This window comes from Gymnogyps californianus, chromosome 1 (assembly GCF_018139145.2).
Source record: "Gymnogyps californianus isolate 813 chromosome 1, ASM1813914v2, whole genome shotgun sequence".
Lineage (NCBI taxonomy): Eukaryota > Metazoa > Chordata > Aves > Accipitriformes > Cathartidae > Gymnogyps > Gymnogyps californianus.
This window is the reverse complement of record NC_059471.1, coordinates 142,882,583-142,951,015: the sequence shown is the minus strand read 5'-3', so window position 1 is coordinate 142,951,015 and position 68,433 is coordinate 142,882,583. Positions and strand designations below refer to the sequence as shown.

Sequence of the window (68,433 nt, the reverse complement as noted above, 5' to 3'; positions counted from 1 at the left end):
TCCAGAAAAATAGCAGTGTATCAGTAACATACAACAATGTTAACGGCAAAGAGATATCCCCAAAAATGAAAAGTAGGGTTGAAATTAAGGGGAACACCCAGCAAATAAAGGAGCCAGCTTATGTGTTTCTAATAAAGTTGAAGATTAATGGGAAAGACTATGAACAGAGAACATGAGGAATCATGTATGGTTTGCATTGCGTGTGGAATTAGCTGACTCTGTATTGCATAAAGCTCAGAGTAAATGAACTACACCAGGGAGCTCTTGGATGCTCTTGACTAGTAGCAAATCAGCTACATTTCATTATTTCCCACTGATACTCTTACTGGAAGTATATTCAACTCATTTTTAAACAAAGTATTTTCTGTACCCAAATGGCAAATAAATCACTGATTAAATGGAGAGATAGCATACCCAGATGATTTGCATCTAACTGCACCTCAAGTCATATAATTATGCATTGTAACACCACTGCGAAGGGCTTGAACTAAAATTCCCCAAAGACAGAGCTAGTAATTGCTGCAAAATGAGGTTACTAATTTATTTTTTAGTATCACACCCCAAGGGGTGTTGTGATGCCTGAAGGTCCCCAGTCTCCAAAACAGGAGTAAATTTAACTCTAGCCTTTTCCACATTATTTTGTGTTTACTGATGTGAAAGTGTGTTGTGGGGGTTTTTTCCCTCCCAAACCTGTGTGCATGAGACCACTTTCACTCCATAGCTATGGAAACCAAGCGGCAGACAAGGCCAGAACCAGAGTGATGTCCCCTAAGTCCTCATTGCTTGGCCTTCACAGTGAGATGCAACAAACCCACTGCTGACAATTGCACTCTTGGCACCAGTGTTTGCATCCCAGCCCACCAGCTCTGCAGCACAGGTCCTCGCCACTAGACCTGCAGAGCGATACCATTTCCACGTCCACAAAGGACTCGCCTGTGCACTTCCTCGCAAGAGCACCGGGGGTGAGATAACAACTCCAAACCTGCACGAAGGCGACGGCAGGCAGGATAGGCAAGCTGTGACTGCTCTTCAACAAGCTTAAAAATTATATTTATGTGACAGTTATTTGGGAGAGGGAGGCATTACTAGTCATGGCTTGGATTAGAGACAGGAAAAAAGTGAAGCAAATACGACTTGGAGTGGAAAATAATTTGGCTTGTGGCACTTTTTTTTGCAGCATTTATTGATGATCATTCAAAAGCATTTGTTTCTAACTGCTGCACACCCTCTAAAAGCACTCTGTAGTAAATAAGTCTCCACTGACCACCTTCAGCACTGCATTTGAGGAGCCAGCTTCCAGCCTCTGCCTCAGGTTTGCTGCCCAGTCCACCCAAAACCACCTGGCCTTAAACATGGGAAAAAGAGGGAGAGAAAGAAATCTCCCAGCTGGTGAATATTCCTAATGTTGACAAGGTCCAAATAATTGCATTCCCCATGCTCAATTATGTTTATTTGCTACCTGCTCAACAGATGAGAGTCCTACATACGCAGACATATATAAGAAACCGCTTGAAAAACAGTTCCAAGGACTGCCTCAAAATGAAGCCCCCTCCTTCTTCCCAGCTCCCACAAGCTGGTCTGTCTCTGAACAGTCCAAAATTACAGGCTGAGGTGTCTAGAAACAGGAACCCCCTCCAACTTGTACTTGCCCTGGGGTGATGAGACAGCTGAGGTTTCTTCCAGCCTTTCCTCAAATTGCTCCTGCGAGGGAGCTGCCCTGGACTGCAGCCAGCTAAACCCTTGGAAAAGGGAGAATGTCCTTTCCAGACCCTCTAACAGTATGGTCCCAATGCTCAGTAACAGTCAGAGTGGTGCAGGGGTCGTTAAGGGTTGACGCTTTTCTCCTGTTAGGAGAAAAATAAGGAGCAAACCAGACAGTGGCTGTATTCCACTGCATAAACCTAAGGTTGGTCCAGATCTCATGTAGGGGTGCAGTTCTGTCCCTCTGCTCAAAAATAATATATTAGAACATGAAAAAGTTCAGAGAAGAGCAACAGTGGTAAACCAGCTTCCATTAAAAACAAAAAACCAACCAACCAAAACCCCCCAAACCCACAACAACAAAAAACACAACACTAAGTGCGCAAACATTCTCCAATAGTCTACCACATCAGGACTGGCATGCGGAGAGTTTCCAGGGACTGATGTTTGCCCCTCTCTGCTAATGCAACTAAGAGGTGCAGAGTGAAGCCACAGAAGGGAGCCACACACAGAACAAAGCAAAGGCACGTAGTCCTTTGCACAACAGGCAGTGCATCTGTAGAGCTCCTTCCCCCAAGACGTGGTGCCTTGCCAAAAGTTTATATAGGTTCATGGGGAGAGTGGGACAGTTCACAGAAATCAACCAAAAATTGCTGTAAACAGAGATACCTTATTCAGCTCATGGATTTCCTGAACTGGCTGGAGGAAGCATCACTGCATATGTACCTTGTTCTTGCTTTTCCTCAAGCATCTATCTCTGGCCATTGCTGGGGGAGAGGATACTCAGCCAGGTGAATCACCAGCCTGAGCTGGTGTCACCATTCTTGCATTCCTGTCACTACTGAAGAAAATGGCTAAACTTTAACTGATTTTAACAATTCTGGTCTTAAATCCATTTAACTTGCTTAGAAAAGCTAAGTTTATAAAGCAAGCTACAAAAAGTTTGGCATGCAGCTTGCAAGGCAAAGCCAACTATCATCATCTTAACCTACCCAAAGAAATTCCAACCAAATTAAAACACACACACTATATATTCTATCTATAGAGAGAGAGAGTCTCATTGCTACTAGTGGACAGAATTCTCCTTGGGATTTGTCCTCAGCCCCAGCTGAAGCCTGGGAGGAAGCAATCAGGCTCTGCAGTATTGTTGAATGTTTTCACGCAGTGGGATTCAGACTGTTTTGTAACCTGCATGCCAAATTCTGCTCTCCGTAATATCACATAATCCTGTCGGTTTTCAGCTGGCTTGTCTCCTTGCTTAAAAAAAAAACAACACACAGATTTTCAACTGCATAAGAAATGCTTCCCACAGTAGAGCCTTCTTCGGGGCTTGTTGAAGGTGGTGTACTATTCCAAGGGCTGGACCTGAGCAAACACTGGAGTGTCTCATCCTTGCCTGTAACACCACAAATGAGAAATAAAGTGACGCCAAGGGCTGTGGCCTGCCAGCTCCCCAACCAAACCTGAAGCCTCAGGTGTGCCGTAGGAAGAACTACCTCATGAATTTAGGATGCGTATACAAAAAGGATCTCTGAAAGCACAGCAATCCCTACCACCACTCCCAGCAAACCTCAGTCAGACAAAACTTTCCTTCACGCTTGAGTTGGAATTTAGCTGGAGCAAAGACCGATGAATCGCATTTCTTGTTGTTTGAATAAGGAGAAGCACTGCTGATATCCTGGCAAGGCAAGTTTGCCTGCCCTGCCTGCTCCTGTGTCACAGGAACCAGCTGTAGAGACAAGATGTTTCGCTCAGATTGTTCTCTGTAATTACCTAGACTATCTCTTGTTTACCTTGGTGGAAACACCAGTACATGCAGAGCATGGAGTGTGCACCTCTGTTTTACCTGCACTGGCAAAAACACACAGAGTGAAGATCGAGAGATTAAAAAGAAAGCTTTTTCAGCATTCTGGCTGAGCTGCTCTGGAAACCCTAGGAATTTGGGAGCAAGGATGTGCATAGACAGGTCTGGAGTGCTTCAAGCAGCTGCTGGCTTTGCCAGCTCATCTCCTTCTTCCAGCTGCACTGAGCCAAGAGGGAGGATGCGACATCATCAGCCTCCTTTAAAAAAGGGGCGATGAAACAAAGCACAGCGTGGTTACGCTGCCGCAGAGCGGCTCCTCAACAAGCATACCTGTTGAAAGCCAGCGCTGCAAACGGGGGACCGAGGGATTTGGTTTCTGCCATGCTGCGGTTGAGGTTTCTGGCTTGGGTAAGGAGGGGTCCTTCCCTCACCCGCCAGCAGGTTCTCTTCAAAGCTGTGAGCTGCTGCATCATTTTCAGAGTCATTTCATCCTGTGAGCAGTGCCTGGATTAGCCGTGCTGCATACGGTCATTTGCAGACCTGTTCTACCTCCGGTTATCCCCAGGTGATCACGGAGCCCCTGGTTTTGGTTTGGGGTGGCACACATTTACAGTCCCCGATGCTCGCCCAGCAGCAGTTTGGCCCAGTGGAAGTGCTCAGGATTTACATCCTGATGGCCTGACAGAAGCAACTCCACCGTTTGTTTTAATAACAACCGTCTAAAGATGGCATGGGGGATCTCTGGGAGCTCTCCAGCTGTGCTGAAGGGTGAGGAGCAAGGGGAACAAGGAGTGCTTCTTGCTCAGCACGTGCCTGGCCCGCTCCAGCTCACTGGTCCCATCAGCTCGCCCACCTCTGAATTTAGCTGCTACAGTCCTGGCCAGTCCTTGTACAGGAGAGGCGGGGGCCTCTTCTTGGCCTCTCACATGCCCGTGCTCTACTGTATGTTGGCGAGGCAAAACTGCTGTGCTCATACTTTCTCACAGAAGGTGCTGCAATGGGGGCTGACACTCATGCGTATCAAGGAGACATAGTTAGACTTTAATCAGACTGTATCATTCAAAACCAAAAATGCAGTTAGCGAAACAGCAAGACTTCAACCCTTCTTTATCTGTCTGTACTCAAGTGGGGGAAGGGAAGGGGAGCACAGGAACTTCTGTAAGAGCACAAAGGGAATTTTTACAAGATAATTTCTGAGGTTCAAAAACTAGCTTAATTTTACAAGGCGTTTTGTTCCCCAGGTACAAGTAGCTGGTATTATTTAGATCGTTGTATACTTAGAAAGAAAACACTTTTTCCTAGCTGAAGCCCAAGTTGTCTCAGGATAAAAATTACAGAAGAACAGACTAGGACCATAGCCTCCTGCTGTACCACTGCAATGTTTGACTCTTCCAGTCTCTGTCCATTTTTCCTACACTTTCTTAGTGTAGTTTCCATGGTCTCATCACTTGCCCGTTTTCCATCCCAATTCTCTGCTCCTGGGCTTGCTCCTGCACAGGCAAAACCACCAGCCAGGCTACAGCAGATCAAAAGATCTGAGCTGTCAGTATTCAAACCGACTCCAAAGCAGATAAAAGCAGTTTGCCTGTACTCTAACTGCACAGACAATGAAAGGCCGTTTTCCCACGTAGCACTTCATTACAAGAGTCACTGACAACATGAACAATCCAGCAGAAAAACCTGATCCATTTTACAATGCTAACTTCACTATTTTTCACCCTTTTCTAGTAAATCCCAGTTTGGAGACTACAGTGCAATAACAATCGCTGGAGAAAAGAAGTCTTCAAGCATAAAACCAGCACAAACCCTACAGTAGCTCCTTAAGCTCTCCAAATAAAGTTTTTCGTTTACAGGTGTCAAATTCCCAAGGACAAATATCTATCTCACTTATAATTTCCTGAACGGTAATTTATCTGCTGAAAACAGAGCTGATTAATTCCCATGTGTATCAACTCTTCCAAAAAAATTGTTTTCCTCCTCCTTTTCTAAGAGAACCAATATCGAGGATTTCAGATTCTGTTTTTTCACCCACGGTGAGAAACAAAACCTTAGGTCTGAAGACCACCAAGCTCTAAGGAAAGATACTTGGTTTCCAACATAGCATCTAAGACAACTCTTAAACGTTTCGAGGGAGCACATCCAACACCAGTAATTTCCTTTCTTTGACACAGGTAGTCCTACGTGATGGCAAATGAATATTTACTTTTCTCTCTTTGCAAGAGAGATGACTTACACAGGAATGCATTACAGAAAGTGTTGGGTTTTTTTTAAACATATGCTGCAAAGTTGACACTACCTTGTGATCCCAGGACTTGAGCCCCTTGCTGTTCCTGGCAAAATGAGCAGTTTACAATGCAGTTGGAGCATTCCTGACATATAAACTGCTTCCCTGATCCTCCCTACCAGGAGACTTTTGGACAATCTTACTCTTTCCTTAGGTTACTTTGACAATAGCTCTCCGTTGCTTCAGGCCAAATTGGGCTGGTTTTTAGGGTATGACCATCTGGCAAGCAAAATAAATTTTTATGTTGCTCTAATCACCGAGTAGAATACTAAAGAGATGTAGATTAAAAAAATAAATTGTACTTTCAACAGAAATAAAAGCGACTCCATGACACATTCATCAAATATTTGTCGCCACCCACCTCCAATGCCACTCCACGACGACTTAGGGCTTGCTGTAAAAATATTCTGAGGGAGAGGACAAAAAAAAAGTTATCAGCAGGAATTCTGTTAATTGTCACCGAAAGCCTTTCGCTAAATCATTTCCTGTCCTCCGAATCCAGCTGGAAGCATTCGCTGGCGAGAAGGCGGACACACAATCGCACGGCCCTGCCGCTCGCTGCCAGACAAATGCAGGAAACTGCGTCCTATCATAAATCTGTCAGTCATGTACCAAATGGCTATCATGAGGGTTGGGTTTTTCTTCCCCCCCAATTATCACTTGGCAGACACACAGAAGCAGAGTTTGGAGATAAACTATTTATATCGTAGGCTTTTTTCAGTGGCCCAGTCCCACATATTGAACTTCTCGCAGACCTGATGCCAGAGCAGTGAAAGAGGCTGATCCATTGAGGAGGGGATCAGAGGGAGCTCAGGAGACCTGCCCGTAGTCCTGTTCTGCTGCTGGTCTGAAGGGTGAGCTTAAAAGATGTCTCCTTAAAAAAAAAAAAAAAAACAGCAAAAAACAAAAAACAAAAAAAAAACCAACCCACAAATCCAAACAAAACCAAACAGACAGACCAATAATACTGCCCTTCTTTTTAGGTGCTTTCAGTGGATGAGCTAAAGATCAATGATATCAAGAAGTATGAAGTTAATTTATTTAATGCAAGCTGATCATTGTTGTTTTGACATGTCCAGGCATATTTGAGAAATAGGTAAGTAGGTAGAAACAAAATAAACAAAGAAAACATCTGTGAATTTCAGTAACAGAAGAACCATACCCAGACTCCTTTCTCCATACAGTTGGTCCCAGAAAAAAATGTCAACATTTGCCCAGCGGCCTGGTGCTCAATTACAGATAAACAGAGGTACAGCCACAAAGTCAACCAGTCCTGGTGAAGTCCACAGGACAGACCAGGGGTCAGAAGGGAAATGGAGACACCAAGAGGTAAATGGCAGGAGCTACAAAGGAATTTGGGGAAGCAGGGAGGTCTGGAAGCCATCTGGCATGCGTGCAAGGGGAGTCCGGGCCAGGGCTGGACAGCAAGGTGCGAGGAAAGCCCACGGGTGTGGAAAGAGTCCTTCAGGCAAACGTTCTGGATGCCAGAGGTTGCTAGGCAGGGTCTGGGTGGCTGCCCAACAACAGGCACCCCAAAAAAATAATCACTGAAATGCTTTGCTGGTTCTTGCCAGGGGCAACTCAGGCAAAGGCAAACGCCGGCAGCCGAGGCAGGATCGAAACCTGGCTCCCGACCCAGCACCCAGCCAGCAGGTCGTGGTGGTACTCTTGCCCTGCTTTCAAAAGGAAACAACAGCGAAATCTGTTACCGTGGCAACTTTTAGAGTGGTGACTGTTGCAGGAACAAACATTATGTAGGCAAATAAAAGCATCCAGGCACAACAGCCTGGAAAAAAAAAAAAAATTAAAAAAATTAAAGCAAATAGCCAGACTAATATTTGCAAAAATAAGAGCCTGAAGTAAGGCTCCTAGATCTATAGCTAGGTCTTTAAATAAATAGTTTTGTTTCCAGAAGCTCTGAAGGACCGCAAGAAAAGAACTTGAACTTTTCCTAAAAACTTAGCTGGTTTATCTGATGCCTCATCAGAGCATCAAAACCTACTGTTGAGATCTGGTTTTGAAAATGCAGCCCCAAAAAGACTGCTGCTGTCTTTTTATAAGAGCAGTTCCTAAGCTCAGCTAAAGGCTTTTTGCATTATTTCATGCATAATTTCGTTTCAGGCAAGAGGCATTTATACAACCTAAATTGTTTTGGTTTTCTCCCATCGCCCCAAGTTCAACACAATTTATAGTCTGGGTCTGGTTCTTATTGTGCTGCACCTTACTCTTTTGCACAAGAGCATAGGGTAGACATGAGTCACAGTATGCTTCTTGGCCTCACCTTACATTCAAAGAATATTAAAAAAACTCCACCAACTAATGGGCACAAATTTGTGCTTCTGTTCAGAGGAGATCCCTTATCAGAGAGCTAAGAACGCGTCAGAGGCACTGTGCAAGACTGCGGTGCCTTGATAGACCTCTAAGGAATGTGCATGTGCAGCCCTTTCCCCCAGTATACTTGACGCCAGCTCCCTCACTTTCCTTAGTGTTAAATTCACTCAAAACCTCCAGAGCTGTCTTTTTTTCCCCATTGCACTGATAAGCCTCAATAAAGACCCTTGAACACCTCAACATGAGTCACGCACATACCAGGGTCTTGGAGCAAGTCTCAACCCACTCTAAAATCTGACAAATTGTTTTTCTTCAATTTCTGGCATATTAAATATTTAGGGATTATATTCAATCCCTCTATCAAAAGTCCTGGCTTCATCACTGATAAGTCATATGATTCCTCAAAGACATGAAAGCAGACTCATGGCTGTCTCTCTGTAGAGGCCTCAATAATTCTGCAATCATTGGTTTCACACACAAGACAACACTTTTCCTGAGCTGTGGTTTTCTGGGCAACACTTGATTTCACCTACAACAGGAAGACTGGCATAAACTGAAAAAAAAAGTGAGGCAGAAACTGAATCCCACAGGTAACTATGGGCCAACCCAATTGAAAGGAAGCTGTCAACATTATCATCAAATCAAGAATGAACATAAATACTACTTTTACTGTAACTATCATAGGATCTCCTTTATTTTAAAGAGAAAAGTATTTTTTAAGTGATATTGCACTTTTTTCCACTCCTTTTGTTGCTTCTTTGCAACAGGGGCAGCCTAAAGTGTTTTGTTGAGGATACGGATTTTTATTCTGCTCAAGTGTTCTTAGAAACAGAAGGAACAGCTCGCCCAGACAGCCCTGAGGGATGCAGAAAACAGGCAACCTTTTTTAAAAAGAAGGCTTCCAGGAACTAACCTTCCACCTTGGCATCATGAGGAAATGAAGTTTGTGCCATTGCAGCCTGCCTGTCCCCTCTGAGAACCCGATCCTCTCCCCAGCCAAAAACGCCTGACCCCATTATTAGCCAGTTTAGATCATTTGGAAGGGGAGGGATCTTAAGGACACCTTGAAAATTATGTTCTTTCAAGTGTTTTTGAAAACTAGAAGTTGGGTAAAGGACAGAAATCCAAAAGCATGCCCCCACTGAGGGAGGGGAAAGCCAAAACCAGCCCCGCTCGGCTCCTCGCTGCCCTTCCCCACAGACGAAGTGGCAGAGGACAAAGCTGAGATCATTAAGAGAGACGAAAGGGAACTGCAGAAAAACCTGAAGGAAACCAGACTCCATTAGCTTCACTGCTCAGACAGCAATTTGTTTAGTTAATTGCCATAGTAAAACAAACATAGAAAGAAAAACATCTGGGAGGAAAAATTGGTAAGAGGGATCTGGCTGTAAATTTGCTTCCTATCCCCCATCAGTCAGCAGCCTCTCAGTTTCTGCAATACAAGGAAAGCACAGGGGTTTCAGCTGTTTTTTGTTTGGTTTTTAAAGACAGAGCTTTAGGACTCGCTTTAAACAACAAACAGGGGCAAAGGAGGGCAAACAGACCAAGTGCCCCGTTTTCAACACCTTTGAAACCGCCTAAGGGTGAACGAGGTGCGCTGCACACCCTAAACCCAGCGAGCCTCTCGTGCACTGGGCAACGCTGCCGTCTCCTCTGCGTCTTTCTCGTTACTTTCAGGCAGGGCTGAATTAACTCTCCTTATGAGAAAGATCCACATCTGATCACAGGGAAATGTGATTTTTCCTTCTTTCCAGCAAAGCAGATAGGAACCATCTAATATAAAGACAGAGCGACAGCAACAGCATCTGTATTACTGGAGGGACAGCGCTGGATTTAACAGAGTGCTTTGAGCCAAATTCGGGGCTGGTGCCAGCGGAAGGGAGTTCTGTCCCAAACTGTCACATCAGCTAAGAGCAAGGCTAAACCAAGCCCATTGAGTGAGACAAAAAACATTATGAGGTTATTACAGCAACTTGTTTGAAAATCTGCTGTGGGAAGCCAGCAACGCCGGCTGAATGCAAAAGCTGAGCCCGGGAGCGGCAGCAGGCACCATAAATAAGGTTCTGTCAGCGTGTCCATTATAAACCTCGTGTTCTTTGTTCGGTACATAACCCACCCCCTTTTAAAAAAAAAAAAAAAAATCACACGAGGCTGGAACTTGGCACGCCGGCCTCCATCCTGCCCCAGTGTTTGTACAAACCTCTGCTCTGCTCAGGCTCCTCCATTTTACCAAAAAAAGGGGGGGGGGGGGGGGGGAAGAGTACATTGCCCAAAGATTTTAGTCAGTAGCTCCGTTTGCCACGAAGGACAGCTTAGAGTAATTATCAGCTGATAGGATTTCTAAAATCCTTTTTGAAGTGATGGCCCATGTTTTTATTAGCAGCTGGAAAGAGATGCAGGCAGTTTTAAAGATTTGCAGGTCTCACAATGGATTTAACAAAAGGTATAAAGCCAAAAGTCCTGCTTTATGGACAGTTCTAGCACCGTCTCCTATCTCCCTTCCTGCAGAGCACAGCATTAAAAACAAAACCTTCCTACAACAGAGCATCTTTATTCAAGCCAATCCAGTGACCTTTTCCTTATTAAATAGCTAATAACTTTGAAAAGGCCAAAATTTAATATAATTTCAAGTTTTATCAAAAGATGGTCTTTCATAAAAAAAATGGAAACTTTGAATTTAATGTTTTCCTCATTTTCAAAGAAGTTGAAATGGAAAATAAAAAGATGGCACTTTGATTGTGAAATCATTGAAGTAAATTCTTTCTTCTCAGTTTTTAACTCTCCCTAGGAAAAAAAAATCTAAGATGAAATAGTGAGGGCTTGTCTGAGCAGGAAAGTTTTATCTGCTAGATATATAGCTGTAACTATGTAAGTGCCTGAGTCCTTTTACTACAACCTCTTCCAGCTCAGTTTAAACAGTTTGCAATGTCATAAGCTAAGCTTTAAAGCGGAAAATAAAACCATAATTTAAAAAAAAAAATGCTTGTAGCAAAACAAGAGTGTTCACATGGGTAGTTAAAACAAAATTTAACCCTGGTATAAATTCATACCCTGGCTTTCATGTTTAAACTTTCCCACGTAGACAATTTCTCAGAGGAAACATGAGGGGTTTGGGAGGGAAGTGAGGTGGGAAGTGAAAATACTTTCCCAGTGCAAAGCAGAATGAGAACTAGAAGCAAGTAAAGACAAGGTTTAAGCTTTCCCTCAGATGTTGTTCCTTTGTCCTTTCCACTCTTTCCCCCATTCATTTTAAAAGAAGAGAAAAAGAGAGAAAACCTGAGGCAGCAACTCAAAGATAAACACCAGCATGTTTAAAATTCATTAAATTATGGATTTTTTAAAATTATTTTGAAGTAAGAAAAGGCATGAAAAGAAGCCCAACTCTTTCTGACACTTATCGCAGATACCAAAACCTTGACTTTCTCTATAATTTGCATTAAGCCACACTAGACATCTGCCATTTGACCTCACTGAATAGGCAAGGGGGGAAGCAACACCTCAGTGATGACACTAGACTTCCTCCTTATCGAAAACAAAGCGTGCATCCCCTTTTAACACAGCCCTACCGCTCGACAGAGGGGTGAGCTGTTAAAAACGACCCTATTTAATAAGAATGAGGTAAAATGAACACTTCTTGGAAACTGGCGTGTCTTGTGCCCTGAGACTTTTTATCCCTGTGTAGAAAGGGTGCGTTACCACCATAACGCTAGTTCTGGCTGGCCTGTCACACAGGAGTGACATCGGTTTAGACACACAGGAACATACAGGCTCCCTTCTTCCATCATATGCATTTATGTCTTTCCCAACACCCAGTTACCAGGTTTCTGTCTTCCAGAAACAGACAATATGTTTATTGCAACAGTCCAAACAAAAACATCTCCCATATTTTGCATAAGACTCAATGCACCAACAGCCGATTCGCAGGCATATCTCTATATGTTACTAGGCAACTCCAACACAAGAGTCTTTTCCTGGAATATAGTGAAAGTCAAAGGAAAAAGGTGGAAAACTCCTATACTGAACAATTCAGGAGAAAATGTGCTACCACCAGACTTCCTGTTATGTCAACGCAAACCGTTCTGAAACTGCCTGGCACGTTATCAAGGTGTGGACTCCAGGGCTGTCAGCACTGCCAGCTTCAGACATCCAAAAAAATAATGAATCAGACCTCCTAAGAGAACCCAAAAATATTATTTTTAAGTCACCCTCTGCTTGCTGAGTTTTCTGGGGATACTGGGAAAATATCTAGATTTCCTTTGCAGCAGAGAAGGCGGCTGGAATATCAACCTGTCTCTTAAAAGGAGGTTAAAATTGCCAGGCAATTACTTGATTCCAGGTGCTGGGGCTTTAATAGGTATAAAAAACCACATCATTAAAAAACATTAGCTTTGTGGTAGAGGCCATAAAACTCAACCATTCTAGGCTGTTTTGGATGTTGCAGGATGCCCTAAACCCCTCCAAGCAGGCTTGCTAAACATTGCACAGAGAAGTATTGGACATTTGCTCCCCTGTTCCTCTAAGTAGGAGTGACAAGAGAGCACCTTAGGCAGGGGCAGCACAGGGAAACAAGACAGTCATGATTACCATTTTACAAGTTTGTGTTTCCCCTCCTTTGTTTGATCACTGAGTCTGTCTTTAAAAAAAAAAAAACCAACCAAAACAAGAAGAAAAAAGAAGATAGAGAGTGTATCCTTCAGTTGTGTTCTTTGGTGTTGCAGATAAAGATTTAGGGGTGGTTTTTTTCCAGTTTCAGAATCATATCTCTGTAAATGTAGTACAGACTTGTAGGAAAAAGATCGTGTCTAAAGCTAGAAGTGAAGCAAAATAAGTAAGCCATTTTTGTCTTTACAAGTGCTTACAGGTGCCCCAAAAAGATGCTGTTTGATTCAGGTGAGCTTTGGATTACACTTACCCACCTTCATCTATGTACCTGGTTCAACTGAGTCTGGTCATGAAATCACATGAAAATGAAGTTATTCTGTAAAACTTCTTATATTTCTTGGTTCTGGTTGGGAAATAAAAACTTTAAGTCAGGAGTCCTTGTTTCTGGATGAGCTACATTTGTTCACAAGTTTTCCTACATTTAGCCATAGAGTGGCACTTTAAATGGTTTCTGTTTTTATCAAAAGGCATTTACTCAAAGACTGCTACATGCCTCCATTGCAATTTAGCTAGAAAAATTAATTATGAGCTCAGTAATTGTACTACAGTGAGAATTACAGAAAGTCTCCAGAGAAGTTTTAAAAATCTAATTATTTTAAGCTTCCCTAGCACATTCATGCAAAGTTTTTTTTTAAGTTTATATCCAGAGCACCAAGATAGCATGCAATGTGAAAATATTCTGCCTCACTTGACACTGCAGAGCAAATACACGATATTTGCTGCTGTCAAAGCCAGTAGGTCAAAAGTTACTAAGGAGGGATCCAAACAGGCGAAATGCTCACTGGCATTTCCCCACCTGAAATGCAGGTGGGTCCCTGGGCTTTGGATCCCTGAATTGGGGCAGACGTTGCACTTCTGGAGGTGGTTCTGACTCCTTTCAGCTCACAGCAACCAAGGGATCTCAGAGCGTTCCCATCATTTTAGAGCACACTGATGATTCATACATGGTTACATGGCAATATTTACTAAGCTCTCAGGAGGCAAATTCATTAGGAGAGATTAGTCAGCTGTCAAGCACCCATTCCCTTGCATAAGAATTATAGTCTCTAAATAAAAGTTCTCATCTCCAACTTGAACTTCCGCCCCACCACCTACTCGCTCTTTTCATAGTTTCATAATCAGTGAATGAGGACACGCCATTATGTTTTTAGAGATGGCAGAAGAAAGGAACATGGGAGACACAGACAATGAAAAACGTAGATTTGAGTGTAGCAACTTGTTACTCAGCATAACTGAGCATAATCGGAGAAACACAACTTTCGATTTATTCAGAGCCAATCACAGTTGCAATGGAAACAGACGGAGCTGGATACAGATTCATCTCCGTTCAAAAGCAGCCAACAACCTCAACGACATTCACTGAGCTCTGCACACCTATCAGTAGGGCAATTGGTTTTCTGTTTTTTCAGAGTATACTGCCAGTAGGACACACTGCAGGCTCTAGCAAACCACTGTGTCTCAGGAGATATCACACAATTTTTGTCTTTACATATGAATACTTAGGAGCATTGATTTACATTACCATTTCTCGCTCTATCCAAAGCATACTCTACTCATCGCTAAAATTGAAGGGATCTGGGCAATGGAGCATGACAGAAAGGTTGGCAACTGCTACAAAGCACACTGCAAACACATCCACAAACAGAAGGAAGAAAATTCTTCTTAAAAGTCAGCAGAGCAAGACCTCATTCCTAGATACATGGCGATTGAGTTTGTAGAGCCAATGCGAAGAGGGCCGTGATTTTCAAGACATCCTGCTGTAAGCTGTACCAAGGAGTACTCACTGCACTGCTGCTGCAGTTGTCTGGGTCCAAAAGATTGTTCATGCTTTTCCAGCTGTATCAGTTGGTTTAAGTAAGCGTTGCTGCTGCTGCCTACAATTATTTTCTTCTTGTGTGCTTTTAAATAAAGCTACCCTAAGCAGGACAGATCAAGCATATTGTATGCCCTTCTCATCTAAAAGTTGGAAGCCACTCACAGGTTTATGAGAGCCCCGCACCTGCAGGAACTGTTTACAACTTATTATTGCTTTTGTCTTCTCTTGAAAAAGAAACATCAAATGAGGCAAGTCAAAAGTCCAGCCCTTGATGCTACAAAGCAAAGGATATTGACTCTCAACTTGTCTTTGCCCTCACAATTTGTTTGCTGTATGCCATACTCACCTTTCCCTTTGCTACCACTATACCACAAAATCCTGGCGGGTCAGGTTACTGCGTTGTTTATCTGGCTCTCCTCTAAGCCATATGTTGAAGGCCCCCCTGATGAGGCCCTAGTGTAGCATTTCATCTCCTAGAGACCAAGTGGGCTTTTATCATGACAGAAGCAGAGATGGGAGCAACAGCAAGTCTGAAGGAAACTGGGTTAAAAAGCATTATGAACTGGCTTTGTGCTACATGGTGTTTTCTCATGAAAAACCTTCAGCTGAACGGAGCAGCGATGGTAAGTACTAAGGCTTTTTAAAAGCCTATAACCCTCCCCAGATGTCACTGTGGCCCAAACAGACCAGCAGCGCTGTAACGAATGCAATGTGAAGCCTTGCCACATTTGACAGCTTTCTGCTTCCCCGCGAGATGAAGTTGACTGATCTGAAGTGCATGTGCATATGGGTTTGGGGTTTTTTTCTTTCCCCTACAGCTCCGAAGCGCAATGAAGTAGCAGCAACCGGCTGCCAGCGGCACGCAGCCCTGTACGCCCACTGGGTGAGGATGGATGCCTGCAGGGACCCAGCGCGCACCCACAACAGGTTTCCTGGCTTGGGGTCCCCTTTGCTCCCGGGGACGCGAGTCTTACTCACACTCCCTCTTCTCTTTGCACTGGTATCTGTCTGTGTAAACACGCCTGCTGTGGTTGCCAAGGGATCAAATAACAGACGTGAAGAAACAAAGAGCCAGCAAGGAATCCCAGATGCAACCATCCTTATGGGAAAAATATTCTATTATCCAGTGCCAGTACTTGCCTTTCAGGGAACGATAACTCAGTACAAGGTAATGCTATTAAATACACTTCTTGGTACAATCCTGCAGCAAATGGGCATTCACTTTATGTTTAAAATGAACTCATTAAAAATCTCCTTCTAGAGAAGTGCCTCAGATGTATTAGAAATAAGTAGAACTGATGGCAAAAATCTCACCATCATTCACTGCCAACATAGCAGTTACGTACTAAGCAAATAAACAAAACCCCTGCACATTTATTTTATCTAACTGCAGTCTGAAGAATGCAGGGTCTTAAAAATGGACAGTAAGTGTTGCCACTACATTAAAAAACACACAAAACAAGTACTACATGAAAATCAAGGTACTGTGGCTTCTAGATTTTTAAATGGATCATTTTGTGGCTGTTCCTGGACTTCTGTCCAGTTAGAACTTGCAATATGTCAAACTAGAGTAGTAACACCATTTCCTATCTCTAATTCTGCTTATCTGCCATCCTCCATGGAGCAGGTCACTTTAGCCAGTGGTACAGATTTGCCAAAATGGTTGGACTTCAACCCCAATACAAACATGCTGCAAGGACTGCCAATGGCAGGGGAGGGCGGAGTATACCTGCTGAACATAGCTGCCTCTGGAAGGATGCACGCCCAGAAAACACCAAGAGCTGCTGGAAATGTCACCATCCACGTTCAGGAAGGCATCTTATTCCTGGACACAGAGGGGAGCTTGAACCACATGCCAAACAGCTACCAGTGAGTACTGCTAGCTTCCAACAGCTTTTGCCCTAATGGGGGGGAGGGGGGGAGGGATTAAAAAAAGAGATGGGTGTTCCTTAACTGACACAGGGTGGTCTTCTCCTACCATGGAAAGATGACATTGGGGAAACAAAAACAAAACAAAAAAAACCCAAAATATTGAATGAGCACATGTTGAATCTAAAAGCAGGAGGCTTCATTACCCCAGAGTGGCAATGCAACAGCAAGCATGGGCATGAAGACTGCAAGCCCAGCGGCACTGGGGCACTGATTCTCCAGGTGGCCACTGTACAGGTGGCATCCAGCCTCCCTGCCCCAGTTAGGAACTGGAGCTCTTCTGTCAGCAGGGAGAGAGGCAGGCTGCTTGCAAGGCTCTGAATTGCCTCCACAAGACACTGTCTGTTTCCACTGATGGTACTTTCTTAATGTAAGTACCTATATTTGATGTCTAATGGACTGGGAATATCTCAAGTAAATTACTTAAGTACATAATGAGAATAGTGTTTGGTAAATTCAGACCATGCTGCTGTGTTCTACACAAGCAATGGGATCAAACTTGGTGCTCACTGAAGTTAATGGAATGGGAAACATTCATATATCCAGTAGGAGGAAGTTTTGGACTAAGAGGTAAAATTTTGAGTGATGCACATGCATAAGATGATAAACTAAATCCAAACAGGTATCTTCACAAAAACAGGGGGGCAGGTAAATTACTCTTAACCAATGCAATTTTGGACTTTCAATATCAGGTGTGGGAAGGAAGTTCCCATCGCTTCTGCTGAAATCATTCTCTCTACTGGAGCAGAAACCCTGGAAGTACAGGAACGCCTCTACATTGTGTGCACAATGGCCGAATATCTCCACCTGGATTCCTCCCTACTAACCCTGTTGCAATACACAGATTCAGCACACACAGGCTCGCAGAGCCTGACTGTACTGGCTGAAGACACTGGGCACATTGACTTTATGGTGAACCATTATGTAGGACTCTCCTGGCCTGTGAAGTGTGGAGGGTTTGCCATGCTCCACGAATTCATCCAAGTCCTGCAACACAACATTGACTCACGTCATCTCTCACAGCTGCTAGGGTATGAAATTGCAGGCTGGAGAATACTTCGGAGAGGTGATTATGAAAGAAAGTCTCCAAGACGACAACGTAGGCGATTAATGATCACGCCAACACCTACATTAAAACTGATTAGAATTACCCAGAGACCAGCTGCAGGAGATGCTTCCAGACCTTTGTCCTCTACTGTGCCAAGCCGCTTACTCACACAACTTGTGGTATCACCTACTCAGAGTTTATCATCTTTCTGTGAAGAAAGTATAACGATGGCAAGTTACAAGATGCAGAATAATATCCATCTTGTAAGTCAAGACAGTTTGGTCACCTTAGAAATGGAGTCAGCATGGGACACACCAACTAATCCACCAGTATCTATTATGTTTGCAGACTCTAATTTCCCAGATCTTTCGCCTTCATTGATTACTAAAACAACACTTCTCTTCACGGAACTGGAAGTGCCGCCTACTAGAGCTTCTGGCATGTCCTTGCTGCTAGAGCAGCCGGAGCCTCACATGCCTGAGACAGACTTGTATTTCCTTTCTAGTAAATCAGAAGTATCCACACACCATTTCCTACAGGACATCACTTCAGACACAGACCAGCTTTCCAGGCCCATGTACACTTGGGTGATAAACACTGTTCATGAATGGCCTCACAGCTCAGCAGATGCATTTCCTTCTAAGACAAAATTCCACGTATTTTTGCCAGAAGCAATGTCAGTATCAGAAATGCCAGATTACAGCGACGAGGCAAAAAGCCACTTTCCAGAACTTGAAATGCTTTCTAGTGCATCCCTCTTTCCAGAAACACTCCCTTCACTATTCTCAAAAGCTTCAGTAAGAGCCACAACTTTGTCTGACTTCACATTTCCCATTGATGACACGTTTCCACCTGTGCTAGCAAGTAGCAGTCTGAGCCAAGTGTTCGCCAATGACTATGAACAGTTATCTAAACCTTTTACGACTACCCCACAGCCCAATGGGTTTCCATTTGCTGGAGGGAAAAGCACAGCTTCTTCTGTAACCCGGGGAGAAGCACAGACCCTCTATCCCAAATTGAATTTCAGTCCTGAAGCCTCAGCTTGCTTTTCTAGCATGTTATACAGCACTTTCCCTAGTAAAGCTGAAGCATCTTATGAACCAAGTCTGATCATTCTCTCTGATCCCGATACCACTCCAGTTCTTACTCTGCCAGTAGACTTCTCTAGCTTTGACATGTCTGAGCTATCCAGACCAACAAATATACTTCGTTCTTCTTATGGCGGCAGCATGCTCAGAACAGAGATGCAGTCTGCAGGTATTTTATCCAGCAGCACAAAGGAATTGCATTCAGATAGAGATCTGGGAACAAGAAGGATTTTGCCAAACATCACCGAGCCTACCCTGAAGTCACACAAAATCTTAGACATCAAGTCAGATGCTGTAGAAGTACCTCTGATGACTTTATTTAATGCCACTTCTCATCTGTCCAGAAGTATACCAGGTATGTTTAAAATTTTACTTTCCATTCACCTTCTTTCCTGCCCTGAGAGTCCTGACAGAATAGTTCAGTACAGTTTTTTCTGCAAAAGCACGACTTCACTGCACTAGGGATGTGTCAGCAGCAGCGTTCCTCGTGAGCGAAAGTCATTTTTTCGCTCAACTTGGTACAGATAAAAGCTCCGCTGAACGATCAGACCCAGCTTTGGCCGTCCTATCTAAGGAAAGATGTGGACCCATTGAAAAAGCTCCAAAGGAACACAAGGATGGTCAGAGGTCTAGAAAACACAACAAACTGAAATAACTAGTCTAGAAGACTGAGGAAAGGTGCAGGTTTATGCAACAGTTTGCTGAAAAGATGAAAGAAGTGTTCTCAGTGTCCCCTGGGAACTGAAGCAGTACTAATGACCTTCAATTGCAGTTAAGATGATTTAAGTCAGACATTAGATAAACTTTCTCACAGTAAGGATAATAAACATTAGAAGAGATGCTTGGGGAACATTGTGGAGGGTTTTTAAGAACAGAACAATAAATATTTATCACAAATGACACGGAAGTAGTTGAGTATCCTACAGAGTAAAGAATTAGACCAGACACCCTTTATAGTATGCCTTCTCCAACTGCATGAATCTGTGACTCAGGCTTAAGTATATGCTAGACTACAGAGATGGTATGTTTGTAGGACCAGCAGGGTAAATTTGCAGGATTATGTCTCAATCAGCTTATATTACATTTGTAAAAAGGTACACATGGTAGATCTTAAATACTTACTAAGTGCAGCATTCAGAGCCAAACTGTTCTTCATTCTAGAGTGACCTGACTGTCCCTATTTTTAATGCATTGACCTTGTTAATGCCCTTCAGAACCATCTTCCTTGTAAAACTTTACTGGACCTACGTTAAGTCTTTATCCATAGCGCAAGACTGTAGTCTGAAATATTTAGGTTTGCAATCAGGTGTCCAAGCAAGCATCTGTCAAAGCCCACAGACGGACAACACAGCCCTAACATGATACTGTTACTAACACTGGCAAACACAGGCCATCTAGAGATGTTAAAAAATATCTTTCTGCTCCAGTGAGAGAAGCCACTCGGGTAAAGAGTTCCCCCATTTTCTAAAGGGGAGGTTGAACTCTAGCTTCCTTCCCATGGTCCTTCCCATGCTGGCAGATACAGGCAAAGAGTTTTCAATCACATGCCATAAAAGCTTTTAAACTACATTCCCAACCCTATAGCAAATTATTAACATAAGATCCCTTTTACATAAATCTAAATGACCTTTCACCTTAAACAGTAATGATCTTTCATTTTCACAGAGGTGGTTCAGACACTACTGCCATTGCCCCAGGATCCAAGCACCTTGCTATTTCCAACATCTGAAAGACTACAGTCCGTGGAAAGTGCATGGATTCTCCTCCATTTTTTGTTTCACAAGAGCTTCAGAATATAACCGCAGGTAAAAGTTTACTTCTACGTTCTTACTTTTGAACATAGCTGTCATCAACATTTTTATCCATCTTGCAAGGTATCTCTGGTTTCCTATACTAGAACCCATGCAGTCCTCAAACTATTATCATAGAATCATAGAATGGTTTGGGTTGGAAGGGACCTTAAAGATCATTTAGTTCCAACTCCCCTGCCATGGGCAGGGACACCTTCCACTAGACCAGGTTGCTCAAAGCCCCATCCAGCCTGGCCTTGAACACTTCCAGGGAGGGGGCATCCACAACCTCTCTCGGCAACCTGTTCCAGTGCCTCACCACCCTCACAGTGAAGAGCTTCTTCTTTACATCTAATCTAAATCTACCTTCTTTCAGTTTAAAGCCATTACCCCTTGTCCTATCACTACATGCCCTTGTGAAAAGTCCTCTCTGGCTTTCTTGCAGGCCCCCGTTAGGTACTGGAAGGCTGCTATAAGGTCTCCCCAGAGCCTTCTCTTCTCCAGGCTGAACAACCCCAACTCTCTCAGCCTGTCTTCATAGGAGTGTGCTCCAGCCCTCTGATCATCTTTGTGGCCCTCCTCTGGACTCGCTCCAACAGGTCCATGTCCTTCTTATGTTGGGGGTCCCAGAGCTGAACACAGTACTCCAAGGTGGGGTCTCATGAGAGCAGAGTAGAGGGGGAGACCTGCTGGTCATGCTTCTTTTGATGCAGCCCAGGATACAGTTGGCTTTCTGGGCTGCAAGCGCACATTGCCGGGTCACGTTGAGCTTCTCGTCAACCAACACCCCCAAGTCCTTCTCTGCAGGGCTGCTCTCAATCCACTCATCGCCCAGCCTGTATTGGTGCTTGGGATTGCCCCGACCCATGCGCAGGACCTTGCACCTGGCCTTGTTGAACTTTGTGAGGTTCGCACGGGCCTACCTCTCAAGCCTGTCAAGGTCCCTCTGGATGGCATCCCTTCCCTCCAGCGTGTTGACTGTACCACAGAGCTTGGTGTCATCGGCAAACTTGCTGAGGGTGCACTCAATCCCACTGTCTATCTTGCCAAAGTTGCTAAACAGCGCCGGTCCCGATACCGACCCCTTTATGACCCAAAGATTCGTGTCCTTCTGAATTAATCCCTCCCTATTATTTACATTAGGTAATGTATAAGGAGAGGGATAAGAATAGGGCATGATTTTACTCAATCTTGCAAATTGGTCCCTATCCTGAAGTGTAGAAAACACAAATGAGATCCAGAAATGGCAGGAAGAAAGGAATATTTTTGTCACAGACTGTAGGAACTCCCTGCGTCCTGATCTTCTCCCTTACTCCTTCAGCCTGCCAGCAAACTCCACCTAACAGTCACAGAGAGATTTCCTTTCAAATTTGTCACCACATTTTATCATCCTGCAGCTTACTTGGTGTCCACTCACATATTCACAGGAGCTCTTCAAACTGGGCAGATGGGCAGCACTCAAAAGTAATCCTGTCCCAGGCAGGGTGCCTGCCACCTCCAGAAGTGGGGTGATGCTGAGACACCCAGTGCTTGCCTGATTAATCTGAAATTATTCTTGATGCTAAACACAGCTCAATGGTATAAAGAAAAAACAAACAAATTCTCATAAAATCCCCAAACAAAAAATCCATGATTAGTGTTGGAAATAGAAGATGAAGCAATAACATGTTTTAATAATTACCTCGTATGTGAGCTCTGTTTCAGAATCTGATGACAGAGCACTCAGACATCAGGGCTGGGACCGATTCTTTGCAGAGTTAATAGTTGTTTCTTCAGGAATTGTGTCTGTTTCCCAAGAGGACACTACATGTGGAAACATAATCATGAGCTTCTGCACTTTCTGAGGATCTCAGCTTGTGCAAGCACACTCCCAGGGGTTCCTGCAAATGTTGGGAATGAAGGCAAATCAAGGTAACACCCGATGACAGCCCTGTTAATGAGATATCTGTGCTAGAGTCTTTGATAGGTGAAGTATCACAGTACCAGGCAGTCTCCTGCTGGGCAGCTTCGAACTGTAATCCAAATTCAGATTTTAGTAGACCATCCAATCATACAAGGAAGGGCTTTGAAGTTTACATAAGCCTTCCATAACACAAAATGCAAAAAAAAAAATTCAAGCAAGAACTTTGCAATAATAGGAACACTGACCTTATTCTTCGGTATTTAAAGCATTAGAAATGAGACATACTTAACTGCCACCATGAAGTAAATGCATCATCTGAGAGGCATACTGTGATATTTCTGTGTAAAAGTTACTAGAATAAGATGTTATTGTTTGGGAAGGCACTATACAAGACCTGACTAATATGTTAGACTAGAAAGAACAGTGTTGTGTATATTTACAACTCTTTAAATAAACATATATCTAAATATTCTTAAGCAAATGAAGTTGTTGTTAAGATGTGATCAAGGACACCACTTTACAGTACTGTTATAAGCTTAAGTTTCAGAAGCGAGGCAAGTCCAGAATTTCCCTTACCACTTTCTCAGCATCTGCCATTGCCATTTCCAGGTCAGAGGCTGTGTGAGGTGAGGGGCACACTGTCCATTGAAAAAAACAAATGTCATCCACCCAGTTTAATGCAGGCTAAGAAAGGACAGCAGCTGAAGTGGCTTGCTTCTGATTTACAAGACATTAGCAATTAGTTATCACCCGATGTAAAGCAGATTTTTTTAAGATAATTTATCTCCTAATTTGTTTTCTATATTTTAGCTTTGAATTAATCTGTTGAAGACTAAAATCCAAACTTGAACATTTTTAATTGCTTTTGAGATTATCCTCTGATTATACGTTGAATTGGTCTTGTTAGCGTTGGGTTTGGAAAAAATACAGATTAAACAAAACAGAGTGCTTTATTGAATTTTAGAGAGTTATCACCCATGTATTTTCAGTCTAAGTCTCCCAAGGACTGGTATGTGATCCCCATTTAAGGATGCTACAGAAACTCTAGATTACCAACACATTTCCATCTTAATGCAGTCAGAGAAAGTATTTTTAAAAAAATCTTCAAATAGTCTTCCAAAATGATGCTGTAGTTAAGTGGTTGTGCTCAGTTACTCACTTCATAGGAAAGAATAATTTGCAATGTCTATCACAAAGGGAAATAATGTAAGAAAAGCAGTGGGGAGTTCTGTTGACCCTAAATAAAATCCATAAGAAGTACTGTTTCTCAAAAAGGAGCCTAGAGGGCAATGTAACACTTCTCTTCTGAAAAGTGGTAGATGATATAACAAGGGGCAATAGCCACAAAACTGCATCTCAGGAGGTTCAGACATCAGGAAAACTTTTTCACTTGGGAGTAATACAGCAATGAAACAAGTCACCCAGAGGGACCTGGGACCTTTCGTCCTCAGAAGTTTTTAAGACTCAGCTAGGCAAAGCCATGCTTGATCTCATTTCATCTTGGCTACAGCTCTGCCTTGAGCAGGAGGTTGGCTAGATGACCTCCAGATGTCCCTTCTAGCCAACATGCTCCATAATCCTGTGAGGGTGATGAGATGTCTTTGCTATCATTCAGTATCAGATAGCTATTTTTTCCTCATAATTCTTTCCTTTCCTTTTCTCCCTCCTCTCTAAAGGGCAAGCAAACACTTCCCCAAAGGTTGTTCATTCCATTAAATTCCTAACAGCAACTATCGGATGCCTCTTCTTTTTTCCTATACCCACCAACACATTTTATGATGAGGAAGATGGCAATTCAACTCAGTTATCTCTACAAATCATTCCAGCTGATGGCTCTCCATTGGGATCGGAAAGCTGGCTGCAATTTAACACCTCTCAGCAAACCATGCATGGCTATCCCCTTGATATTGATTTCCAGTATTCGCCTCAGGAGTTTGTGCTGTCTGCCACAGATTCAGGAGGATTGACTGCCTGGGAATCCTTCACCATTGAGCTTCTGAAGCCCACAAATGTACCGTGCCACCTTTACACCGTCAGAACAAAAAACAGCTACTACTCTTTCCTGAGAGAGAGGAAAAGGATTAGTTTGTTTCTAGAGAAGCTCTCCCTCTATTTGAACTCCAGCAGTCCCAAAGACATCATGGTGACTGCTCTCAAACCTGGGTCCACAGTAATCTCATGGTATAACAGTTCGCTGTGTACAAGTGCCAACAGATCTTCCAGCTGGTGTGCAAAAGATGAAATCCAGGAAGCACTAGAGAAATTAAGAGTGCCAGATGGGTATGTTAGCCCACACTTTGTCCAAGCAATGCTGCCAGAATACAAAATTGATGTCATTTTCAACATTTCATATAGTGAAGTCTGCTTTCCCACTACAACGCCTTTCAACAGTACTGTGCCTACACTTCAAGACAAGAATGACTCTACAATTAGGAAGACCCCATCTGCCTTACTAAGCAGTCTTTGTGTCACTGCTGGGGTGGTTCTGATAATATTGGTTTACTGGTTTTGCAAGTATCACAGGAAGATTCCTGCATCACAGTCTGTAACATTTCAGAGAAACTCCCAGTTAAGCCATGCTGATGTGGAACTGGATGTCCTGAAACCTCGCAAAGCACCTGTACACGAGTGCAGGGCTTCACCTTCACCTCAGTTATGGATACCACCTTCGGTATCACTTACCTCCCAAGAGCAGTATTCTAGGTCGATAAGACTGCCTCACATCATACCATCTTTCCAGCTGCCAAAATACCAACTCCCTCCCCGTTACCAAGAGGGTATGACTACCCAGAATGACCAGGGCAATATCCACAGACTTAAGATCTTTTAAATGATATTAAGAGCAAATCTACAAGACGACAATTTGTACTAGAACGTACTATCCTTATTACTCAGAAAAAAGTCATAAGCAGTTAGTGATTTTATCATTTTTTCAATTTAAAATAGAACATACTTAACCTATGCCTGACAAACAGGCAGTAGCAAAATCAGAACCCTGAAACTAAGTACTAGAACAAAATATCAAGTAAAGCAAGTAAAGGAATCTATAGATGAGACTGGTAGAGTGATATGCCTCTACAAGTCAGAACAAGAAAATGTACACCAAGCTGATGCTGGTGGGAATGAGAGGCCACAGCCAATAAAACCAACTCCATGATGACTCCCTGATTCATAAATACACATTTTACATAGAAGAGGCAGAACTGTCAGAAAGACCACCACAAAACATGATGTTTCCATTGAAATTCAAAGGCACTACAACCCCTGAATCTCTACATCATCTTGGAATTTTAGATTAGTATTTTCAAAAAATGCATCCAGTAATTGTCCCTCTCTCATGGGTGACATTGTCTCTGTCCTCAATCTTTAAAAACTTTTTTTAGTGTTTCTATTAAATACATTATATGTTGCATTTATAAAGGCAACGGTAGCTACTTAACATGAAACTCTTCCTGTTAGGTAATTGTGTAATGTACTTCTTAAAATACATTTCAAAGTTACAGGCTTGCCTTCTTACAGTAAAACTAACTGTCTTGTCTGCTTCCACCCATGACAGTTCAAGGACCATAGGGAAGAAAATGTGTAAAAACTTCTAAAAACTTTTCAGATATTTTGAAATCCTTTCAGTTTAATAGATTAACATATACAAAATTTAATCCATAACTTAATTATGGATTAAACTACTTAATCCGTAAATTCCAATTTTAATCTGTAAACTGTTTTAAGAACTGAGAAAATCTTGAACCTGAAAGCACAGTGTGAAATAGGACGAAAGTACCACCAGTACCACCACATAGAAAGGAGATACGCACAGAATGCCCTTTCCAGAACTGCAACAGGACTTTACTGGAGAAGGTAGATCGCCAAAGAGCCTCAGACCACTGACATTACAACTCTGGAGATATAGTTTCACTAAGCTGTCTAGGAACAAGCACTCACAGGGTAACCATCCTGTCATGATGTGCTCTTGCTGACATGGTATGTAGTGGCCACCTATTGTTCTGATGAACTCCAACTGAGCAGAAGGTATAGAAGCCACCCTGTATACAGGGCAGCCCAACCACCACAAACACTGCTCTAGCACAGCGAGCAGACACCAGAGAGCAGCGAGTTAGCCAAAGAACAGCTTTTGCAGGCTAAAGAACACAGGCACAAATGCACACTCTTGCTGTAAGGAAACCAGGCAGAACTGGATCCAGCTTGGGAGCAGGCTGCTGACCAGTCCAAAGGGAATCCAGCCCAGGGATAGATCTGGGAATGGTCCACAACCAGGAAATGAGAACAGCTCTCCAGTGGTCCACTTTCATGTTGTAGTGCAGATTAATGTTTGCAAACAACCAAATGCCAGCATGACATACCAATGCAGGTCCCTGCAGCCTCTGCTGGCTTGCCTTCTCTCCAACCTTAAGATTCAGACCACCTAGCAATCCCAATAACAGTACAGCTCAACCAGTAGTCATGACATAGAAAGAGAATTTGAACAACTCACTAGCCACAAGCGTACCAAGAGCTACATGACCAAAGTATTTGAACAGGTTAAATTATATTTGTGTGTACATTGTACATGTACAATCCACCTCTAGTTACAACATATTTGTGGGAGCAGATGAACAACGTGCACTAGTTAGCTGTGCATATGGTAACATTGCTAACATGTTATGTTGTTTTTTTGGGACAGCAGTTGCTCTGTGAATATGACAGTAGTGACAAGATTTACATCTTCTTGCATGAACGAGTAGCACTTGTCTAGGTTTACAGTGTTGAATAATTTTTTGGATAAATACAAATTCCTCTAGATGACTACTTCAACGCTTTCCAGAAGCCATCCAGCTATAAACCAGCTCTAAAGTTTGATGTAAAAGTCAACAAGCAGAAGTAATTTGCTGTAGTCAATAGTCTAGACATAAGATTGGTAAAATACAAATCTAAATGATTACTGCAGGAAACATCAGCCCTTGTAGTATCTCACGTCTCAGTAAGACTCTTCAAGTACTTAGAATACAGGCCCACAGTCAACCACCTTGGACAATCGGGACCCGTTCATTTAATCACTTAACAGTCTTAACTGTCAGATGTTCCAAAAGTGGAAAATGTAGTTAGTAAACAAGCTAAACAAACAGACATTTTAATAGCAGGTGCAGAATTTTTCTTTTCCTCTAATAAAGTATTTAATTCCTGTGCATATTTAAGGACTGCAGCTGAATATTAATGGCACATCAGGAGATGCAACACACAATTCCCAAGGCACAGGATAAGCTTTTCACTTATACTTCTCTAGACTAGCAACAAATTGCAGAAAGTCAACATTTACATGCTCCCTAGGTTCCAGACCTTAAAACTCCTTTAGTAAACAAGAAAAATATCCAGACTGATATGCAGTACAATCTCACTAAAAAAACCAGAAACTTAGGAGAAACAGTAACTCCATGGTAGTTTTCTCCATCAGAACATTTCAGATATTATATCAAGAGATGTGGTGAGGCAGGACATCCTCTTTTCAATTAAGCAGTGAAAATAAAAGTTCAGACTTTAGGATCTCCAAAAATTACACATTGCTTCTGTAAAAGCTACATGAGTTTTAGAATATGATAAAAAAATATTATCATGCAAGTACTCTTTAATCACTCTGTAAAAATGGTTCTAAAATCATTTAACAGAAAACACATCTGCATCGAGTGGCTAAATAATCACCTTGAAACTATACATGGTACTTTAACACAGCTGAAGAAAGGACTCAGCTACCAACGTAAGCAAAGAATACTTGCATGATATTTGTGTTCAGATCTAGTCATCATGAACTATGGTATTTAAAGTTTCAGGTGAAGAAATATGAATATACTTAGTTTTAGAAAAGCTCACAAGGATGTGTCTTAAATCCACTTAAACTATAACATATCAAATCTGTGAGACCTTCAGTTGCTTACACAAGCTAGAATAAGGCAACGGATGCAGATCAGAGGAAGGCTGATATCCTTGGAGAGCTTAGCTATTCATCTTTCCTTAGCCCACGCAAGCTGACCCATTTGGAAGCCAACCCAAAATCTTACAAGGAATTAGATCACAGACATTGGGTGAGAGAGTTTTCCCATTTGAGAATTCTACTCTCCATTAAAAGAGGCCCTACTCAAAGAAACTGAAGACAGATCATCTACTTTGTCATTTCACAGCCATTAATATTCAGAGTAAGTCTCCCCACGACATTGAAAAAGCTTAGACCTAAAACCACAGGTGTCTTAGAGGGCATATTTCATCAAAAAAAATAATTTAATGATTAGCAAAAATTTTATTTTACTTTTGCTTACAAACAACGACTTAACTGCAGCACAACAACCTGAAAGGCTTTGCTCTCTAAAGATCATTTCTAGTCAATTTTTAAGAGTCCTTAAACCAACAATTTTTATCTGTAAAACCACTCTCCCACCCCTTAGTTGAAAACCAAGACTGGCATTTTTTCAGCTCAGTGACTAGGTACTCAGTGTGCGGTCTTCTCCATAATTCTGGACTCCTGAGGAAGTTTCATATAAATAAAAGTATTCATGAGCCAAAATTAACAATATTATCAGTTAATTATCAATTACTTTTTTTTTTTTTTAAAAAAAACAGTCATCACTGATTTTGAAATATTAAACAATACTTATGGGAAAGGACTTTAAACTCTGACTAATATTTTTGATTACTAGATTTAGTCCATGGCAGCACAGGTGGTCTTCATCCTAAAAACATGACTGTAAAATACTTCAGGACAGCTCCTATTTGCACACTATTCATTTAATGTGATATGCAGATTTCATATTTCATAGCAAAAATAAGAATAGAAAAATGTAAAAACCAATCAAAACAGAGCTATACAATTGTACTGAAATGGTACCAATATAAATTCCAGCATTAAATATTTTTGCAATTCGGCCAAGTTTTGTCCAAAGAAACAAAATTAAACATCACTGCCGGCCTGCTTTTCCATTTTCCGTCGTTTCCATTCTGAAATGCAAGACAACAATTGGTAAGGCTTGATATTGGAAATACAATCAACAGATTAAGAAAAAAAATCAGACAGATATTTTTTTAATAAATATTTTTTACTTCACTAACCATCCTGTCTCTCCCTGCCCCCAACATACACAATCTTATCTCCTCTTAATACTTCTTTAAGCAGCAATCAGTACATAAAGGAAAGGTTTCTGCAAAGAAACTTTCCAGCATCAACCGCAAAGCGCTATCCATTATCAACCTCACCAAAAGATAAAAGCCCATATACATGTGACTACAGAGAATCTATTTCTAAAATTTGAGCTTTAGCAGTTTGTTTCAAGGTCTTCATTTTCACCCTTCTTACACTGATCATTGACTACCACCATCTTATTTACTTAAGAGGAGGTTGGTTTGGTTTTTCAGTATTTTTTGTTAGAACATGGACTACTATCAACTTCATTACAGCACAGCATAAGATTCAACCACTCTATTCTCGACAATATTTTTATATTAGCCATTCCTTTGAAAGCTAAAATAAGCAACAGACTGGCACAAGAAATCTCAACTTAGCTACCGTTTAACCCCCTGAAGTTTAAGAGTTTTGCTGCAAGGGCAATCACTAAGGCACAGGGAAGACCATTTATCAGCATTCAGCCTTGCTCAGCACAGATGCAAACAACTGAAAAGCAAACACTACTGTAGTTCTCCACCAATACTGAGAGACAAAGGAATGTATTTATACATTTTAATCCTCAAAAGAGTAAGGAGTCTTTTTAATGCTGTAACTGAAGTATTCCTCCATACTGCACATTGACTACTGCTAAGATACTTGTAGTGATGCATTTACTGATACAAACCCATTTTCTTCTTTCAGATGTTGATATAGCTCAGCTTTATTGTTGACAGAGTTCAAACGACCAATAAATTCCTGGTGTTTCCTAGAGTTGGCAGTATTAATCCTATTGCTCCATAAAGACAGCAAGGACATTGGCCCTAAAATTGCAAGTAAAAATAGTCTAAGTGATTTAATTTCTGAATTCTTAAACATTACATCATTATAAAGGCTTAAAAGAAATTACAGACTATGGTAGCACAACATATTAAAACCACTAATATTAAACAACCTCATAATAGAGGCTAAATAAATACAAAATATGCAAAGTGATAACAGCTGAGTAGTTGCTTCATATGAGATTGACTTTGCTTCAAATGCAGAATCTGAACATCAGCTCAGCCATTGCAACAGATGATAATAGCTCACACCAAGGAAGAGAAGTCAGTGACAACTGCCCATTCCGACAGCTATACTGCTTAGGCATGTTTATATTTATCAGTCAGCAGGAGACAGTGATTTCTGATACCTGTCCACAATTAAATAGCATTTCTGACATACAGTAGCTCAAATAGCACCAGCAGAAATTTGTCCAACCCCCTGTCAACCCAAGTGCCTATCAGTAGACTCACACAGTATCTTGCTATCTCTTTTTACACAGACCTGTTGAGGTTAACATATTTAACAAGAATTTCTCAACATTGAGTGTTTAATTAAAAATTATCCTCACTGACTTAGCTTTAACTCCAAGAAGATTCATCTCATTACTTTAGAAAATACAGACTGATACAACAACTTCTATCTTTAAAAGAAATAATCTGTTGTAATTCTTGTGGTTTACCTTTTGCCTTTTCAACTGTGGGCATTTCATCCATTGTAATAAGAGGCTTTTTGTTGGGTGGCTCAGGAGAATCAGGGGAATCTTTGATAACTTCAGCTTCTGCCAGTTCTTCTTTTTCACGATCCAAAAGACCTTTCAACCTTTTTGAGAGGGAAGGAAAACAGTGAAGCAAAATACGCTAGAGCAGCACATATGATTCTTGATACCATTCTGTACTCCTCAAAGTTAGACGCAACCCATATCATAAGAAAATTTCTTTTGACCCCTTGGAATGGCTGAAAAGTAATAGGGAAGACAAGCCAAATAATCCTCTGGATAAAGCCTTAAGTAAAGGGAAGGATCTTAAAATATAATTTCACTTTAGTTAGCAGTATTTGTATTGTAGTTGTTGAGACAGTTGATCATTCTGAATTTTCAAGGAAAGACTAAGTAACAATCAATATACAAAAATACCACACAATTTCCTATTATCTTTTCTACATGAATTCAGACCTATTCTATACCAAATCTCTTTTATCTCAGTCCCCATTTTTGTTCCACATGTGAAAGTAAAAGCAATTGTAGGAGTGGATTTGATCATACACAGAAAGGCATGAAAGGTCATCAGCATGGTGACAATAATGTAGGTGAAAAGGTCCTCCTATCCTAAACGATCATACCATGCACAAAACATATGCAAATTAAGCTTACTACCACAAGGGTTTTTTGATCTCTTTAGAACAGTAGTTTGAAAGATGGAAAACAGAAGAGACTGACAGATGCTTACCACTTAGACAAGTTACAATAACAACATGAATTTACAGACAGTAGGTATAGGGACAATCAATCCTGACGTTCAACTAAAGAGAAGAGCCAAATCAATCTGGATTGTTTATCTACCTGAACACTAAACTATCTACAGCTCAAGAGAAAATAACTGCCTGTCCCGAGTTTTTAGTCATGTTTTATATTTCTATAAAGCAGTTTAATGTCTAACAGGTGGTGTCGTTACAATAAAATCCAACAGCAGCGACTCCTCAAGCAGCAAAGCCCTGCTAAGTGGTCAACAACTTGTCCAAGAACCATACTGCTTGTAAAAGATGTTAATTTGAAATGTCTGATAAGCAGGCAATGTAAGAAGATGCCCATTTCCCAAGCTTTGTAATGGTGACTGATCCAAAAAACCTTGGGATCCACACTCACTGGTCGTAAGCCAAGGCTGTAAGCATGAACACATCAAATTGAAACCTGCAACTGTTTCACCGCCATTCTTCTCCCCTTAGAAGTAGGGCAGGACAAAAATTATTATGCTACAGTTTTATTTCACTTTAGAAAATTTACCTTTCTGATTCTTGCCATGGCTTATCTGATTCATAGTCTTTGCCCAGCTTCTCTGACTTGTCTTCTTTGTCTTCTCTCTTTCTACCTCGTTTCTTGCGCTCCTCTTCTTCTGGGGGTTTGCTTCTGCAAGCCATCAAACATTCTAAGACTCGCTGGTGTTTATCAGAGTTGTTTATGTGTGCTCGTACAAGGGTCTCCAATTCATTCCACATAATCCGGTACTGTTCATCTCTAAGTGAGGCCAGAAAAAAGATATTACATAAAGGATTACCTAGATCATTAAACCATTGAATAAATTAAGGTTAAAAAACAGACCTTAAGAAACCAAAAAAAACCCCAAAACCAAAAATAACTCTGAACAGATTCTCTGTCCTCTTGTACTGGAGGTCTATCCACCTGGGATTACTCCATCCTTGAAACCTGAAACCACATTGCATGTAACATTTCCCAATTAACATCAGGAGTTAAGTTTAAACTGAAATAGACTATGTCCACTGAAATCAAATTCTTAACTTCCACAAGATCTCACTGCCAAAAGGGACTTCTGAATCCTCTCAGGTGTTTGCTAACTATGCAATGTCAGGATATGCAGAGGGCCATTCATGTACTGACATGCAAATTAATTACTGTTTAATTCTTTGGATAAAAAAAAATTTAGAAAGAATTGTACTATGCTACTGTAAATCCCTTCCAGTCATGTGGGCATATCTTCTGTAGCTGAATTTCTTTTCAGCCAATTCTTGGAAATACAATGCACACATCACAATGACTAAGGTATCAGGATACTCTATGCTTGTTTTAAAGCAGTAGCCCATATTTTAAATAACTGTTTCAAAAGGATTTGACTATTCTAACATAACCCAGTTTTAAAGCATCATTCATTTATAATATGCTCAAGTTTTCGTTTTATTAATTTGAAATTATTCCACTTTCTCTGTCCTAGCTTGTATCAATCTTACCTTTCTTGATGACTATCTTTGCTTTCATATTTTTTAAACATACTCACAATTCTTGGGTAATAAAATGATGTATTTTTTTTCCTAACATACAGCAATATCAGTACTGTGATAGCCCTTAAACGATGCAGGCAAAGTATTCACAGCATTTGTTTTGCGGACGTACAGCGCTTAGTTTACTAGGTACTACCTTTGGCCAAATTCTAAAAATTTGGTATGAAAACAATGTCAATTTAATATTTCTGAAAAAAGTCCAGCATCAACAAAAAGAGATATGCATGCAACCTTTTTGGACCCTTTCCTCTGGTACCAACTGTTGAAATTGGCAGCGGATCATTTTTCCTCTCCATGTCTACCAAATTGTATATTGTTTTTTGACAATTCAGAACATCCTCATCAGTCATTGCTTCTTTTACAATCACACTGGCTAATGGCACTACCTGCAAGACAAAACAAAAGTCAACAACAAGAAAATCTGTGTATGTCACAGGAGAGAAACAGGAAGAAGAAAGAAATCAAAGCAATGGAACCATGGAACAATGAACAACAAAAACACCCCTTCTTGTCCTCAATTTAGTAATAACTCTGAGCAGGTATAAGCAGATGCACATTTTCTTCACCCAGCAGTACTGTAGCTGTCAGGTTCAAATATTCCACCCTATTTAGATGGCATTCCAATAATCTATTGACATAAAATACAGAGTACTTAAGTGAAAATAAAGCTGAAAATAAACTGATTTTGTGGCAAGTAATTTATCATAAAATAGAGTTAATATTTCATCAAGTGGCAAGGTGAAACTTAATCTAGAACAGAATAAAAGGTTACAAACCCCAGGTTACTTACAGCTTGCATGTTGAAGATGGTAGTCTGAGAAATAATCATAGGCCAGTAACGAGTATGTTTCTCTAACTGATCTTTTGCACGTTCCAATGGAATTTCAAGACTTCCATCGATCTTATATCTGGGCTCTAGAAAAGGAGTTAATCGGTTTTCCCTCATAAATTCACCAAAATCCTAATGGTAACCAAACAAGATACAATTAGGCATTTCTCTAACAAAGTAACGTTTACTGAACGGGCGAAACAGCATAGTCTTGCTTATCACTAACTGTGTACCATCCCCACCACTAACTTTGACCTTAACAACCAGAGCCTTGTTTCTAGCTTTCAGATGTACATTATTCGGGGTGAACACAAAAATAGTTGTATAAAAATATGGGTTAAAAACTGATGCAAGTTTTTTGATGAGGAGGCCTTCTGGATCTGCAAGGTATTTCATGTATGATAAGAGTTTTATTATGTTTTTCTGGAAGCCACTTCTGCTTGTTTACAACAGATGCAAAGGATATGTTGAAAAAAATAAAGGAAAAAAACCGAAATGAATGTCAGCTGATTGTCTGCTCCATATCCAGGGTTCAAAGCTGACAACTTCATCTTTTCTATTTATTGTACAAAACATTCACGTGCTACCTGTCCTTCTGACAATAAGCAGGATATAGTCCTATGTGTATCCAGCCCACAGAAAAAACTTGCCAAGAAAAATGTTATTCTAGAATCAGAACAAACTTTAAATACTCATAGCGCGTAAGAAGGCAAGTACTTCCTTGACACAGAAAGGATTCTATGAAGCAGGCATAACAATAAGCAGATGTACTACTTTGTACCAAATATGTATCAGTAGTACAAAGAAAAACAGTTTGACCATGCAATCCATTCCAGTTCTCCAGAAAACGTACCAACATTTCCTTTACACATCTATTACAATACATCTCTTGTCATCTGAGATAAGCAACAACTTAAGAAAAAAGAAAAAAAAAAACAAAAAGAAAAGAATCTTACTGTAATCCGGTAGTCAGTGACTCTTCCACCACACCCTTCGCTAATTGATGGGGGATCTTCTAGAATTGATCGTGAGCTGCTTAATACATGCAGAAAAATTTCTCCTCCATGGCTGCTGAGCATGTGACTAATTACTTTAGAGCCAGACTTGCGTGGCTGTTCCAACAAAACAGAACGACCTGTTGGAAATGAGATCAGTTTCATTAGTTACTGCATGCTGCAATTTTAAATTAAAAACTACATATACACAATACAGGTTTTACCTAGCCAGTAAGACTCTGAATCCATTAAAGTTGTATTTTTCACCTAGCTGAACGAGAAACAGCTATCTCCTTTGAGTATTTACTCCATGTCTTTACACAGAACATAGCGTCATATGCTCTTAAATTTTATACAGAAAGATCAAAAAGCCTCTCTCCTGGAGCAACCAACCACTTTCTCTGGAGGGCATTATTCTTAGGAAAAATACATATTTGTAAGACATTAAAATGGTATATTGTATAAGGGCAGTTTGCTATTTTTAATTATTACAGATTATGTCGCATACTAAACTTATTTGGCCCTACTGCAGAAACTCTCTCATTAAAAGCAACTTCTAAAAAGTAACAAAATAACCTACTTGAGTATAAAGGTATCAATTGATACCATTTGTTAATGCTTAAAATGGATACTGTTTATCAGACATATAAAACTGCCTTTGTCTTATTTCCGGTAAAATACACTAAGCATAAAAGGGCGCATTCTCCAAGTTGTTTGTTATGAGGAAGCAAAAATAGAAGATCAGAAGACAGTGGTTATCTGAAATATGCTATTAATTTTGGTTCTAACCATTTTTATTAATCAAAGTACTTTTTCAGTACAGAATCTTTAGAGAAAAATTACATAAAAATATAGTGTTTAAGAAAACCACTGCACATTTATTTAGACACTCAAATGAATTGGCTGAAGAAAACATCCCATTAGAAGGATGTTTGTAATGCAATTTTGTTTGCAAACTGGAAAAAAACCCCACAGGTAATTAATATTGACTATGTATTGCTTGTTTGGAACAAACAGCTTTGCCTTACCTTTTTAACATGTATTTAAATGGCAACCTGTTATAGCAAGATTATTCATGGCAATGGGCAATATCTTGCAGATAAACAAAAGATAACTAAATCTAACCTACTTTTTGACCGATCTCAGCACACATAGGTATGTGTGCTTCAATTGACCAACATACTTAGTTGGTCATAACCCAGTTAAAAGAGCTTTCTGAGGCTGCCCAGCATCTGCTAGAAATCAGGCATAGACATGAGTTGTAATATTTTGCAATAGTCAGAGTAAGCTTTGTGATCGAGTGCACTATCACCTACTGAAAGCAGTGTTTACTACTAAATAGCATAAAGTGAGAAGTATTCTACATTTGTATTCAGAAAAGAACTACCAGAATTCAATACTTGCTCCTTCCTTACATCTTTCCTCCCATCTTCAAGTTTCAAAACACATTCCATTTGCCTTTGAGTACATTTAACAACTTTATTCTTATTTATATGACGTTAAAATAAACTTGACATTTTTAGAGTATATAGACATTTAATGCTATACAAACCAAAATGTGTTAAGTGCTCTATTCACAGCATTAACAATTAAAACGTTAAATAATTAGCCAAGGACACAAATTTACCATTAAGGAGAAAGTTAGTAAGGCATGAAGAAGGTCTGCTATTTACATCTACTGGTGAAATTCTGTACGCTCCAGTGCAATAGTGTAATTCTGAAAAATAAATGAGTAGAAAAGTTGAGAGTGTAGTTCCACAAAGAAAAAACATTTCACAAAATAAAGAAAGGAAGAGGAGGCGGCTATTCCACAATCAGCAGAACTAAAAAGTCTAGCTGTCTCTCGATCTAAAAGTCTGCTCCTTCCACCATCTCCTCGCAATCATTCCAGTACCCTCAACTCCGAGAACCTAATACATTCCCAAGCCCTATTTCCAGCAGGACCTCCCGTACTTTATCTCCTAAATTATTTCACTGTAGAGTCAGCCTCCTCTTATTTCTCTTATCTATATTTTTGACCTGCTGGCTCAAAGAGTCAACAGATCTTGCTGATAGTCTACAGGGTGCATGAGCTGAATGGCCAGGTGGTTCCCATGTTACCCCAAATCTTCCCTGTCTTTCTCTCCTTTACTCAGATTTGGGTAGAGATCTCTCCCTTACTCAGATTTGAAGGTTAATATAGAGGGACTAGTGTACTGATAGTATCACTGCATACATTTAATTTCCTTACAAAGCTTTTTACTTAGCACTCTAAAGATTACACTAAAGATAGTACTTTGATCCCTCCCCCCACCCCGAAACAAGAATTAGAACTGAAAAAGATTCAATGTCTCAAAGCTGCTATGTTAAAAGAACACCACTGTGGAACTGACAAGGTATACTTGGCCCTGTGGGAGCAGCAAATAATTACTGAACATTGTAGTCAAGGAACTTCATGATACTTAAGAGGAGACTGAAAAAAGCCACCAAGAAAAACATTACTACCCCTCTCACCTCTTACACAAACCACTGATTAGCCAAGATCAGGAGAGCATTGTATGACCATTAGTAAAGCAGGGTGCAGTCAGCAGCAAGGTTTACAGAGCAAAAGGTAAAACCAGCATTAATAAGCAAATTACCTCCTTGTTCAGATTCTCAGTGTATGGACAGAACAGTGTTCAACACAAGTTAGAACATCAGTTTTGTAAGATACCATGTTACCTACCCACACTATTTGTTCGAGGAGTACACCATTTTAATGTTACAGTTTCTTTAAATGTGCCTTCTCTGCTATTGCCACCTACATGATTATCACCTGCAATATAAAGTCAGAAAAAGTGTGTGATCAACCATATTTTCTTTATTACAGCAAAAAACTAAACTTTTAAGATACAAAATATTTATAACACGAGCATATACAAAATGTAATCTAATTTTAAAAAGTTAGATATCTAACTTAAGCAAAAAAATTATTAGCAGTGGCAGCTGAAAAAATAACCTTTGAAAATCAGCAGCCGTTGCATATATTTTAAAAACCAATTCAGTAAACAACATACTGCAGCTCCAGAGTATGTTCCATAGGTTTGATTCAACATTTAGAAAATTATAGATATGTCTTATCTATAACAGGCAATTTTTTTTCTTCTAAAATGCCTAGGACTTTAAGACAGTATCTTTTTTAATTTTCCACAGAGAAATCGGAACCGTTAACAAATGATAGAGCTGATAATTTCTTGTACATATTATATCCCAAAGTCAAAACTGAAACTGATCTAAAGGCACATTTGACAAGTTGGGCTTTTTGGGGAAAGAGGTATTTGGTCTCATCATCCAGTATCTTTGCTATGTCAGATTGAATCTGAACATCTCTCAACATGCTTTACTGGCCATGTTTTCTCATTAAAATACTTTCATAAAACATCTCACTGATACCTGGTCTGGCAAAAACCACTTGAAGGCCTTAAAACAGACATAATCAATACTCCTTAATACATTAAACTACATTTCTACTAGTGAGTTTTGCGATTATTCATGATCTTTGACTCACATTATCTCAGGAAAGAATTAACTGAATTTTGCATGAAGTTTCAGAATTACAGTAGCATAGTCACTTAATATGCTTGAATCCACAATAATTGGGAGGAATGAGACACATACATCAACATGCAACTTTGTATGTAATATGTTAGGGTTTAGTCTAATCTTTAATGTAAGAAGTTTTATTTCATATCAAAGACATTTACTCACAAAAGATGTTTGATTTGGTTATTAATTATCCAGGTAACTTGCAAAAGTTGATTTTTTTCAGTTAAATTAAAATAACTGGAATCATTTTAGAAAGTCTCTCAGAATATCTAAAGGCCAAACTTATTTAATCTAAAAATTCTCTAGCAACATTTCACAGAAATAAGATCAATGTAACTGAATTCCTACTTTCCTAGCACCAGAGCTATTACAGCTTAAAGATTTATTTAAAAACAAATAAAAGAAACCAAAATTTACAGGATCTAAGAACAGATGTTCTGATGGAAAAAATTTGAAGAGGAATTGCAATTGGAGTTTGCTTTCGGCTTTTACTAGCAGATTTATTCCTTGAGCCAACAGGTATTATGAAACTATTTGTGAGCCCTTACAATAAAGTTTTCTACTTTCAACATGGTAACACAAGTTCAGGTGAGTCTGAATTCATTACTGTAACATCCTATTCTTTTTCCTCAATCTTTAATCATACACTCCACTAAAATATGGAGCACACTACTTGCAGATGATAATGAGGAGTTATCTCCTTTTCCTCAAAGTAATGGTAATCCCCTTAAGAGAAAAAAAAGCACAGACTCCCTAAAATGGCTACTTACAGACCATACGATTTCAAACTTCAGAAAAGAAATATCCACTCTTTGTTAAATAACTCTGACATAAGTAACTCATTTGTTAAATTCTTCACTTCTTAGAAGTTCAACCACAATCAACTTTCTAATATGCTTTAAAACGATATAATATAGTTTCGGATAGCAAAACAAATACCTACACCCTATATCTAAATACATGTAATCTACACCCATAGTAAATCAGACTAAGCCTTTAATGGTACTGAATCATATAACAGAAGTTACAATCAATGCAGTAAGAGAAAATAAAGCTCATACAAGCCTTTAAAAGCTTCAAATGAGACTTCAGCACTGAAAAGGCATACAGTCTAAGTATTCCATAACACACTGGCACAGGCTGAGGTTTTTTTCACTGCTTGGCTTTGCTTTTAATTCTACTAATGTAGAATTTTTAGCCTGACTTCTTAACAAAATTTTACATCAAGCAGTGTTTCCTGAACAAAACAGCCTTGTATAAGGCTTACTGTTGTGTTTTTCTAACCTCAGTTGAGTTATTAAAAATTCACCTCAGAGGAATACTAGGTAATAATTCCAAATTTACAAAAAGGATACTGGGTATTTCAAATACAACAAGAAAGCTCAAAAGCCAAATAACTATTGTCTTTTCCAAAGCAATTACTGTCATACACAGGCCTATGGGATGTAAGTGATGTCAACTATTATTACTTAACAGACAGATTAAAAGTTCAATCATGCAAGGAATAATTTTCCACAAATACCCACAAGAGGTACTTTCTTTTGTAAAATCACTGCACATCTGGTCTCTCATCTACTTTTAATATTTCAATAAGACGGTGACATACCCCTCAAATCTCACACAAATATCCTGAACATATGTGAAACCTTGCCTGATGAATTTGACCTTTTTTTCATTGTCATATCTTTATTACTATATTAAAATATGCCAGTAATGAGTAAAACTCCAATGCCAACATTACAAATCAAGTTCTTGGGTTGCAAGGAACAACTGAAAAATATGCTAATCATGTCTGAAATTTACATAAATTTGAAGGTCGCAGTCTGTCTTTCTGAATATTTCCAGCAGGCTGATCAAAAGTCACTTTTAGAGGACTATTTCTACTTACCACTCTTTAAAAAGTCAACGTGTGCCTCTTTGTGATGAAGAAGCTCCACATCATAGTTGGCTGATGTGTTAGCATGTTGTTCTTCCTTTAAAAGAGAAAGGTAGAAAGAATAAATATAATTATTTTAGCTAGAGGTCACTGTTTTCATAAATGAATGATTCTACATTTACCTTTCACTCCAGAAGAAAACAAAAAGTCTCCAAAGTGCATCAGACAACAACGGGATTGGAACGTTGAGGAAACTGCTCTCTGACCTGTTTAAAGATGCAGCCATCTGCTTTTCCTCTTTTTTCCTTTTTTGAAACTCTATGGTTTCCTCTCTATACAAATGTCACAACAGGGTGCATAGTGTAAAATATAGGTAAAAGACAGGCTTAACTACTTTTGTTTAAATTAGTGAAGTTAAGGAAGCCTACAACATATTGAATACCACCAGCAGTTACAACTTACTGAGCAGCAACAAATGGTCACTGCAGAATAGATTGGCAATTACTTTTCACAACTAAAAATCTCAAGAATCCAAACCAAAAAACACACTTGGAACTTACTACATTTCCTTGCACTTAAGATATATGAGAAGTGTACTTGCAGCTGCAAGTTTATAATTACAAAAATGGATGTTTGTTAAGAGGACACTGCATCTTTAAACAGCTGCAGAGGACTAGCAAAAACAGAACAGTAACCTTGGTAATTTATTCCAAGTTAAAAAAAAAAAAAAAAAAGAAAAAACCACAGAGAACCCAACGTAGTCTATTACTATAAGGACAAAGGCAGAAGGGAGAGGCATACCAGCAGCACACAGGTCAGAAAGTTACAGACAAGGTATTTGCAAACTTAAGTCACATTTATGCCATGACCCATGTCAAAGTTTCATTAAAGCTGTGAAAATATTTTTTAATTTAATGTTTTAACTTATAAAATCCATACAATATTGCTAGTTTTCAAAGATGCAAGTAATGATTGACAGTATTAGAACTTGATGATTTTTTTAAATCAGGAAAGTTTATCTGCCCCTGCCCTTTTTGTTTGTTTGAATACTGACACTTCTGTTTCAATTCTCTTGCTGCCTGATCAGAAAATTACTGTAAACTTAGTAATACTTGAAATTCTTAGTTGCACTGATTTCCCTCCCAGTAGCAATAAAAAAAATATTAAAAATAGGGACATAAACAACTTTGAAAAGAAGATGTTTAATTTAATATCTTTCTTAACTAGATATATCCCTCTGTCCCCCTGTTTCTCGTTTATTGATCTTCAAACTGGAAAACCTACTGGAAAACCTTTAGTCAAAAAATAAGCTATTAGTTACAAACACCTTTATGTTGGGTGGGCATGATAATGAAACAGAGAAAAAAGAGACTCACTATGCCACTATAATGCACAAGGGTCAAGAATATCTAAACACAACTAGAAAAAGACAAAAGAATCACAGACAAAGTAATCTGAGGTAAGTAAGATTGTATTTATATAAAATAATACAAACAGAACTGAAATAACACTTGTATTGCTACATCAAAAATTGAGATTCAGCAATACAACATTCTGTTCTGTGATCCTTCTTTTTTTTTCCCCTTCTTTATTTTTACTAACCTGGTCACAGACATTGAATGTGGGCTAATAAAAAAACAAAACAGAAAATATGATATGGAGAGAAAAACAATGTAAAAATTCAATTAAAATAACATTAAAAGTTTTCAAACAAATTTAGAAGTGATGCAGCTAAACACAAAGCTATAGACACAATATTACCTTCATAGGAATGTTAGTTATTGTGGTTGAAGCCAGATCAAAGTGCTGTTGTACTAAAACATTCAGTTTTGTAGCCAGATGCCGTCCTGCACGGACACTGTGCACTTCACTGGTTAAAACAGGTGAAAGCTAAAATAAATTGACATAGAGTATATAGCATTAATGGATTAGGCTCTAGTATCATGTAACAGTATTATTCATTTGAAACTCTAAAATAAGCACATTTATACTGCTAAATTTGACTAGGGGAGAAAACTACCACTCAAAAAACCCACACCATGGGAAACTAAGAAGGAAGAAGCAAAAATTATTTCTCATTCAGGATCTTGCAGGTTATGCCAGTTGCTATAGTTGCAGTTGCTACAAATTGTCAAAAAATTAGAAATGTGCTAAAAAATTTGAGTCATTAATATTTAATAGGAAGAATTAGTATCACAACATGGGGAAGAAATCCTCTTAATAGCAGCTCTGGGCCTAGTTTTTCACTTTTTTACCTGCTGAGTAACAGGAACAAAGTAATTTTTATATACCTACCTGTAAGTGCGTCATATATACACAAGGAAAACAAACACAAGCCATAAGATGCATTTGATTTTTCCCTAGCCAACAAGGACATTGGTTTTAGGCTTTTGGGGGAAAAAAAACACAAACAAAAACACAAACAAAAAAACAGTGATAAAGATGACTGTCTTACAGAGGAAAGTAGTAGTCAATTTATTCTCTTTGTTCACATTTTATTTTTTTTAGCACAACTACAAAAGAGTTTTGTAGAAAAGAATCTCAGAAAGGTAGTTATAGTCCTTTTTATTTATGAAATAATATGCAGGACTAGATGCCTTTCACATTAAGAATAAGACTTTTTTTCTTGTGTTTCTCTTACAGACAGCACATTAAAATACTGAGCAGAGCAGACTGATGAAGAGCAGATTACAAAATATTTTGTACGTACTTGGTTTCAAACAACCACCACTAAGCATACAAGTTCACAGAGCACATGTGCTTTTGTTACGGAACAACTGAGATGTTAATATATAGAATAATTTCTTATATGCATCCTTCCACCTTTTCGTAAAATAATCTTTAGAAGTACCTGTAGGATGCTTCAAGTATTTGATGAACTTCAAGCATATTCTACATTCCTACAATATATTACCCTTTCACTTGGAAGCAGATATGCTTTCCAATGCTTTTCATTAAAAAGGCATTCTGTATGCTAACACCGGAACAACAGAATTTATACACAAAAGCTCATTTTGGTTTCATGAGAAACCATTCAACCAAAAGGCAAAAAATGCTAACACGTTAGTCTGGATAACATGGAACATGCAGTGCTGAACAATATCCACATCATTCAGTAACAGATATTTGGGAAAACAGGGCTTGTGCTAGCTAGCAGCTTATGCTTGAATAGCAGGAAAGTTACTCAACTAACCTATTCAACGCACCAAGTAGTTGATGGTTGTCCACTAAGTTCCTAAATGTGCATTTCCTTCTCAAAAAAAACATCAAACCCAAGACTTTCATTCTATGGCATTAACGGGCTTACTTCACCAAAAAATGAATAATGAATTATTAATGCAAAAAATTTAAGTAATGAAATGAAAAAAGGGGATACCATATATGCACAAAGACTACAAAACAAGAAAACAAAGCATACACTTTAGATGGCAATATGCAGGCTGTCAACTTTTCAAAGAATTATCACTTGTACTTTTTCCTACACCTTACCAGAGACTCAAAACATTCTTGCTGAATACTTAATTTGCACTGTCTATTTTGAGTCTGACATGGTTCCCAATCCTGGGATAAATTTTCTCATTTTAGGCTCCTTACCTCTTTTTTAGGACGATCTGAAACAAGGCTGTCTTCACCAACTGGGTAAGTGTGGATTAAGACCAATTCACATTTCTGAATCTGCATTAGACTTAAAAATAAAAACATTCTATTTAGCCTACAGCATGGCAGACTATCTCCTAGAAATTACATCAATTCTGCCAAGATTCATCTGATTTCCAGAACAGAATCATAAAGATGTATTACAACATACTGTTTCTGAAAGCATTCTGTAGAAACTAGGTTACGTTAATGATTTTCAAAAGCACATACTTCAAAATAAGTTTTTATCAGAAGAAAAAAACCCATAACATTTCTAGCTCTTCAGGTGCTATAGCACTGTGTTTCTTTTTGGACATATCAGTGGAATAGATCCTTAACTGGTGTAATCTGTTCAGCTTCATTCAACTGAAAATTGACACTACAGAGGATTTGTGTCTCCAAGTGTGTGCACAGGTATTAATAACGGGATTCCAGTGAACACAAAAACAACTACACAAACAGTATCCTTATCTCCTAATGCGGCTGGAAATTTGGAGAGATCAAGACATTGTTCCACATCTCTGCCTACAGGAATGAGACTACTTTTCCGTCTTTACAGTAGACTTAGAACCTGATTCCCTGGGGCAGTACCCTTTATACACACATGAAACCGCAATTGCAACAGGTAAATATAGGAGACTCCTGCTTCTGCTATTTAAGTGCCCAAGGAGCAAGCAAGAATAGGATCTCAACCTACTATACACTTTACAAGGCAATACACAGTCCCTGGGCCAAACAGTTCACTGTTTAATTAGACAAAACATAGGGTGGAAAAATGACTTCTTAGAGGAGATGCAGCCTGTATTTCAAGAGATTCTTTTATCTCAAGGGAAGTGTCAGGCAACACAATAATTTAGAAATTAAAAACTAGTTTCAAAGTTAGCTATTTTAGTCGAATAAAGATGAATGTAAAATTAATGCAGTGTTATCAAGAAAATATGCATCAGATGCATTACTGATTACAAATATACAGTATATAACAAGGCACAGCTATGTGTCTCATTCTGGAGCAAGATGTAGAAGGTAACAACCTAAAGAAATACTGTCCTATCAGGATAAAGGATGATACTGAAAAGCTAATGATTACACACCAGCTCTAAGTCAACAATATCGTGATTTAGCACCTTCTATTTCACACAGGCATTCATTCAAACAGTTCATTAGAATAAGTTTTAAGTGACAAAAATACATCTATATTTCATAGAGGATATAACAGGCACACACAGAACACGAGAACCTATGTTTGTAAAAAGTATACTCACTGATCTGAATTAGCTGCAAGCTTGTTATGCTCATGAATGGTTTCCTGAACACAGTCCTCAAGCATCCGAACATGACTGTCACTAGAAAGAAATTTTATATATATATATATATTTTTTTTTATGCAGGATAATCAATCCTCCTGTTCAAAGCAACATGCCACTAAATGCTCTCCTATTTCAAGTGGGAAAAGTTTTTGGGTTGCTACTGCAACAGACCTCCATAAATGAAACCTTTAATAAGGCAAGAAATGATCTAACAAAGAACGCAAAAAAGCTAGCTACTTAGGACACTAATTCATTACAATCAATGAAAGACTTCTAAAAACATATCAAATAACTTTTTTTTTAAATGGTAGAAGCACATTATCATACATACCTTTTTGCATTAGTAATACAGATTATTCTTCCTCTGTTTCCAACACGTTCTGCATTCTCCATGAGCATGGTTCGAGCCTCATGCTGGTATTCTGTTATTTTGCAGAGTGCTTCAACTGCTGCAACCAGACCATGAAGTATGCTGCAGCACTCTGGATCTGCCCGAGGATTAGGTGGCCCAACAGCTGCTAATGCTGCCATCAACTAGTTAGAAAGAAAGAAATTATTATTGAAAGTTACTTTGCAGCCATTTGTTAAAATGATCAGTTAAGAGAAAAGTCATCATTGTAACTTATTTCACACGCAAATTAATGTTGTTAGGAGAAAACCAAACAGAGCAGTTAAAGACCATTATATGTTGCCAGCGTTGTGGAAAACATTTGGCCCTAAATTATCCTTTGCAATTCATTTATTAATTGTTACTAAGCCTTGAGAATATAATATTCTCATTTATTACAGAAAAATACCTGGCTACAATAACAAGTTATATCCAGTACCTGAAAGAAATTCTAACATTATCAGTTGCCATCTGCTTTTATTTTCTGAAAATTTGGAAATTCATTTCCTCCCCAAAGTAAATTTTTCAGAGGATGAGCCCATTTGGTATGAAACAAAACGAGAGCAAAGAGAATATTTGCAAATTTATTTTTTTTTTAAACACGGTTCATTTGCCTATCATGCAAATGTAAAAAAAACCAAACCAAGCCAAATTTAAAACTCAAGAAGTATCACCAAATTACAGAAGAAATACACACGTAATTTCTTCATAATATTAATATTTATTTTAATATATAACTCTGTACTCAAAGCTACTGGATTCTTTTTAAATTATGTAAAGCTGCCTATAGAATAGTCCAGCCTCACAGGCTGCTACTTAAAATTCTGTTAGGCAATAATTTCAGACCAGATACACTAACATTTTAATTAACCAAAGTTATTTCATATTGAACATAGTAAGAAGCTGATATTTATTCTGCAATTAAACTGGACTTACAAAACAAAAGAACAGTTACAAAGCATACCTCCTGCAAGTTCTGATCTTCTTGAGTCCAAGAATTCAAGACATGAGCCCCAGAATCACTCACAATGAAATTCACCTAAAAGGATCAAAAAGCACATGTAAGATAAGAGCCAATCATACAGATAATAGCCATTATGACTACTTCCCCAAATCCAAACAAACATGAATTACACCTTCTGATACTCTGGAGATATGTGCAGTGACGAGCCAAACTAAAAATAAGACAACAAAAAAACCAAAAAGCATCCACTCCTGCTATATTCAGTTACCCCTTTAGTAACAACATGATTAACAACTTCTTACTCTATTTATATTTTTAAGCCACTAAATCAATCTCTACACCAAATTAGCATTGCAGGATATTATGAAGTATTTTAATAATTAGGTAATATTTTCAGTAGAATAGCTACAAAATAAAGTAAATTCTAATACTGCAATATTGCAAATCATTCTCCAAAGACTGTCAGAGTAGACCACAGGGGTAAATATCTAGCAAGATTTAATAAACATCACATAGCGAAATATGTTCTAAAGATGACAAAAAAGTCAAGACGAAGCACACCTTCCATCTCAATTTCAGTTTCTCATACCACACAAGCTCCACTTCAGCCAACTGATTCAAAGCCATTAAGCATACACTTGATATAATCCCATAACGGGACTTGATTGTATATTAAATGCTCTAAACTAGAGTTTAAATTAAACATTCATTGTCTGAGAACCAGGACATGCAATCCATCAAGGCAGTGCAGCTGACATGCATCAAATCAATGAACTACTGGAGGTATTTGTTAGTGCCCGGCCTCTGCCTCAGCTGCTCTCTGACACAGCCAGTATTCCACCATCACTACTTTGTACCAGTATCCCCATCACAAGGTTGTTTAACTTCCTTTTTCTTTTAAGGGTAACTAATCTTTAGGACATTGCACAATTATTTACTCAACAATAAGAAAAGATCTAAAAAATCAGAGATTAGTTACCTTAATTTATGATACAATGTTACAGAACCCACCAGGCATGTATTTTTCTAAACAAGGAGCTGTGTGCCAGGAAGCTCTCCCACTTTTTCAAACTGGTAGCTTCACGGCAATCCTAAATCTTCCTAAAGCCCAGAATTCTTTCGAAGTTGACACCAAAAACCTTATGAAGTGCTACCAAGTGCGTTTAGGAACAAAATTCAATTTGAAGCAATACCTCACTCAAGCTTTTGTAAACTTATAGCTCAGGAGAACACAATAATAAATCTGTAAGTTACCTTAAAGTACCTCTCCCCATGTTTTGCACTGAGTTACAAAGTGACATTAAGACAACGAAAGGTACCAAAAATAAATACGTAATGGGATTCATATACTACTCAAACCAATTTAAATAGCTACAAAGTGTATCAACAGCACAAAGAAATTTTTATATAATAAATTACATTTGATCTTTTAATCTAACCAACAGCTAATTATATTAAAAGACTTCATTAAAATGGGAAAATATCCTTTATACTATCAAATATCGTATGCAATATGGCTAGAAAAACTTACCAGTTTCTTGAAAGGGAAAATATCATACATTATTCTACAGTACTCCATGGATGATTCCACTGAACAGGTCCATAGTGATTTTGATATGGGTGCTAGAGGTATAATTCCTTGGGTCCGATTCTTTACTAACATATCGAATTCAACATGTTGTCTGCAGGATTCTGCCATATATGGGCAGTGATCCACAACAAAAACAGTTTTATGAGACTCAGAAAAGATTTTCATTTTCTTCCTAAAAGAAACAGATATTAAAATCAGAAAGAAATTGTACAAGGCAAAAATCACATGACAAGATTATTGTGCAATTTATGTAGTATAAAATTACTAGCATATGCAAGTTTTAAAGAGGTTACCTCTTACACTATTTAGATTACATATTGCATACATTAGCTCCTACAAAACTGTTAAGCTTTTAAAAAAACTACAAAAATTCCGATTTTAAGAATCTATTTACATGGAAACAAATATCCTCTAGAACTCTTACTAGTCCTTATATTTAGTATACTAGATTGCTAATCAGAAGAAACTATTTTTTCTCAGGAGGAAAAAAAATATAGAAAATGTGAAAGTATACTGTTGAAAAGGTGACAATGATGCACAGTACTACCCTCCCCACTTCTGTAATTAAAAGAAACTTTTAAGAAAAAAAGTACAGAAACTGCTTCCTATTTAAAGCTTATTTCCTAAAATAAGCAACATGGAAAAAATAATTTATCATTAGGCTATACAGACCTTGAAGTAGCATAAACATCAGACTTTTAAGTAGATTTTCAGCCTTCACTTTGCTAGGTACATCTTTCTATTTTTAAATTAATATTTGCATCTGTACTTTGATCTCTCAGTGACAGACATACCAAGTCTGAAATTATAATGTAAATGTTTCTTATCCAGCAAGACTCATAGGAGCACCCCTTGTATTCTTCCCAACTGTGAAGCCTGAGAACTCTGCAATGAAGTGTGGTGCATTTTCCTGTTTCACATCGATAGACTGGGTTTCCCTCTCCTATAGCATTACTGAAAGAAATACTTTTGAAGCAACCATAACACCAGATCCTTGTGTTAGGGTGAACATAACCTGGAGACCCAAAGTACCTACGAAAATTAATCTTAGACTAGTGCTACGTAGACCACTAACCTTAGACCAAATACTCAAACTCACTCAACTTCTAGATGTTTCCATAGCGTTTTTAGTATAAAAATCTATTTCGTCCACGCAAACGCTGCTGAATTACAGAATACACAAAACTGGAAAATATATAGGAGCTCATTTAAAAACCTAAAATATTAAAATAATGAGGATTTACACAAGTCAGACTGCGGGCAGCATCTCGCTCTGGGGGGCAGGTTTCCGCACCCGTCCTCAGCAACAGGTGCCGCTGCCGGGGCACACTACACCCCTTTCGGCAGAAGCCAAGGCCGGCCGCAGCCTGGGCCAGCCCAGCGCCGGGGGCCCGGCCCAAGAACTTGCACCCTATCTTTAGCCTGGCGGAGAGCCTGAGGGGCCGGGGAAGCCGCGCTGGCTCCTCGAGGGCAGGCAGGCAGGCAGGAGGGACGCACGGCCACAGACGACCGGCGGTGTCCGGAGGAGACGAGGCCGGTCCCCGCCCGCCCGGAGGCCGAAGGCAGGGGAAGGGAAGTGTTTCTTACCTGGGCCGGCTCCTCCTCTGATGCAGAAGTCCCGGTCCTGCTCCGCGCCGCGCCCGGGCCCGGCCGCGGGCTCGCTCCGAGGAGGAGGGGTGAGGCCCGCGGGGCGCCCTAGACGGGGTCGGGCGCGGGCGCCTCCGGCCGGGCGACCTCCATGCCCCTCCGCCCGCTTCCTCCGCCGCCGGCTCCGCGGCGAGCGCGGGGCCCAGCTCCTGCCTCCGCGCCCGGCGCCCGCGGGGGTGGGAGAAGCGGCCGAAGCCCCCCCGCTCCGCCCACCCCTGAGGCCGCGAGACCCCCGCGCGGCCACTTACGCCGCCGGCACAACGGCTCCCCAGCGCTGGCGGGGGGAGCGCCTCTCCCCTCCTCCCCTCCCGCCCTCACACCTCCCCGGCCGCGGCGGCGCCGCCAGCCACCCGGGCCCCGGCGGCTGGCTGGGCTCACTCGCCCCCCATGCCCGGCCCCGGCCCCACCGCTCGGCCCTCCGCCTGGGCGCGGGCCGCCCCGCCCTGCCGCCAGACACCGCCCGCCCGCGCGCCACTTCCCGCACGGCGCGGAGGAGGAGGAGCCCGAGGCCAGCGATCTCGCGAGACGCCAAAGAGCCCCCTACGGGGGCGGGCGGCGGAGGGGTCGGCCTCTTATATCGGCGGTAGCCAATAGGGAGGCGAGGGGAAGGGACGGGAGCCGGAGAGGGGTCTCTCGCGAGAGCGGGGAGCAGCGGCCGGGCGGGGAGCGGCGGCAAGGTGTCCTCTCGCGAGAGCGGCGGGCGCTCGCCCAGTGCCGCTGGGAGGTAGCGCGGCCGCCCTCGCCTCACGCCGCCCCGCCCCGCCCACTGGCGGGGACGCGCCTCCCTCGCCCCTCCTCCGCTTCCCCCTGCGGCCCGCCGCCATTTGACAGCGGGGCGGGCCGGTCGGGGCTTCACCCCCGGCGCCGGGCGCTGCCGGAGCCGCCGGTCATGAGTGAGTGGCGCGAGGCGGGGAAGGGGCGTTTGCGGGCAGCCCGGCGTTTGCCGGTGGGGGGAGGGGAGAGGAGGGAAGGGGGTGCGGGTGCCGGTGCCGTTGCTGCCAGGCGGTTGGGAGCCCAACGGACTCACGTTGGGGCGCGCGGGCAGCCCCTGGGCCGTGACGTCACGAGGGGTGCAAGGGAGGAGGAGCTCCCCCCCCCCCCCCCAGTACTGCTGGCTGGGGTGGGCCGGGGCGAGTCCTGCCGCTCGGCTTTGGCGAGGGAGCCTTTGTCGGCCCTCACGTGCCCACCGTGTCACGGCAGGTGCCGGCGTCGCGACAGTCCTGACTGGCGTGCCTCAGCATCCGTTCTCGCGGGGGCGGCGAGTGCGGGGGGGGGGGCGGAGGAGGCGACACTCCCTGAGAGCGAGCTGCCGCCGCCCCGTGCTCCCCTCCCTTCCCGCGGCCGGCGAGCGGCGGGGAAACCGCAGGTCTGCTCTGTGTGTAACTGGGCTGCAGCGGTGGCATCGTTGACGGGCTGGGCCTGTTTGCTGTGGGAGGCTCATTGTTTGTTTTGTGCTGGTGCTGGAAGCGGTGGTGGCGCCTGCTCAGCCTGTGGGACTCTCCTTTTGCACGGACGGTGCTAATGGACGTTTGCACCCAGCCTGAAACTCTTAGAAACTGCAGCGTGGTTCAGCGTTGCAAAACCGGTAACTGTGGAGAGGAAAAAACCGAAGCATTAAGCTATGGGAAAAGGTAGTTTTCAGTAAGGATATAAAAGAAAGAAGAGACAGAAAACTAGAGGAAGGCTATAGTTGTGCAAAAATCTTTATTCTTTGGTGTTGATTTTTTTTTTTAAGGGCAGCCAAATTTGATAATGAAAGCAATTAGTAAATAGCAGGAAGTGACAGGAAATGAATATGTAGTAGCAGTATTGCTATGTTGTTTGAGTTGTTGCTCTTGCTACCTGTTGACCCTGTTGGTAAGATTGCAGACTAACAAATACATTTGCAACTGGGCATCTCCTGTAGGGTGGAGGTTAGGAATCAGAAGTTTAGCTACTGTAGTCCTCATGCTCATAAAAAAATTAATATACAATAAGAATTGATTTGAATCAAATATATTTGATTAATTGGTTGGGTTTTTTTCCCTAAATGTCCAGGTTAACTCACAGATTTAGATCTATTTTAGGATAAGACAGAAGTTTTGTTTTTCATAGGCAGCCAGATGAGCAACTAGGGAGTATTTTAAATTCCAAGGATTAGGGCCAGTGTCTTGCCCAAAGGAATCCTAGTCAAGATTTGGAGCCGCTATGAATTACCATAATACAAATAATGATTCTCCTTTTTGAGGTACAAATCCTGCCTGAAAACAGGAGATGGCCTCTGGCCTGCTGAAGCTGCTGTGCTGTGAGGGTGGATAGGCACTGCTGAATTTGGGCGCCTGCATTCTACACAAGGCGCACACGTGTCTTCCCCAACTCATTCGGTGTGAAAAAGAATGCCGGTGGCTTTGCTACAGACGAGTTTCTTGTTATCTTGTGTGGTTGGATTGGGTCAAAATGAGAAAGTGCATGGGAGGGTGAATATGTACTGTGTTTAAAAATCTATATTGAGGCATACAAATTATCGGAGGTGTTAACTGCACTGTAGTCTGAATGCCAAATGTATTCCAAGCTCATGGAGAGGCCTGAGAGGCTTTGTTTATACTGGCGAGAGAATTCATGACCCATGAATTGAGTTAAAGACTGCTCTTCAAATTCTCCTTAAATATGGAGCTGATTAAATCAATTTCTGTGACAGTTTAGCCAGCTAGTGTGGAAGGTCATCTTTTGTCTGTGATATTTTTGTAGTCCAGTGAGAATCTGAGACCAGAATTGGAAGGAGAAATGAGGAGCAAGAAAAGCAGATCCTTAAAAACAATGCAGTATGATTCCTTTCTACATAATATTAAAAAGAGCTCAAACTGCTAAACCAGAGTGAGTAAATTAACTACCTGTGATAACACACCAGTCTGCTGAAGAACTTGACTTGATACCTTAAATACATATATACATCATATGGAAATTAAAATGAAAACTCTGGTTGATAAACAGGAAGGAATTAACATTATGAATGTCTATAGGAGACTTGTACGTGCCAAAATGCTGATGCTTTCGATAACACATGAATCACAGAAAACACAGGTTAAAACAGTTGTGCTCTGTGCATACACGAAGCTCTCTTCCTGGAGCTCCTTTATCAGTAAACAAGTCTCAACCTTTCTGTGATGGTAAGGTCCCTGAAAGACCCTTCTACACAGAAAAAGTAAACTATATGCTTTTGTAGTGCTCCTCAGAGCAGAGGGAGCAGCTAATGAAATTACCAAATTAAAATGCTTTTGAGAGGTTAGACCTTGTAGGACCTTCTGGGTGCATGAGAGCTCTTCAGAGAGAACATTCCAAACTCTGCTACTGTCTTGCTTAGTTTTCCCCCACCTTAATGTATGAGGGCAGGATATTCCTGCTATGTTTCTAAATCTTTTGAGGGGAATAGTGGAATTTCTGGTGTTTGAAATATCCTTACTTCTACTACTTACCTGGGACAGTGGGAAAAGGTCAGCTGAGGAAAATGTGAGGATTTCTTTAAGCTTGGCTTAAAGATCCTAGGCTATGATCTGTAAAGGTGCCTAAGAAAGTTAGAAAATCAACTTGGAGCAAATTTTTTTTCCTGTAGCTCAGGAAAGGCTCACCAACCTTTTATGCTTACAAAAATCTCTCCTTTAGCAAACAGCCTGGCTAAGAAATGGATTTAGTTGATTCTTTCAGTACCTTAGAAAGTTTCCTGAAACAAATATTAAGCCTTATATCAATAAGGCCCATAACTCTAATAAAGCTGTCATTGCTGTCTGATTGCTGAAGAACTGTTCAAGGAGTTTAAGTAGATTTCCTTTTCAGCAGACAAAGTGCAAGGTTTCTTAAAAGAAAATAAGAACTTAGGCTGAAAGTCTCAGTCTTGAAACTTAATCCATCAAGCATGAGTATGAAAAAATTCAATGTAAAGGCCAGTATTTTGGAAATGCTAGTATGTACAAGCATTTTGCAAGTTTAGCAATTCTAGCAATAGGTAATTTCTGCTAACAACTACTGCAATTAGAAGGCTGGTATTTTAACTATGCAGTCGGCTCTTAGCTAAGTTGCTGTCTTTCTTTATACTGTTGAAAATTTTACAGTTTCATTCCATGCAGTGATGTGTTCATTTATAGATGTGAAGAAAACACAAGCCTTTAGTTTTCTGAATTTTCCCTGAATAATTTTCTCTGCTCTGTCAGTTTGAGCTGTTCATTCTCTGCTGATGTAATTCATCAAAATCTTCCAGCCCATTGTAGTCCTTTGGCATTCTCTTTTGTGCGGGATTTATACTTCTTAAATATCTTGAAGTATATCTGACTGGTAGGAGGACACATTAGAAAAAAAAAAGGTAGTATTGAAAAATGAAATAGTTAATGTAATACTCTTTTTTTTTCTCTGCTACTTACAGAAGGACATGCACCGCTCAGTTTCCATATGTTCAATAGTCCTCCTTTTGCACTTAGTATACTGATACTCTCCTCACAACACAAAGTTTACTTTCATTTCCTTGCTCTGATATATGGTCTCAACAGCAATTAAAAAGAAGGAAAAAGAAAGGCAGACTTTAGGGTATTCTTCAGATATATAAATTTTTCCTACTCCTAAAAGACAACAAAATGTCTGGATGTTTCTGAGGGAAAGCTTGTATTCAGCTGCCTTAGACTAAAAAAAAAAAAATTATATATATATATCACATAGATAGCCGTTCTCTGTATAGCAAGCAGGTGGTGTTGTGAAAATAATGCATTTCTAATTTTTAGAAATGAGTTGCACAATTGAAAAAGCCTTAGCAGATGCGAAAGCACTGGTGGAACGGCTAAGGGAACATGACAACGCAGCAGAAGCTCTTATTGAACAGACTACAGCTCTTAACAAGCGGGTTGAAGCAATGAAACAGGTTTGTTTTCCAACTTTGTTTACTCCATTAAAAGAACAACTTGGAAACACATAATTTAAAATAATTTTTGTGTGCTACTGTACAATGTAGAATCAGTATGTTATTTGGTTATTCCTTTAATACCATACTAAGTATTTTCATTATAGGTGTGACTATGATCTAAAAATAGGTTGTATATATATTTAGTTTGATCCTGTGAAGAAGTTTTCTCTATTACTCTAGCTTAAATATTGCAAACTAGCATTTATTTGAAGAACACTGGTAGAAATGGGGTTGGTGTCTTACGAACCATTGTGTGGTGTCTTGTGTTTTGCTCTTCTGTGAAATACTACTTGTTTTATTAATTTCAACATGCACATTTAATCATACAGAGGCCCTGTCATGCTTTCTTCTGTTCAGAATACTTTATCTTTTCACTGTCTCCTTTTGTTTCAAAGTAGCCTCTTAGGCTTTTTTGTGGTCATTTCCATTCTGATGTTAAGCTATTCAAGGCATGTTGTTAGATTGAGTGTGACTTTCACTAGAGAACTTCTGGAAAAACAAAGGTGTCTACTGACTTTCCATATGGGAGTTCATCCTGTAATTTTAATAGAACACAGGATGTGTTAATGGGCCTGTAAAATAATAAAACCCTGCATGTGCTTCATCCCTGTAAAACTAGTCATGCAGAGGCTTCATAAATTCAAATCAAGAGCATTAAATTTACCCATTTGTTGAGAGGCAGGATCCATTCATTCAGGTCCATGTGACTTGTACCCATACAGCCTTGTGGTTTAAGGTATTGGGAAGCCACAGTAAATATCTAGAGGTTAATACCTCATAGTTTTTCTTTACTATAGGTATATCAGTTTTAAATTACTTGATGGTGAGTTTGACCTGCATTATTGAAGGTTAAATAATGCCCACTATACACATCTGAGGTATGAAACTTGTTTAAAAACAAGGTCATACTTTTGTGTCTCTAAAGGGCAGTATGTTAGCAACACCTTCAGAAGTGTGTGTGTTTGATATTATTATTTAAAAACAAGCATTATCTTGCTGGTTACAGACTTTGACTGACAGTAGAACTCGTCCTTTGTGACTTCCTGAGGTAATGCTTGCCTTCAGTTACTCAAATATGTTGTGGTTGTGTGTTTTTTTTAATAACTAGTACCAAGAAGAAATTCAAGAGCTCAATGAAGTAGCAAGACATCGCCCTCGGTCTACATTAGTGATGGGTATCCAACAAGAAAACAGACAGATTAGGGAATTGCAACAGGAAAATAAAGGTAAAATGTGAATATTCTATCCTTTTCAAGTTCCAGCCTGCACCACTGGAATCAGTGAGACTTTTACCATTGATCTATTCTCAAAAAATTGTTGTAGAATAAATTTTTTTATTCTAATCTCTATTTGTCAGTTTAACTGATCATAATGCAATCTAATAAAGAGTCCTAATGTCCAGCCACTGGGACTGCGATTAACAAAAAGAGAGAGTTGTGGAAAATTACTTTTTCAGTCCTTATCTAATGTTCAGCACAAGTGAGATAAATAGAACTAAATCCTGCAATATAGGTATCTATTTGGAAATGTGTTTTCCCACTGCTAAAAACAACTAATTTAGGAGCAGTCAGGACAAGTTGTACTGTAAGTGCAGTAGTATAATTCCTTCTGGAATTCTGTACACTAGGAATATACTGTTCCTCCTGGAATACCTTAGGTATTCTAGCAGTTATATTCAGCAAAGGATTCAATGATCTCGATTTGTATGAATCTTATCTTGTCTCAGCAGTTATTTGTCCTTTGACTTAGTATATTTTGAACACAAGCATTTTTTAACTCTTTATTTTACCAAGCTGCAGATTAAAACAGATCTGTAAACTTCTTTATAGCTTTTGTACAGTGTTGCTTATAGTGGCTAGAGTAAAGCTTGTCAGCTACACTCAAGATGGCTTATGTCAGCTAAAGGAACTGAATATGAAGTCATTAACAAAAGACCTTCTGTTTCTGACTGAACAAGAATTTTTCCAGGGCAGTCATCACTGAAGACATTCGCAGAGCCTATGTAGATTTTATGTTGCAAGGAGACGGGACGCTCAATTAAGGGCTTATTTCTGTTTTCTCAAGCTGAAGTACTTTTGCATTTTATTTCAGTTGTTCTGTTAAACTTTTTAACTGAATTTAAATTTATGTTGGTAGAACTACGCACATCTCTTGAAGAACATCAGTCTGCTTTGGAACTCATAATGAGCAAGTACAGAGAACAGATGTTTAGGTTGCTTATGGCGAGCAAAAAGGATGATCCAAGTATAATAATGAAGTTAAAAGAGCAACATTCCAAGGTAATAACATTTTTTGCCTTTGTTTTTTTTTAGTTAACACTTAAGTTAGTTTGTAGTGGATCAGTTCAAAGCTTACTTTGTCTCAGTTTTTATATCATTGTACTAACAAGTCCTAATTTTTATAATCCAGTCCATGAAACACGAACAGGAAACTTGATCAGTCAAGTAAGTCAACCTTACTAGCTTCTCATTTATTTAAGCTTTTAACAAGTAGCATTTCATTACTGTATCTACTTATTTACCTTTGTTTTGCTTTGGTCTTTAAGGCAACTGCCCTGTTATACTTCCAGATGCCCACAGATCTCGGTAATATTTAGACATTTAGATGGCTTTAACTTGTGCTTGTGACTCCAACAAATAACTAGTAAACCTTTGCTTACTAGGGAGAGTAGGAGGAGTAAGCTTTTTAAATTCAATATTCAAATATTTTTCCCCCTAAATACCATAAATTTAAAAAATATTTTAGACACCCTTTTGAATATTGAATAATGGAACATTCTCCTCTTTCCTGCTTCAACCCTTGGTTCTTGTTTCAGTACTGATCAGGATTGCAAAGTAGAATCCAGGGCAGCCTGAGACGCTTGAAGGGTGGTACAAGTTGCTGGTATTAGGTGTGCTTCATCTTATGGCTTTTGAAAACCAGAAAAGCAAAGTGCCATCAAGCAACATTTTTGTAAACTATCATGAGTGAGGTATATATCAGTATTCAGCAGCTTCATATAAGATTAATATCTTTTTATAGCATTAATATATAGTTTAGGCTTTTTTAATGTATTTTCAGGAAAATTCATTATTCTAGGTCACTAACAGACCTAAACAGGAGCTTTCTAAAAGTATTATATTACATTTTAAATGAAACGTAATCAGAGAGCAGTGTAACTGTGTAGTCAAATGTTAGTTCTAAGTGTTTCATAATCTTTGACCTCCATGAACTAAGTCTGCAAAGCAGAGTTAGGGTCCGCATACTGGGAAGACAAAGTTTAAGAATTTGATGCTTTGTCTCCTTACAAAGTCATGTGTATGTAGTTAGTGCCATTGAAATCAATGGGACCACTTAGATTGGTATGAAAAAGTTTACTGGATTAGAACCATATCTTTAACAAACTCCTAAAAAATGACAGGTATATATCCTTTTCAAAAGAAGTTACCTTAGCATGTAGTACAACATGTCTTCTAGCCTCAGGAGTACCAAGACAAGATGGAAAAATTATATGTGTCCTGAAATGGACTTTGAAATTTCATTTAGGAACACTTCTATGGATTAAAAGCTTGGGGTAAAAAAAAAAAAACCAAACCAAACAATATTATTTAAACAGAAGATTTAGGCTTCAACATTTTGGTTAAATTTGATCCCACAAGAATGCCCGATGAAGAGGCTTTATCACCCTTAACCTGACACTTAGGATTTCTAGAATTTGATTATTTATTCTTCTGATCAGCCTTCACATTCAGTAAGATTGAACAACCTTGAAGCAGTTTTAAATACTTCTCTCTTGTTAACTAAAAAAATCCATCATACCTAAGGAGTTAATCTCACTGTTACCAGTAATCACTGTTTTCTCAAGTGCCAGTTATTAACTTTAGTGCCTATTTACAAAAGATTGCTACAAAATCATTGATTTCTGCAGATCTACAAGCACCTCCTTTAAATAGAAAAACAATTTCTTTTAATGGTGTTGTATGCAAGAGAAAAGTGTCTGTTGGTAGTAATGACCCTAAGTGTGCTGTTTGAACTTGCTTAGCTGAAACAAGGCCTAAAAGTATGTGGCGCTTTTTTCTCTTCAGAGAAAAAAAAAAAACCACAATGCATGGCTAACAAAAAGGAGCGAGATACAAAGAATATTCATAGATGTTTGAGGCTATCTTCGTGAAGAAACACTTTCATTGCATTCTTTGGTATTACAGCATCTAAGTTTTACACATCTGCCTTCCAGAGTAGGACCTTACAGTTCTGTGTTAGCATCTGATCCAACGTTAGTGACCTTGGAACACACCCTAAATCATATTGATCAAGACGCCACGTAAGCTGGCACAATAGGAAGTAGGGAGGACAGAAGTATATCTAAAAACCACTAACTCCTTCCCAGTCCTTCTCAAGGGTACATTCTTGCCAACTCATTCTTTTACCACTGATCACAGCTTCCTTTCAAGCTAAATTTAGTTTTTCATTGAAAAAATGTTTCAGGTAATCACCTTCACTGGAAACTGAGAAGAAAATAAAGATTTACAGCAAGTTCTACCCCTACCCCCCTACCACTGTGAGTGGGCATTTAATGAGTAAACAGCTAAACTATAGCTTTGGCAATTGGAATAGCAGAGAGGAAAGGGTAGAAAGTAAAAGTAAATTTTTACTAAATTTTAGTAAAGTATATTTGTTTTGGTCAGATAAAGTTTATGATTCCAAGTGAGGCAGTTCTTTATAGTAGTTTAATTGTTTCTGGTAGTTTAAAGGCAAGCTGATCATCTGCTAGATGTATGGACTTCCAGTCAAACTCATAATTTAAAAGGTGGGATTTAACTTTAGTCTATACTGTTCTTCATTTCAGTCCTACTGTTCTGCTTTTCCTGATATTAGTTAGTAACTGTTGTGAATTTTGTCCAAAGGTCAGGTCAGACATGGGTAGGCTGGCATGACAGTAGAGTTGGAATAAAAGACAAGTTGAGGAAAAGATAATGAAAAATAAAAGCTTCTGGAAATACCATTAAAGTATTTGGCTTAGCTGAACAGCAACCAATGCCAAAGGCATAGGCTCTTTATCTAGATCTGCAGGGAAAAGAAATAGTGACTCTTTAAGCATTTCCTGCTGGTAGGTTGGCCAGCGAGAAAATAAACCATCACCTGAACCAACAAGGTCCAGATAAGAGATCACTTCTCTGCAGACAGTGCAGATTATCTAAAATCTAGCTTCCTTGCAAAGGCTGTTCTGCCTATGTTAATGGCTCCTATCCTCCTACTCCTGGTAGTGTAACAGGACAAGAGCAAACCAAACTACTGCTCTTTTTTCCCTCCTTGAATCTTTCAGTGAGATGTGGTAGGTATTTATTTATAATAAGAAAGTACCCTACTAGCATTAATGCACAGACACAAAGAGGTCAGTCAGGACACAAAAGTTTTTCTTACAGTTCTGCAAGGATGAGGACCTCCAAAGTCCAGATCCCAGATAAGCTGGAATTGGAAGTGGATTCAAGTGGAAGTATCTAAAAAAGAGCAGAGGACAGATTTGCATTTCCTAATATATGACATAGTAAGGATGACCACTCCTCCCAGCTGATACTGGCTGTACCGGACTTGAGATCAGGTTTCAAACAAATGGAGAGAATGTTGCATACCCTGCTGCTCTTAAGCGAGTTTAGTCTTTCTGCATATCCAAAATGATATACATCAGTTCCTGCAACACAGAAAGGCCTTGTTAGAGCAAGCACATGGCTAACTGGTAGCCGTTTGGAAGATGTGGAAGCTATGGAAGACAGTGTCATTTAAGCATATATAAAATGCTAATAAAAGGGATCACTGTGTGGCAAACCAGATTTATTTAAATAAACAGGACCACAGTGGCTGCTCATGCTGTAAAGTTATAGAAAACTTGTTTTCTCAGATATAGGCCTGTGTTCACTTTTTTATTAAGTGGCAGAGCAGTCAAAATGCACATCTAATGCTTTGTTTATTTTTAGTAATGCAGAAAATATATTACTAGAGCTGTCATTATTTTATTTTTATGTCTTAGGAGCTGCAAGTGCATGTGGACCAAATTACAGAAATGGCAGCAGTAATGAGAAAAGCCATTGAAATTGATGAAAAGCATGGCTGTAAAGAGCAGGAACGTATCATTCAGCTTGAGGTAAGTACGAAATCAAAACAGCAATGGCACAAATAGCAAGGGAGTAAATGTTACCACAATTATTTATACTGAGTTACTGTATCTCTTGTGAGTTACTGTACCAGTCACACTGCTATTTTGTTACACTTTCCTTGTTGGGAGGACTGTAAGTACTATTTTCCACACTACAGCTGACTGTCAAATCTTGCGTAGGTGATACTTCACCCGAAATCAATGATTTGTATTTACATACTGGCTTAAGCTTTCCTATTTTAAGTCTCTGTGTAGCAGAAAAGCTAGAAAATAATACAGATTCATCCTAATGAATAAGACACTAGGATGCAAATAATACCCACACCTTTGGCTTTTAAATATTATTATTTTTTAATAATAATTCTGTGCCTTTAGGGGCATCCTCAGTTGCTTAGCATTGGAGGATCAACACTATTGTTCTTTAAGTGCTAGCAAAGCAGTTCATTATGGGACAGGGTGCGTGGAAAGAACGGGAGATTTTTTTGAAATACAGTATTTGAACTTACCCTTTTCTTACCCACCTTGTGTTTTGAGCTTTTTTTTTGATGCTTAATGCCCATTCAAGAGCACAAGAGGGTCAGAAACCTGATTTTCTTAATTTTAGAAGATAACATAGCACTACCTGACTGCAAATCGGTATTTTAAGCCTTATACATATTTTTGGATTAGAGGGGAGGTTATTAATGTAGTTATCTTGACTTCTTTCTGGAGTTCTAGTAAATGCCTTTTTCTTTCTCCGGTTATAGCAAGAAAACAAAGGCTTGAGAGAAATTCTTCAAATAACTAGAGAATCATTTCTGAACCTCAAGAAAGAAGATGCATCAGAGAGCACATCTCTGTCAGGATTAGTAACAAGCAGTGATTTGAGCCTGAGGAAAAGCTAAAGACTATGGAAATCAACAAGCTTCAGTTGCACACTTTACAAACGGAGTATCAGGGGTCACTTGTCAAGCACTTGTTACTGAATAGGGCACCAGCAAGCTAATGCATCTTAAACTCCAGTTTAGTGGCTTTTATACTGGGTAAAATAAATTAAAATTGGTATCCTACAAAAACCTTAGTGACAGATTAATTGCCATAGATCTAACTTCAGTAGGAAATGGATTAATGCACTTACTGAATTGGGAATTATTTTTATATGAAGTCATTTTACAGATAAAAAGACAAGATTTCACATAATTTATATAAATTATTGCTCATACAAAGTTTCAGTGCACCTATTACATAATAAAGGTAAGATTTAAAGTCTGATCTCTGGCTAAAAAGTAGTAACTTATGAATGTGCTTTGTGCATGATCCACATTACTTTTTTTCCTTTTAGTAAGTTTTTAATAAATTCTCATTTTGCAGCAAACCTGTTTAATGGAAAGGGTACATAGGCAGCACAGAACTTAAGGATTTCTGTTATTTAGCCACAGGGTATGCTGTCCAAATATAAGGCCAATTGTTTAAACATAAGCAATGCTTTTGCAGTTGTTCAATATTTATTTTTTTAAATTGAACAAGATTCTTTAAAATATGTATACTTAATTGTATTTTCAAAACATGAAAAGAGCTGCTCCCACTTGATTGCTTTCTGGAACACAGGTAGCATAGTATAATTCTGCCTTAGCTTTCACTTTTATGAGAGAAAACCAGGCTCGCTCTCTATAGCTAAACCATCACATTAGTCCCATCTATTTCTTCCCTGATTGCCTGTCCAAACTTCCTAACTGGGAAATGGCAATTTGAAAGCACCCAAACAGCAGCAGCAGCAAGGTAGTTGGGGGAAGGAGGGAGAAGCTCTGTGGCAAAGTTGGCAGCCTGCATGCCTGCAATCAATACTCTTAGTTTTTCTTTCTTAAGTACTAGTCATCAAGCAGGTTTTTAGGTAAGTTTCCGGTACATGTTACGTTTGCACTAGGAAGAGTTTCAATATGCTATACTGACAAATAGACCGCTTGCTTTTAATCCCGAAATACTTGCAGAAATGACAAGAAATGGGCTTTCCTAGATCAAAGCACAGCTCGTATCATATGCGGATACAATAGAAGTGCTACACAAGACAGGCTTGTAGTAAAGAGGTGCCAAAATAATTCATATTTGGCTTTTGTTATCAGACTACCACTTTGTGGTCAAGGCAGCAAGAACATTCCTAGTATTGATGTGTATCATCACTTTTTGTCCAGCATGTTAACATATTCTTTACTTGAAAGCATACTCAAAAGAAGCAGAGTGAAAGCTTTCAACCGCAGAAAACTGTAGATCTACAAATGCCACCCACAGTTAAATATTTTGGCTGTTTAATAACTCACCTAGCAAAATGAGTTGAACTCCTATTCTAAAATCAATTACTTAATCAAATTTGATTTTCAGTTACAACAATGCAAAAAGAATTAAGCATCAAGCACTTCTGTGTCAGTTTTAAATACAGCTTCCTTTGACTCGTACAGCTTCCCTGGGCTCAAGGTAAATGCACCACAGGTCTAAGGGGGAACTTTCAGTGCCCAGTGAACTAGTTTATAGGGAGCTTAATATTTTCGTTCTGTTGCTGTCAGTTGCTGCCCCCCTTCCTGTAGGGCTTTTAAGAGAAAAAAAGTGAAGTGGTAGGAAAGGAGTGTTTAGCAGAGACAATAAATGCTTGTTTTCAACTAATACATATGCTAGGAAATGCAGTTGAAAGGACAGTTATATCAAGCGCTCCAAATTTTCACAACATTTTTTTATAAGTGGAAACTGCTACTTCTCTTTCCAGAGCATCTTAGCATCTTAGCTTGTTTCTAAGTTTAAGAGTTTAAGAATATATTGAGACATTCATGTGCATGGGGAAAAAAGTTTTAACCATTTCCAAACTTGCTAAACATCTGGGGGGAATTTTTTGGGGAACATTTTAGCTCAAGCACAAAGTACACTTGTCTGCTATTATTATCTGTAAAACCTTGCTAATGCTTCTATAATTTAGATTTTGCATTTCTACTGTAGCTTGCAAGCTGGTGACTTATCAGAAGCAACATCTTTTTTTAATGGAGTGTTTTGTTGTTGCAAACTTAGGAGAAATTTTGGGTTCAGTTGATTAAGTTATTCTTTTCAGAAGTGTCTTTTCAGCCATTGACTGGTATCAGAGGCATTTATATCCATTTAATGCTGAATGCAGTTTCATTGGTTTGTCTTTCAAATACAATCTCCAGAGTTGTATAGCAGAGAAGGGTTGTTAGTCTGTGGCAGTTCTTTAAGGTTGCTCTATTATGAAATAATGCTTGATTAGTGTTTATTTTTGTAAATTAAAAAATGTGACTTAATTTATCTACTCCTAGTCTTCACGTTTGATACGTTTCCCCTGTCATTCCCCCGACCTGATCACTTTAGGATTTTAAAGAACCTTCACAGTGTGTGGAGTGACTATTTTTCATTGCATACCTGTTATTTTTGTAATGCAGATGGCTTGAAAAGAATTTATGGCTAGAATTGTGTACTGTACAGTAAACTTATTTTATCAATAAAGTTGACTGAAAATATGGATGTCTTCATGATTAAAGCAAGGTACTGAATCTGAAGTGAGCCTTGTTAGTAACATGTAAGAAGAGACATTATTTTGCCATTTACTCAGCTTACTTTTATGCTTTAAGGCAGGCAGGCCAATATTTAGTGCTTTTATTCATGTTACTATATAGCAAAAGAAAAAATCTTCATTTTCTCATGGAAAACTAACAATCACTTCTATACAGGTAGTTATTCATCTTGCAAATGAACCACTGGAACTGTTTACTAATACAGAGGAGCAGTAAGAATAAACAAAAAGCAGTCCACTGGGCTTTGATTTTTGGATCAAAACATTTTGGTACAGAGGGGATGTGACAGTTGTGGGTTTTTCCTTGAAGATAAAAAAGTCACTTTGACTTGGTTCAAGCTCTGCGTTCCTTTCTCTGATGTGTAAATGAGAATGTCAGTGGATTACATTCAGAAGCTGACAACGTAATGTTTTCTCCACTTCCCCATGATTTCTCAGAAGAGAAACTTGTTTTCAATATCATGAATTCTGTGTTTAAAGACAGCTTGACATTTATTACTTAAGTCATAAATACATGTAGCAGCTATTCAACTGAGGTAAAACTGAAGGGCAGCTTGAAACTAAATTGGGCTGGTTTATAAACTAAAAGCCTTAAATAGCTTTAGCTTTTTAACAAGCATATTGGATTAGAAGATTATGTTAAAGTACAGAACTAATGGCACTGTTTTCATGCAGAATTACATTTACTAGGATCCCTTTGTAGATACCCAAAATAAGATTTGCATTGGCTTAGGAAGTTTTCAGTTTTAGTTTGTAAACATGAAGCTTTAAAAGCACTTCTGCTGATTAAAAAAAAAATTTCTAAATCTCCTCTATTTGAGTGTAAAACATGCACTTGTTCTTTCTGGAGATACTGATGTCCAAGTATCTGGGGTATCTCACAATGACAGGTGGTTAAATTGGGTAACAGAACACCGTAGTGCTGGTCACAGTATGACAGGTTGTATGCAGTGACAGTGGGAAGATGAGACAGGAGAGCAAAAGAAATCCTAAGTTGGAAGTGGAGGAATGTGGTAGAGGAGTAAGTTTTAACATTAGACAGCTTCTTTACCAGCCTTTTCAACATCATGCTGCTGGTAACACTTAAGTTCTGGAAGCAGCATCAAGCTACACGCTGCCACCAGAGACCAAAAAAAGGAGAAAAAGCAACAAGGTGCAGTGGGAACGCCATTCAGCTGTAGGCATCCAAAAGCTGCCAGCTGTCTGCATGATTGTCACAGAAGGCACTGTCTCAGAGGGATTCCGCTTAACTTGATGTGCAAACAAAACCATCTCATTATTGTCATAGAAAGATCTATACAGTCTCCTGCATGTATCCCCAAACCAGCACCAATGAACAAATGCCTGTTGGTGTTACTGTTTAAAGAGCAGAAAAGCAGATTCTGTATAATGTCAACAGAGGACCTCTTGCTAAACTTACCCTTCCAGAACACCAAGGTGTGCTGGGAGAACCACACGCAGCACACAGCCGTTCGGTATCACATGCACATACCTGGTAGAGGTGTAGGTCACATTCAGCCTCACCTTTTGCCCATCCCACTTCTGTCATTTGCGAGGCAGTTGAATTTCATACTGATGACAGTAGAGCAGACTAATTTAAACAAAATTGTTTAGCTTCCACATATTAAAATGTGCTGCAAAATAAAACAGACTATTTCAGTGACTGTATGAGAAAAGGTAGCAGTGTTCCTGCTGCCTGCAACCACCTCCCTTCCCCAGACATGTTCTGATGCAGCAGCGTGCCTGTTGGGAGCTGGTGCGGCCACACCTTCATATCAGAGAACATCATTATTTCCCAAGTTCAGAAAACACTCACCTGACATCTAGAAGAAGAAAACCTTAAGCAATTGCTCAACATGGAGGGAAACATTTCATAATTCCAGTCTTGGAAAAAGTACGTGCAGGCAACACTCCTCAGACATGAGCTAGAGAACAGTGGCACAAGGGGAACAAGCAGAACTCCAGCTGCAGTCCCTTTACCCTAAGGTGAAGTTTTACCTTTTTTAAAGAATGCAAGAATGAATAATTTCCCTACAGTGTTCTTACCACCAAAAATACCTTAAGAAATACATTTGAGGATGGCTATTTCAGCCATGAAGAGCATTAGATACATTTTTGAAAATTCAGTTGTTGGAAGCTTGAACAACACAACCCTAATGGATGCAGGGCAATCAATGTCTTCAGTTTTCCGATACTACGCTCAGGAACATAGTAAACCATTTTTTAAATGAATCATCATATGCAACTCATTAAATTACTGGCTAGGCAAACAGCAGCTGCCTCCTACGATATACTCCATCTGTGCTTTTTTGCTTCCTGCACATGGCTTTTTTCCCCCCCAGAGCATTTAGGATAAAAAAATGAATCTAGCTTGTTTTGAACGCATCAGATAATCTGTTGTTACACCAGAAGGCACTAAGGATAATATGGAAAAATTGCAACAGGTGCTTTTTCTGACAAGGCAGACTTGTGAAAACCCAGTTCTGAAGCAGGTAGGTTAAGTTGTACACAACCATTTTTTCCTGCCACTCCCTCTCACCTCCAAAATGAGCTAATTTATTGCTCTGTTTTGAAGTTGTCTTCCCCCAGCTGTGCATGAAAGTATAAAGCCTTGCATACCCGAACAGGAGACGGCTGTCTGCCTACAGCTACATGCTAGCAGACAAGGTCTGATACCAATTAAAAAAAGTGTTATAAACAACAAGCATCTGCTTGAATAAACAAAAATGTTATTAGAGCTATTGTTTCTAAAGAGAACTGAAACACCAAAGCCTAATCAAAGATGTGGGAGGGGACAACCTAACCAGAAGAATATTGACAATATTCAAATAAATAGGCAGGGATATATTAATGCATCTCAGCCACTGAGTTAGAACACATTGGCCTAATGCTTACAATACTTATCTTCTGTAGGGTATTTACTTACCAGAAGCTCAACGCTTCCTATTCTGACTATTCACTGGATAAACCAACCAGAAACCTAATTTATAATAAAGCCCACCACAAGGACCACTGTGAAGATCACGTGCAAATCTACAGCATGCTGCTGCCAGTTCTGAAGGAACAGAGATGAAAAGCTCAAAGGCTTAGTGAAAAATGCACATTTTAAGATGGGGCATATTGATTTCTCAGGAGGAGCTTCCTGTTTTTTGGAAGCATCTTCAGATAAAGGACAGCTCTAGGCAAGGGCAGAATGAAAGCTGAAAAGCCTCACTGGGGTGAGAAGTGTCAGTGAAAACTTAGAAAAGGAAGGCTTTAGGAAGGCTATTTTTGCAGGTGTTCCAGGTTGGAGTAAAAAGAGAGGGGACCAAAGAAATCCTTTAAGCCTCACTTCTTTTGCTGTTGCAGAGAAAAGCAAAGGCTGGGTAAGGGTAACTCAGCACCAGTTAGGGAAACAGGAACAAGATGTCATGGATGAGCAATAGCTACAAGATCCGCAATGCTGAAGGATGATTTTGGGGGTCTTAACCCAGCCTGCTGCCTAGATACTACAAGCAAAAACATACACCTCACTTCATGGTTAAGAGCAGGAGTGTGCTAACCTAGTCCCCTAAAAGTTAAAGAAAGTTAATACGTTAAGGCCTACTTAAGGAGATCTGATGGAGGAAGAGAATCATTTTTTGTGAGCAGAGCCCACCAGGAGCTCCAGAGCTGACAAGCTCACCCAAGAGCAGCAGAACACAGCTCAGCCCGAGAGCAGCAGTGAG

General features: G+C 39.7%; 2 protein-coding genes across 3 annotated transcripts; one reads left to right on the top strand and one right to left on the bottom strand.

The window, feature by feature from the left end:
* Window positions 1-29,108: 29,108 nt before the first annotated feature.
* INTS13 (integrator complex subunit 13) lies at window positions 29,109-50,266 on the bottom strand. Its single transcript, XM_050910881.1, has 17 exons — window positions 50,066-50,266; window positions 48,419-48,650; window positions 46,888-46,962; window positions 45,867-46,069; window positions 45,491-45,571; window positions 44,187-44,277; window positions 42,354-42,482; window positions 40,605-40,689; window positions 37,857-37,946; window positions 36,780-36,869; window positions 35,114-35,292; window positions 34,119-34,289; window positions 33,560-33,714; window positions 32,319-32,549; window positions 30,999-31,138; window positions 30,183-30,318; window positions 29,109-29,334 (listed from the first exon to the last, which is right to left on the bottom strand). The coding sequence occupies exons 2-17, from the start codon at window positions 48,641-48,643 to the stop codon at window positions 29,295-29,297; spliced, it is 2,121 nt and encodes a 706-aa protein (XP_050766838.1). The 5' UTR covers window positions 48,644-48,650; window positions 50,066-50,266; the 3' UTR covers window positions 29,109-29,294.
* A 708-nt stretch (window positions 50,267-50,974) lies between these two features.
* FGFR1OP2 (FGFR1 oncogene partner 2) lies at window positions 50,975-64,662 on the top strand. 2 transcript variants are annotated; one of them, XM_050914179.1, is made up of 6 exons: window positions 50,975-51,018; window positions 54,871-55,007; window positions 56,158-56,275; window positions 57,186-57,328; window positions 61,054-61,167; window positions 61,926-64,662. In XM_050914179.1, exons 1-6 carry the CDS (start codon window positions 51,015-51,017, stop codon window positions 62,061-62,063), a joined length of 654 nt encoding a protein of 217 aa, XP_050770136.1. In that variant the 5' UTR covers window positions 50,975-51,014; the 3' UTR covers window positions 62,064-64,662. The 2 variants fall into 2 exon arrangements, with proteins under 2 accessions (XP_050770136.1, XP_050770129.1); XM_050914172.1 differs by lacking the exon at window positions 50,975-51,018 and adding an exon at window positions 51,691-51,756.
* The last annotated feature ends 3,771 nt before the right edge of the window (window positions 64,663-68,433 follow it).

What these genes read in the sequence shown, in the direction of transcription:
- INTS13 (XM_050910881.1), bottom strand. Translation starts at nt 48,643, where the DNA reads ATGAAAATCTTTTCTGAGTCTCATAAAACTGTTTTTGTTGTGGATCAC. An exon ending in TCCTCGAACAAATAGTGTGG is followed by an intron (nt 36,870 to 37,856) that starts GTAGGTAACATG and finishes TTTATTTTTCAG; the next exon opens with AATTACACTATTGCACTGGA. An exon ending in CACAGTTGAAAAGGCAAAAG is followed by an intron (nt 30,319 to 30,998) that starts GTAAACCACAAG and finishes TTGCAATTTTAG; the next exon opens with GGCCAATGTCCTTGCTGTCT.
- FGFR1OP2 (XM_050914172.1), top strand. An exon ending in ATTGCAACAGGAAAATAAAG is followed by an intron (nt 56,276 to 57,185) that starts GTAAAATGTGAA and finishes TTATGTTGGTAG; the next exon opens with AACTACGCACATCTCTTGAA. An exon ending in TAAAAGAGCAACATTCCAAG is followed by an intron (nt 57,329 to 61,053) that starts GTAATAACATTT and finishes TTTATGTCTTAG; the next exon opens with GAGCTGCAAGTGCATGTGGA.